Consider the following 60948-nt stretch of genomic DNA (forward strand, 5'->3'; position numbering starts at 1 on the left):
TGATTTGATTGAACATGCATTGTAGGACTCGCTGACAGGAGAAGAATCTGAAGTGGGATTTTGCTATTCTACATCTGGAAGAAGGCAAATTACATAAGTCAGAAACATAGCGATTTTAGCGAGGGCTTGCCTGTGGGCGTTGTGACTTGATGACCTCCTTCCCATTTGTTTTCAAATACAAATCAAATGAAGATAACATCCAGACATGTATACATATATAAATATGTATATATAAATATATTTATATACATTCCCTGCTTTTTAACTTTCACAATAAATGTGCTTTTTCTGTTCAGCCTGCATTGGCCCTATTACATTTGACCTCTTTCACAACAAAAGAAGCTGCTGTCGGATTCGGCAGAAAGACATTCACGACTTTAATAGATCGCCTTCGTTGCCCACATCTTCCCTCGTGGTTTGTCTTCCACCATGGGCTTACTGTGTTTGGGTATTTAATGACTGCACCCCGTGATTTCGAGTGGAATTCATCCAGTCACACAGCCTTCGTTAAATCAAAAATATGTAGATTGTGATAAAATAATTTATTTATTTAAATCAAATCAAATTCAATTTTTTGCAATAAAATTGTAAATTTATTTATTTTCTTATTACGATAAATATATAGATATTTTAAATTGGCATTTTGTCTGGATTGGTTTTACTTCGCTCCCTCCTTCCTGTCTCTCTATCACCTGTGGCTTCAACAACTGTCCCAGCCCCGACTGGTCCTGAGACCCGGGCTCATTCACACACAGCACAATTCCCTTCAGGAATGATAGAAATCCCACATAATTCTTTTAAACAGGAACTGCTGTCAGTCAAGGGTCATTCTACATATTTGTAAGAGGGATGTGCTTGCTGTCCCGGATCATTCGGTGTCTGTTTCAATGGGATGGTTGTCAGTTCCAGTTCATAATTTGTGCTTTTAAGACGTATTTTCTCATAATGCCGGGTCATCCTGTATAGTTTTAAAAGGAGTGTGATTTCATCTGCGATGACCGAATTGTTAAACTGTTGTGTTTCAAGCTAAACTGACGTTGCCTGAGCCCGTCCGCACCTTATCGCAGCGCATCTATTCATTACTCGAAATATGCTCCTGTTTTCCGAAAGCCACTCCTTGTTATAACCCTTATCCCAAATTTGCTCTCAATTTAAACAACAACAAATTTTGTGCTGACGGCAGCGGCCTCGTTGCCTAATGAGTAAGGCGTCTAATGTCGATGGTAGCTGCGATGTTATCAGAAAATTGCAGGTTTGAGTCCTGCTGCTGCCAACTAGCATGCCGCATGAAATTTATGTTATTTGCTTTGATGCTGCCTCAAAACCATCCATCTCGTACAGTCACTCACCTGAAGTAAAGGAAGGCTGTTTGCTTTAAGAAGCTAATGGCATAATTTCATCACTGTCGATCTGTTTGCACAGGCAGAACAACCGGTGAAGCAGGCTTTTTTGCACATTATTCCTGTTTGAATGCAAGAAGTAGGGGATGTGTGCTGACGTTGCTGTAAATAGGAGGCGAGTTGGCCGAGAGGTTCAGGCGATGGACTGTTGATACAGTGTGCTCCCACCCTCATCGTTATTGTGTTAAATGTTTGAACTCTCTGGGTTTTTTTCAATCACTTTGAACCTCATCGCCAAATTCCCCTTTTACTCACAAGAATGCTGCACTTTGCTCTTGTTATGTCTCAGATTAATCAGAGATTCGTCAAAGGGACAACATTAGTAGGACTATGGAGAGGGCGAGTAATTAGAAAGGTCTCTGAGGGGCAGCACAAGCACGATGGGCCGAATACCTTTTCTCACTCCTCTTAGAATCTGAGAGCTACTCTCTTCATTGTCGGCGGCTCATTGGTTTTGGGGTATGATTCTCGCGTTGGGATTATCAAAATTGAAATGCGAGACGGCCCGGGTCCAAATCCCGGAAGAGCCCTGTCATTTTTTAGTCAAAGGTCCACTTCTCACAGCCAGTCGACAGGTGAGAAAATAGAAATATTTCACATTAAAACGTGTGATTTTGCGCCGATGTTCCCACAGAGTCCAAATCCCAGAGCAAAGTGAAACTCACCCAAAGGAGGAAAGTTAAAATATCTGAGATGTCCTGGGCTCTGTGTCTCGTTGGAGAATGTAAACCCGGGTTTGGTTCCGGCCAATAATTGATCAGTATATCTTCCTTTCTGCATGAACTCACCTCCATTGGGACAAGCATACATTCAGCGTCAATCTCCATTTCAACGTGAAACATACTCTGCAATGAATATGAGTGTGTCCTGTCTCTCTCGCGCTGAAAAGCTGTGAGAAGCTGTCTTTTCAATTAATCCCTTGGCTGCCGAATTCAAACCAAACAGGTAATCAATCCGGGGTGGCAAACTGCCTTGTCTGATTTAAAAGGCGTTGAAGCCTATATTTTAGGCAAGTTGTAGTCTTATGGCCTCAGCATTAGGTTCAACATATCGGATCATAAGCACCGCCCCCATTGCTGGTAATGTTTCTGCTGTTCCCACTAACAAATCCTCTGGACCATCCTTTGTTACCTTATTGCTTGAATACCACCCACTTTGCCGTTTCTCATTGTGCCATTTATTATTTAATCACTCCTGCGTTCCACTGAATCACAGACGTTCCTTCTTGTCCTATCTTGCTGCAATTTTTCCAGGCCCTATTTTTATTGAAAAAATCTGTAATCTTTAACTTTTTCCTAAAATACGTGAATGATTGTCCGACAGAACGTGAAACCGGGTTCCAAATCCACAGAATCTGCACGACCTGCTGAGTTTTACGTAATTCTCTCTTTTTATTCATTCTGTTTCCGTCTCCCTTTTAATGATATTTGCTGTCTGTCCGGGATCATTCTCAGTCTGTTTAAAAAGGTGTACTATCAGTCGCGGATCATTCTCTGGCTGTTTAAAAGCGATGTGCTGTCTGTCCCGGATTTCCAATTTCAAATTTCAAAAACTGCCTTTGGAGGGTGCAGGAATATTAGAATGTTTGTGTGTTTGTGTCAGCGAGACAATGTGTGCAAACGTGCTGTGCGGTCTTACTCTGCGTTCCATGTCATGTGAGAAAAAAAATCAGTAAATGCAACTTGAAGCCATACTGATTTGATTGAACACACGTTCGAGGACTCTCTGGAAGTAGTAGAATCTGCTGCGGGATTTTGCTATACTACATCTGAAAAAGGGAAATACACAAGTTAGAAATATAGCGATTTTTGCGATCGTACCTTGCATTTCATGTCATGTGTGATAAAAGGCATTACATGCAACTTGATGCCATACTGATTTGATTGAACACTCCTTCGAGGACTGAGTGACAGTGAAAAATCTGATGTGGATTTTGCTATTCCACATCTGAAAGAAAGAAAAAAATACACAAGTTAGAAACATAGCAATTTCAGCTAGGCCTTTCGTGTGGGCTGTGTGACATGATGATCTCCTCTCCAGTTATTTTGAAATATAAATCAAATGAATTTGTTGGACTGAGTTGCGATCAGTGCAATTTAGGCGGTCATGTGAATTAAATTACTGGGTTGATGCAGGAACAGTGTAATCTAGGTTGCCCAGAAAAAGAAATTCCAAAACTGAGGAGGAAGCATTCAAATAGCCGCATCCCATAGTTTAACATTAGATTCATTTCTAAGAACCTGCTCTTCAGAAACATTTGTTTATTGTCAAGAATTTACACAGATGGCCAGCGATTTAATACATCAGAGTAAACAATTGTGTCAATCTATGTTTTTAAAAATATTTTATTCTTTCCTTTTTTATGTCACTTTTTCATCATTTGTTCTCAGTTTTCGATCACTGCCGATGGACAATCTCCAACCTCTCTGCTTTGTCCTCAGTATTTAATGGGAAGGTGAAATATTGTGAATTCACTCACTTTTAATACTAAACTGTTTCCAATAATGTGAGCTAGATGATGTTGCAGAAATTTATTGTGGCGACAATGGTTCATTGAGTCTGTTTGTTCAATGACTGGAATTTATGCCTGTTACTGTGAAGCCTAATGATGCCACTCGGGGATCTCTCTCTGCTCTAAATAAGGAGCTCCCTTCATTGTGTCAGCTCACACAATCAGCACGTTACCTACAACACAATATCACCAGCGACTCACAGAGAGAAGTCATGAGTCAGAGAGGGCTGGCTATAAATATGTTTGAAGAAATTCGAATGAAACAATTGTTTCAGGAGATCCAACAGATTTACTATCGCCTCCTCGGTGCAGTTGGTGTTCCTAGTAAGTATCGATGTTGTGATTAATTCGAAAAAAAGTTACACTGTGATATAATGTTTGCTTTGTACTGCGTGTAATGTAGTTAATAATTGTATGCTTTGCTTCAAGTTCTACCCTTGTGCTAATCCATAGATTGCTGCTTAAAAATACTAATACGTCCTTTGTGCTATTGCGGTCTCTGGTACATCTCTTTATCCAGCTATTAAATCTGTAACTCAAGTTTAAGCGCATTACTGGTCTCTTCATTTATTCACCCTCTTCTCCAGATAGGGTGCTACCAACATTCACAGGTTATATATTCAAATTAAGACAATGTTTTGGGCGAGACTCTTTATTTAATAAATTAATTTATTACATCTCCAATGATCACGTGTAAAAATCAGAAGAATGTTGCTTTGGTTTAGGAAACATCTTACTTATTTTTGGAAGTTCACAGACCTGAAACGTTAAATCTGGTTCTCACTCCACAGACGCTGCCTCACCAGTTGAGTATTTCGAGCATTTTCTGTTTTTCTTTCAGATTTTCAGCATCCACAGTATTTTGCTGTTGTTTTCACCTAATGCTCGGCATGGTTACTGACACAGAGTTCCAAGAACAAATACTGGAAGTTCACATCCACATTTTAAATGTCTGAATATCCGCTAATCATTCCGTTCCAATCAATGTCAACTCTTCTGCACTCGTGTCACTTGCAGTGATGGTTAGAATTGGATTGAAAAGATAGCTTACTTCCTCATCAACTTTTCAATCGGTCAGGTTATATACATTTCTTTCCCATCTTTGTTTTGAATTTACAATTGACTACTATTTCCATGCTGTTCAGTGGATTTCTCAATGAAAAACAGAGTGATTCTCTATTGCCTCCTGCTGTACTTCAGGATAAACAGTCCCAGCTGATTGTAGCTGACATAGTGAGGATAAGAAAATCTTTTGATATTCTCACATCTACTAATACATGCATGGGTTGAAAACCAACAGGGGAAAATTGCAATGATAAATCTGTTCCATTTGTGTTCAGATGCTTTAGAAAATCATTCGTTGGCACTTTGCCAGTGGGATTATTTATCTGATTTCGATGATGATAAATTAATTGGTTGGTTATTATAAAGTCAATGATATAAAACTGAGTCAATTTTTATTGATGCTGTTTGTTATATAATTTGGATAGTCTGCCATTCAACGGGCTGGTATTTGTGCATTTAAAAACAATTATACAGCTCAATCTTCAAAACAATTCTTACATCATGGATATTTATTAACTGCAGTGCACTTGTATGCATTAACATAGCATTGTTAAATTACATCAATACATTTTAAATACAATTGCCGATAATGCTTGCATGTCAAGGCTTCAGTTTCTTGATTTTGCTGTTGCATAAATTTTCGGTTCAAAATATAATGGATATGTTATACATGTGCCGGAATACAAGCAGGATTTCCCCTTCTCTAACACTGGGGCACATAAATTAATTGCACCACTCCAAATGCTGACTGATCCTGTGACAAAAGGGTTTCTTACTGGTTCTGGTTATATGTGTCCATGGGACATCGGGCAGAGCTTTTGACTGCTGGTCTTTAGATAGATACATCATTTTATCTCTTATTGATCAGCACGTCATGCTGTATTAATCCCCATTTCATTTATTGAATCCATAATGTATTCCGGATTATTTTACAATAAAACCTTTAATCAGCTCCAGAGGTAAAGGAATTAGATAATAGCATTTAATTTGCTAATGAGTTGCAAATTTCATCCCGAATTCGAACAAGCTGCTGCGTTTGCTGCCAGCCTAATGTATAATTGTCCTGGTTATTTCCCTTCATCGCAGTTAACATATTGACGATTATAATCCGGTCTCGGGGAAAGTGCGGTCTCTCCAAATGTGTCACTCGATACCTAGTGGCCATGGCAGCGGCGGAACTACTGGTAATTATCCTTGACCTGATACTGAGGCAGATTCCGATTGCTTATTGGAGACAGTATCGTTTCGTGTTATCCATCCCCGTGTGTAATATCCACTCCGCCCTGATGTTTACAGTCACAGTCAGTTCTGTCTGGTTCACCTCACTTTTACCTTTGATCGATTTGTGGCCATTTGCTCCCAGAAGCTGAACACTAAATATTGCTCCGAGTGTACGGCGTCTGTCGTTCTGGGGACAGTGACTGTGCTAAGCTGCTTAAAGGATATCACTTGGTATTTTCTGTTAACAGGAGAATATTCGCATTATAACAACCCCTGGTTTTGTGAAATAACAGGTGACGTTCAGGAATCAGGGGTCTGAGCAACAATCGAGTTGCTGCAATATATTCTCACCCCATTTGTCCCATTTGGTGTGATTCTGCTGCTCAATGCTCTCACCGTCAGACACATTTTAGCGGCCAGCAGAGCTCACAGCAGACTCCGTGGTCAGAGCTGAGGGAAGAGTCCCAGAGACCCGGAGATGGAAAGCCACAGATAATTCATCATTTTACTGATTGTTATCTCGGGGAATTTCATAATCGTATGGTCAATCTTTATGATTTATTCTATATGGTGGCGACTATACATGCTGTGGGTTGACTCTATATATCTGCGGCTTTTGTACTAGAAATTGGATTCATGCTCCAGCTCCTGAGTTGCTGCACCAAAACTGTTATTTATGTTGTGATACAAACTAAGTTCAGAGAGCAATTGGTAAATGTAGTGACATATGCCATCACTCTGATTGTGAAATGTATTAAATAACGAGAGGAACTGAAGATTTTCAAATATCAAAACTCAATCCCACCTCATATCCTGTAGGATTCGATCTCCCCACGGGGCAATTGATATATGTTAATATTAACACATTCACTGACACACTATGTACATCTTAACCAAATGCGAGAGATTTCCTGTGAAATTTAAAACTTTCCCAGTGCCCTCAAGAATTATGTACACTCTGACAGAGACCACAATTTAATATTAGCACACGCATTGACGCACTGCACATAATAATCCACTGCCTGAGATGCAATGTGAACTGTGAAATAATCTAACTGACCTCTGGAATATTAGCACACTGACAGAAACCAAAGAGTAATATTGAGACTCTCACTGAGACACTCTATTCGTAATACTTTACTTCCTAGTGCTGACGATAATCAAAAACATTTTCCCACATGCCCGTTTCTCATATTTACAATGAGAGAGTAGAATCCCATGTAAATATTAACCATTCCGTGTATAAATATGAATTGAATCGCAGAAAACCCTGCACACATTAAAACACTACCAGAGATAATCTTTATGCAATAAAACTCTTCCACAAATCCATAGTAAATATTAACACAGGTATAGAGGCAAATCGACCATAGCATTACACTGTCATAGATTATCTGTAGGTAAAACCCACTCATGCTCTCTCATTACATGAATTCCCTCTCCCTTTGTCTCCCAGTCTCTCTCTCTCCTTGCCTCTCTTTCTATCTCTCTCTCTCTCTCTCTCTCTCTCTCTCTCTCTCTCACTCTATCTCTCTCTCTCTCTCTATCTGTCTATCTATCTCTCTCTCTCTCTCTCTCTCTCTCTCTCTCTCTCTCTCTCTCTCTCTCTCTCTCTCTCTCTGTCTCTCTCTCTCTCTCTCTCTCTGACAGTCACTCACTTAATAACTCACTTCGTCACCTAGCTTGCATCAACTCTTCTCTCTCACTTCCTATCGATCATTCTCTCACCAGTCCTGTCTCGGTTTCTCCATCACACTTTCTCGCCTGACATGCATCACCTCTCTCTCTCTCTCTCTCCTCACCTCTCTCTCTTACCAGGCCTGTTTCTCTCTCTCTCTCCCTCACTCTCTCGCCTATCCTGTCAAACATTCTCGCTCTGTCTCTCTCGCTCTCTACCGCTCAATCTCTCACCAGCCCTCTCTCTCGCAATCATTCTTAACCAATTTCTCTTGACTAGCCAGCTTTACCACACCTCTCCTCTTTCAAGTTTTTGCTACCTCTCTCTCTCTCTCTCTCTCTCTCTCTCTCTCTCTCTCTCACACTCTCCCTCTCTCTCTCTCTCTCTCTCCCTCCCTATCTCCCTCTCTCTCTCTCTCTCTCTCTCTCTCTCTCTCTCTCTCTCTCTCTCTCTCTCTCTCTCTCGCTCTCACTCCAAATATCTACCTCTTCCTCATCAGGTCTTTCTCCTTCTCAGCCCCTTACTCAATCACTCACTCACTCGCCTAGCATATATCATTTCTCACTCGCCTGCCTCGCATATTTATGATGCTTTATTTCTCCCTCTCTCATCTGGCCTCTATATGTTTCTCACATAATGTATATTTACTCCATGTTTACAGTATACATGAGTTGAAAAAGAGACAGACTCGAGCCATACAATCCAATAAAGCAGTTAATCAATCCCTCTTATCTGCTGTGTACAGCATATGTGGATCAACTGAGGCTGAGACGCACACGGCTAGAACAGTACTAGACATGAATTAATCGTTCCCATTTACCGCTGTGTATTGTACTTGTACCATAGCTGACACTGAGACATACAGGGGTCATGCAATGTCAGACGGAGGCAGAGATGGGGTGAGTGAAAGAAAGAGTGAAAGAATTAAGGCGAGTGAGAAACAGAGTGTGAGAGATAAGAAATTTGAAAACAGAGACAGAATCAGAAGGAAAAAGAGAAAGACACAGAGAGAGAGAGACAACATTGAGAGATATACAGAGGTGGAGCATAACAGAGACAGACACAGGCTGAGAGAGAGATATGAGGAGAGAGACTGAGTGTGAAAATTAGGGAGCCTGGAAAAGAGGCAGAGAAATAAGATGAGATAGCGAAACAAGGGGAGGGAGACCGGAGTGAGAGATATGGAGAGGTAAATAGAAAGAGAAGCGGAGAGAGATATGATGAGAGAGGCTGAATATAAGAGATAGAGAAATGGGTAATAGAGACAGAAGTTATGAGAGAGAGGCAAAGGGAGAGAGACCGAGATTGAGAGATAAAAAGAGGGTAACAGAGACAGAGGCGGAAGCGGCGAGATAGATGAGTAGAGACCTAGAGTGAGTTATATAGGCTGCGAAACAAATACAGAGATTGAATTTGAGAGTCAGAGAGCTATGGTTAGAGAGGCCGAGAGTGAGAGATAGGGAGCGGGAAACAGAGACAGAGAAATAAAGGAACAGAGAGGTATGGGGAGAGAGACCGTGTGTGAGAAATAGGGGGATGGTAACAGACACAGGGACAGAAGGTGAGAGAGATGTATGGTTAAAGAGAAAGGTGAGTGGGAGATAGGGAGAGGGAAGCAGAGAAAATACAGAAGGGGGAGAAGAAGTATATTAAGAGATCATGCATCCGAAGAAATTGCCGTTTATAAAAGAAATAATGATTTATGAAGTAAGTACTTTTGTCAGCTCAGCACACACAGAGAGTTAAAGTTAGAATGAGAAAAAAACAAGGAATAAGGAGTGCAAGGAGTAAAATTTGAGTTGCCATTTTTCAAAAAATCATCCAATTATGGCAGTAACTTGGTAACTGAGGAAAGGGCAAGAAAAGCTGAGAAAATCGCAACTAATTTAAAAGCTCAGCTAAACATTTATGTCTGACAAGCTACAGTTCAGGAAGTCATTACAAAGGCAAATGATGTTCTGGTGTTAAAATCCCGAAACAAAATAAGCCTTTTGGTGAAGGGGAGTTTTTGAAAGAATGCATTCTATTTGCTTCTGACATGCTGCGCCCTGAAAACCAAAATGTTTTTGAGAACATTAGATTTACATGAAGAACTATTACCCGCCATGTGAAAGTGATTGATATAGACTTGGATACTGAGTTGAACAAGAAAGCAAAGTGCTTCACGTTGTTTCCATTAGCTCTCGATGACATACATCACTGCCTTCAATTATGCAGCACAGCTCTTGATTATTTTTAGAGCAATTATCGACAAATTTGAAGTCACAGAGGAATTCTTATCAATGGAATCAATGAATGGCGCAGCAGTGGGATCGGATTTGTAGGAGACTATCTGACTGCATTGAACGTCTGAAACTCCCCTGGAGCAAACTGTCAAATGTGACCACTGATGTTTCACCAAATTTAACTGGGACAGATGTGGGACTTTTAAAAAGAATTAATGACAATGAAAAAAAAATACTGAGAACGAGGTAATTTTTCTGCATTATATTATACATCAGGAGGCGCTCGGCAAAAATATGTAGGGCAGTGTTAATGTTGTTCTCACAGCAGTGAAAGTAACGGACTACTTAAGAGTGAGTGGACGTAATCTTCGGTAATTAATTTCCCGACTTGGAGACACTGACGCCGAACACCAAGAATTAATCCTCATACAAATGTCCGCTGGCTTAGCCTAGGAAAAGTATTGCAGCGAGTGTGGGAGCTTTGAGAAGAAATTCGCACTTTTCTGGAGATGCAGGGGAAAGACAATTATTTCCTGAATTAAGGAATTGCAACTGGGTATGCGACCTCGCTATTGTTATGGCTATCTTGGCAATTTTAAATTAATCTAACATGAAGCTGCAAGACAAGAATGTGTTTGTACATGAATTGCATTTCAGTGTGAAAGCGTTCAACGTCACGTTAATCTTGTTTCCAAAACAAATGAAGAGCAAATAGTTCGCTCACTTTCCAGCACGAAAATACTTGGAAGTGCCACCAGAGCAGACAGCAACATTTTGAGTGCATTGCTCGGCGAATTTTCTCGTCGATTCTCTGAATTTGAGAAGATAGAGAAAATACTGGCGCTGGTGTCCTGCCACTGTCATGTGACTATGAGACAGCATGGCAAGAATTACAACTTGAGATCAGTGTGATTTTACCTTCATGTTAAAATACAATTCATAACATCTGGATCAGTTTCATGCCCCCTTGAGTGAAAATAAGTTTCCAAATATCGGCAAGGTGGCACAGAATATCTTTGCTTTGTTCGGCTCCACATACCTGTGCAAAAAAAAAAAAATTCCTGCTGAAATTCAACAAATCACACCACAGATTCCAATTAACTGGCCAGCATCTCAACTCCTTATTGCGTATTTCCGTAACAAGACTGAAACCGGACTTTGATGCCATTGTAAAGAGGGGTGACAAGCTATATTGTTCACAATAAGCAAAGGGGGGATGGGGGAGCAGTTGGTGGTAGGTTTGGTCCCATTATTGGAATGCATAATTTCTTGAGCATTCATAACCCACCATACAATTTGCATAGCCAGATGTGTCCCTTTAGCTCAAATAATTGCACACTCCTGGTCCAATGGTATAATTCTCGTTTCGGGATTTTCACAGCTTAAGTGTGAGAGATACGGCTTCGAATCCCGGACAAACTCTGCATACATTTAGTCCATTCTCACAATCGATCGACACTGCAAGAAATCAGAAATACTTCAAATTTAAAACGTGTGATTTTGACGACATCGTTCAAATCCCAGAGCATCATAGGAGCAACGCGAAAACCAAACAACTGGGTACATTTAATGGATGTCACATGTACACGGCTGTGTGTCTCATTGGACATCTTACACCCATGTTCGACTGCGGGAACTTTACATTTTGCTTTCAGTTCCCATGAATTCACCTGAATTGGGAAAACATTACATTCAGTGTCAATCTGCAGATCTTGAAACACCCTCTGCCCTGAAAATGGGTGAGTCCTGCTTTCTTTACCACAATAAATCGGATCATAAGCACCGCTCCCATTGTCTAGGGCAGCAGATGGTGGTAATGCTCCTGCTGTTCCCACTAACACCTCCTCTGGACTTTCCTTTGTTACTTTATTACCACCCACTTTGCCTTTTCCCATTATGTCATTTCGGATTTAATCACTCCTGTACTCCACTCTATCACAGACAGTTTTTTTTCCCTTTCTGGCTGCCTATTTTGTCCAGGCGTTCTCCCTGTTGAAAGAAATCTGTAATTTTAACTTTTCCGAAAAGATTGGAATGATTTTCCGACTGAACGTGAAATCGGGTTCATCATGTATGGAATCTGCACGACCTGCTGAGTTTTACACAATGTTTTATTTGTATTAATTCTATGTCCATATCCTGCTCTCAGTCCCGGATCATTCTGTGTCTTTTTAAAACGTCTGCTATTAGTCCCGGATCATTCCGTTTCTGTTTAAAATCGATGCACTGTGAATCCCGGAACTTTCTATATCTGTATAAAAGGGATGACAGTCAGTCCCGGATCATGCTATGTCTGTTTAAAAGGGATGTGTTTATAGTCTGGATCAAGCTATGTCGGTAAAAAAACGGATGCACTGAATCCCGGATCATTCTGGGTTTATTTAAAAGGGTGTGGTCTCAGTCCTGGATAATTCTATAGCTGTATAAAAGGGATGACCTGTCCGTCCCGGATCATGCTATGTCTGTTTAAATGCGATGTGTTGTCTGTCAAGGAATATTCTATATCTGTGTAAAATGTTGTGCTATCAGTCCCCGATCATTCTGTGTCTGTTAAAAATGGATATGCTGTGAGTCTCGGATCATTTTATATCTGTATAAAACGAATGTGCAGACAGTCCAGGATAATTTCGCGTATGACCCTCATTTACAATAAAGTGTTGGGAAAATGTTTGTAAAAACACCTTGAAGGAAAGGATAAATCTTCACTTAAAAAGACACGGATTAATCAAGGACAGTCAGCACGGATATGTGAAGGGAAGATCGTGTCTAACTAACTTGATTGCATTTTCGAGGAGCTAACCAAGAGGATCGATGAAGGCAAAGCATATGATGTACTTCATATGCATTTTAGCAAAGTTTTTGAGGAGGTCACACATGGCAGACTGGTCACAAAATTAAAAGCCCATGACATCCAGGGCAAAGTGGCAAATTGAATCCAAAATTGGGTCAGAGGTCGGAAGCAAAGTTTAATGGTTGATGGTTCTTTCTGCGACTAGAAGGATGTTTCCAGTGGGCTTGTGCAGAGCTCAGTACTGCGTCCCTTGCTTTTTGTGGTATGCAGCAATGATCTAGACTTGAATATAAGGGGTATGATGAAGACGTTTGCAGATGACTCAAAAATATGCTGCGTGGTTGATAATGAAGAAGAAAGCTCCGGACTGCAGGAATATATCAATAAAGTGGTCAGGTGGGCAGAACAGTGGCAAATGGAATTTAATCCAGAGAAGTGTGAGGTAATATATTTGGGAACGGCTAAAAATGAAAGTGAATACACATGGTAGGATACGAAGAAGTGTAGAGGAACAAAATGACCTTGGAGTGCATGTCCACAGATCCCTGATAGTTCCAGGCCAGATAGATAAGGTGGTTAAAAAGTCAAACGCAATGCGTGCTTTTATTAGCCAAAGCATAGAATATAAGAGCGGGCGGGGTTGGGAGGGGGAGGGGGCGGAGGTATGCTTGTACTGTGTAAAACACTGGTTAGGCCACAGCTGGAGTACTGCGTGCAGTTCTGGTCACCGCATTACAGGAAGGACATGATTGCACTGGAGAAGGTACAGAGGAGTATTACACGGATGTTGCCGATAGTTTATAAAATAGGTAATGAGGACAGATTAGATAGGCTGGAACAGAGGCTTAGAGGAGGGGAGACTTAATTGAGGTGTATGAAATTATGAGGGGCCAAGATATAGTGGATATAAAGGGCATACTTCCCTTGACAGAGGGAACAATCAGGAGCAGAAATTTATACTATTTGGTGGAAGGTTTAGACGGGAGTTGAGGGGAAATTTCTCCACGCAGAGGGTTGTGAGGATCTGTAAATCACTGCCTGAAAGCGTGGTAGAGGAAGAAACCCTCACCACATTTAAACATCACTTAACGTGCTGTAACCTGCAGTGATGCGGATCTACAGCTCGAAAGTGGGATTAGGCTGGATAGCCTCGTGTTGGCCGGCATGGAGACGATGAGCCGAAATGGCCTCATTTCGTCCTGGAAACTTCTATGATTCTGTGATGTACGTTTAAAACGGATATGCTGTCAGCCCGGCATCATTCTGTGTCTGTTTACAAAGGAATTGCTCTCAGTCCCGGGTCATTCTGAGTCTGTTTAAAAGGGATCTAATGACTTCCCGGATTTCAATTTCAAATTTCGAAAACTGTCTTTGGTGGCTGCAGGAAATTGTGTGTGTGTGTGAGTTTGTGCGTGTGTGTGTGTGTGTGTGTGTTTGTGTGTGCGTGTGTGAGAGAGTGTGTGTGTGTGTGTATGCGTGTGTGTTTGTGTGTGTGAGTGTGTGTGTGTGTATGTGTGTGTGAGTGTGTGTGTTTGTGTGTGCGTGTGTATGTGTGTATGTTTGAGTGAGCGAGAGAGGGAGCGTGGTAAAGCGCTCTGCAAATATACCGTACATTTCATGTCATGTGTTAAAAATGGCAAAATATGGAACTTGAAGCACTGCTGATTTTATTGAAAACTCCGTGTTCTCACGAAGGAAGAAGCTGCTGCGGAATTTTGCCATTCTAATGTGAAAAAATGCAAAGTATATAAGTTGGAAATATAGGGATTTCAGCCAGGGCTTATTTGTGGGCTGTGTGACATGTGGACCTCTAACCCCACCCCTCCAACTCCCTGATTTGCAAATTCAAATCAAAACAAGACATTACATGAGGGACAGACTGATTGACTTTGTTTAATGTATACATTTCTGCTTGCTAAGTTTCATACTAAAAGTATGCTTTTTCTGTTCTGCCTATGCTGGCCTCTATTGCTTTTTACCTCTTTCCCAGCACAACCAGCTGCTGTCGGATCCAGGCATTGCATTTCTGAAACACAGCAGAAAGACACACGCCACTTTAAAAGATCACCATTGCACCCCACTTATTCCCTCGTGGCTTAGTTTCCACCATGAGCTCATTGTGTGTGGGGATAATTACTGCGTGCTCACCCTGATTCCAATCCTAAACATCCAGACACACTGGCTAAGTTCAATCAAATATATATCGATTATTAAATAATGATTTATTTGTTTAAAACAAAGCAAATTAATTTTTTAAATAAAATGTACATATATTCTTTTTAAAACATTTAATATATAAATGTTATTATATTTTCTGGGTTGGTTTTACTTCCCTCCCTATTTCCAGCTTGTCTATCACCTGGCTTCAATAAACGTTCCAGACCTGCGTGGTCTGTCCCACGCTCACTGATGCACTGCACAGTTTCCGTCACGGAATCCGCACGACCTGCTGAGTTTTATATAATTCTCTGTTTTTATTCATTCTGTTTCCATATCCCTTTTAAGGAGATGTGTTGTCTGTCCGGGTTATTTCTCTGTCTGTTTAATATGTCGTGCTATCAGCGCCGGATCATTCTGTGGCTGTTTACAAAGGAAGTGCTTTATATTCCGGTTTTCAAATTTCAAATCAAAAACTGCCTTTGCAGGGTGCAGGAATTTTCGTTTGTTTGTGTGTTTGAGTAAGAGAGAGAGAGTCCGCAAGTGCTGTGCGATCTTACTGTGCATTTCATGTCATGTGTGAAAAAAGCTTTACATGCAACTGATGTCAAACTGATTTGATTGAGCACTCGTTCTAGGACTGGCTGAGAGTAGAAGAATCTGCTGTGGGATTTTGCTATTTCTGGTGCAAAGCGGCTGCAAACACACAAGTTAGAAACATAGCGATTTTAGCCAGGGCTTGCATGTGGGCTGTGTGACATGATGACCTCCTCCCCCATTATTTTCAGATACAAATCAATTCAAATCAAGAAAAGATAAGACAAGACCGACTGCCTGACTGACTTTGTTTACATATATATACAATGTATACATCCCTGTTTTTTAACTTTCACATGAATTTGCTTTTTCTTCTGCCTGTACTGTGCTCTATTACTTTTGACCTTTTTCACAGCACAAGCTGCTGCTGTCGGATCCTACCATTGCACATCTGAAAAATAGCAGAGGGACACACATCACTCTTACAGATCGCCTTTGTAGCCCACACCTTCCCTCGTGGCTTGTGTTCCAGCAGGGGCTTACTATGTTTGGGTATTTATTGTGTGCCCCCCCCCCCCGACCTCCGATTTCCAATACTTTCCACCCAGACACACGAGCTAAGTTCAACGGCAAAGATTGACTAAAGTAAATGTTGGTCCCTTAGAAGATGAGAAGGGGGATTTAATAATTGGAAATGTGGAAATGGCTGAGACCTTAAATAATTATTTTGCTTCGGTCTTCACAGTGGAAGACACAGCACCATGCCAATAACTGCTGGTCACGGGAATGTGGGAAGGGAGGACTTTAAGATAATCACTGTCACTAGGGGGTAGTGCTGGACAGGCTATTGGGGCTCAAGGTAGACAAGTCCCCTGGTCCTGATCAAATGGATCCCAGGGTATTAAAAGAGATGGCGGAAGTTATAGCAGATGCTTTAGTTATAATCTACATAAATTCTCTGGACTCTGGGGAGGTACCATCGGATTGGAAAACAGCTAATGTAACGCCTCTGTTTAAAAAAGGGGGCAGACAAAAGGCAGGTTACTCTAGGCCGGTAAGTTTAACATCTGTAGTGGGAAAAATGCTTGAAGCTATCATTAAGGAAGAAAGAGCGGGTCATCTAGATAGGAATAGTGCAATCAAGCAGGCGCACATTGGATTCATGAAGGGGAAATCATGTTTAGCTAATTTACTGGAATTCTTTGAGGATATAACGAGAATGGTGGCTAGAGGTGTACCGATGGATGTGGTGTATTTTGTATTCCAAAAGGCATTCGATAAGGTGCCACAAAATAGGTTACTGCAGAAGATAAAGTTAAGCGGAGTCAGGGGAAATGTATCAGCATGGATAGAGAATTGGTTTGCTAACAGAAAGCAGAGAGTCGGGATCAATGGGTCCTTTTCGGATTGGAAATCGGTGGTTAGTGGTGTACCACAGGGATCGGTGCTGGGGCCACACTGTTTACAATATACATAGATGACTTGGAAGAGGGGACAGAGTGTAGTGCAAAAAGATTTGCAGATTACACAAGAATTAGTGGGAAAGCCGATTGTGTAGAGGACACAGAGAGGCTGCAAATAGATTTAGATTGGTGAAGCGAATGGACTAAGCTTTGGTAGATGGAATACAATGTCGCAAAATGTGAGGGTCTTCCACTTTGGGAAAAAAAACAGTAAAAGGGAATATTCTTTGAATGGCGAGAAATTACAACATGCTGCGATGCAGAGGGACTTGGGGGTCCTTGTGCATGAATCCGAATAAGTTAGTTTGCAGGTGCAGCAGGTAATCAGGAAGGCGAATGGAATGCTGGCCTTCATTGTGAGAGTGATGGATTACAAAAGCAGGGAGGTCCTGCTGCAACTTTATAGGGTATTAGTGAGGCCACACCTGGAGTACAGCGTGCAGTTTTGGTCACCTTACTTAAGGAAGGATATAATAGCTTTGGAGGGGTTACAGAGACGACTCACTAGGCTGGTTCCGGAGATGAGAGGGTTACCTTATGATGATAGATTGAGTAGACTGGGTCTTTACTCGTTGGAGTTCAGAAGGATGAGGGGTGATCTTATAGAAATGATTTAAAATAATGAAAGGGATAGACAAGATAGAGGCAGAGAGGTTGTTTCCACTGGGCGGGGAGACTAGAACTAGGGGGCACAGCCTCAAAATAAGGGGGAGCCAATTCAAAACCGAGTTGAGAAGGAATTTCTTCTCCCAGTGGGTTGTGAATCTGTGGAATTCTCTGCCCAAGGAAGCAGTTGAGGCTAGCTCTTTGAATGTATTCAAATCACAGATAGATAGTTTTTAACCAATAAGTGAATTAAGGGTTATGGGGAGCGGTTGGATAAGTGGAGCTGAGTCTACGGCCAGATCAGCCATGATCTTATTGAATGGCAGAGCAGGCTCGAGGGGTCAAATGGCCTACCCCTGTTCCGAATTCTTATGTTCTTATGTTCTTATGCAAAAATATATAGATTGTTAATTTATTCTTTATTTCTTTAAAACAAATCAAATTCAATCTTTTTGAAATAAAATGTTAATTCATTTATTTTTAAAATGTTAAATTGGCTTTTTTTCTGAGCTGCTTTTAATCCCACCCCCCTTCCTGCCTCTCTCTCACCTGGGGCTTCAATAACCGTATCAGCCCCACATGGTTCTGAGCTCTAGGCTCACTCACACACTGCACAATTGCCATCAGGGATGATGGAACTGTAACTTCCTTCTTTTAAAGTGAACAGCTGTCAGTCAAGGGTCATTCTGCATCTGTTCTAAAGCGATGTACTTGCACTTCCGGGTCATTCTGTGTCCGTTTCAACAGGCTGGTTGCCAGTTCCGCTTCATAATCTGTCCCTTTAAGATGAATTTTTTCATAATCCCGGATCATCCTGTATATTTTTGAAATGAGTGTGATTTCAGCTGTGATGACCGAATTGTTAAGCTGTTGTGTTCCAAGTTATATTGGGGTTGCCTGCGTCGGTGCGCAACCAGATCACAGCGTATCTGTTCATTTGCTCGAAATATGCTCAAGTTTTCCTGAATCCAATCCTTGATACCTCTGTTGCCAGGAATTTGCTCCGAATTATACTACAAATTGTGTACTCATTGACGTGGCCTAATGAGTAATGCTCTGATTTCAGTTAAAACCACTGCTTTGTGAAAAGATTGCAAGTTCGAGTCCTTCCGCGGTTAATTAACTTGCTGCTCAAAATGTTATATTGTGATTCTACCGCAAAACCAAACATGTCCTACAATCACTCTCCTGAAATAAAGTCAGGCTGTTTGTTTTAAGAAGCTAATGGTCCATTTTCATCATTGCCGATCTGGTTGCACGAGCAGAACAAGCAGTGAAGTGGACCTTCCAACGCATTATTACTGTTTGGATACAAGATGCAGGAGATTGAATGGCTGACATTGCCGCAAACACGAGTTGAGGTGGCCGAGAGTTTCAGGCGATGGATGGCTAATCCAGTGTTCTTTGCCCGCGTGGGTCCGCATCACATCCGCATCATTATTGTGTTAAATATTAGACCCCTCTGGCAGTTTTGTCAATCAAATTTAACCTCATGGCCAAATTCACCTTTACAGACAAGGATGCTGCACTTTGATCATCTAATCTTTCACGTTAATAATATATTAATCAAAGGGAAAATATTAGCAGGACTATGGAGAGGGGGACGAATTAGATAGGTCTCAGAGTGATATCACAGGCACGATGGGTCGAATATCTATCTTCACTACCGTCAAAATCTGAGAGCTACACTCCTCACTGTCGACCATCGTTTGGTGTAGGGGTTTGATTCGCACCTAGATATTTTCACAATTGAAATGCAAGAAGTCCCATGTTCAAATCCAGGATGCGGCCCACCATTTGTAATCACAGATCTGCTTCTCACAGCCGGTTTACATATGAGAAAAGAAAAATATTCCAAGTTAAAACATGACTGCCAAAATCTTCCCGTACAGGAAATCAATCCTGGGCAGCAAAGCTGCCTGGTCTGATTAAAAGGCGTTGACACCCTATATTTTAGGCATTTTTTAGTCTTCCGGCCTCAACATTAGGTTCAACGTATGGATCATAAGCAACGCTCGCATTGTCTGGTAATAGTTCTGCTGTTCCCACTAACACCCGTTCGGGACCATCCTTTGTTTCTTTATTGCCCGATTACCACCCACATCGCCTTTTCCCATTGTGCATTTATTATTTAATCACTCCAGTACTCCACTGTATCACAGACCTTCCCTTTTCTCCTTTCTCGCTGCCCTTTTTTCCAGGCGCTATTTTTGTTGAAAAATCTTGTAATCTAAATGTTTCCTAAAATATCGAAATGATCATCCTACTGAACGTGAAACCGGGTTCTTCATCCACAGAATCTGCACGACCTGCTGGGTTTGACATAATTCTCTGTTTTTATTCATTCTGTTTCCGTATCCCATTTAAGTGGATGTGCAGTCTGTCCGAGATCATTCTCTGTCTGTTGAAAAGTGGTGTGCTGTCTGTCTCGGATTTCAAATTTCTAATTTCTAAAACTGCCTTTGGAGGGTGCAGGAATGTTAGTTTGTTTGTGTGTTTGTGTAAACCAGAGTGTGTGCTAACGTGCTGTGCGATCTTACTATGCATTTCATGTCATGTGAGGAAATATGCATTACATGCAACTTATGCCACACTGATTTGATTGAACACTCCTTCGAGGACTGTCTGACAGAAGAAGAATCTGCTGTGGGATATTGCTATTCCATTTCTTGAAGAAGGCAAAATACACAAGTTAGTAATATAGCGATTTTAGCCAGGGCTTCCGTGTGGGCTGTGTGACATGATGACGTCCTCTCCCCTTAGTTCAAAACAAATCAAAGCTAATCAAGACAAGACATGACTGACTGACTGACATTGTTCATACTATATACAATGTATAAATCCCTACTTTTCAACTTTCACAATAAATGCGCTTGTTCTGTTCTACCTGCACTGGTCACTATTACATTTGACCTCTTTCACAGCAGAAGCAGCTGCTATCAGATCCAGCAGAAAGACACACGCGACTTTAAATGATCGCCTTTGTAGCCCACATAATCTCTCGTGGCTTGTCTTCCGCCATGGGCTTACTGTGTTTGGGTATTTACTGACTGCACCGTCTGATTTACAATGGAATGCATCCAAACACAGCCTTCGTTCAATCAATAAATATATAGATTACGAATCCATTATTTATTTATTTGAAACAAATCAAATTCATTTTTTTTAAATGTATATATTTTCTTAAAATGCAAAATGCATATATTTTTTTAATTTGTTTTTTTTCTGGGTTCGTTTTCCCTCACTCCCTCCATCATGCCTTTCTGTCACCTATGGCTTCAATAACCGTCCCAGTCCCAAGTGGTCCTGAGCCCCAAGCTCACTCACGCACTGCAAAACTTCAGGGATGATGGAGATCTCACTTTATTCTTTTAAAATGGAAGTTCTGTCAATCAAGAGTCATTCTGCTTACAGGTTGGATTCCTGCCGCCGTCAATTAACTTGAAGCCCGAAATTTTATATTCACGCTTGTAGATCTCGTAGTGTCTCTTACCTGAAGTAAAGACAGGCGGTTTGCTTTATGAAGCTGATGGCAGATTTTCAAAATTATCGATCTAGTTCTCCGGGCAGGACAAGCGATGAAGGGGACTTTGGTCATGTCATGTCTGAAATTAATAATATATTCATCAAAGGGAAACATTAGTACGACTATTGCGAGGGGGACTAATTAGATAGCTCTCTTTGAGACACAGCACAATCACGATGGGCCGAATAGCTTTCTTCACTGCTGTCAGAATCTGAGACTACGCGCTTGACAATCGGCGGCTCGCTGGTCTAGGATTATAAATCTCGCTTAGGGATTTTCACAATTGATACAGGGCGTGAGAGTTACGGGAGCTCCACAAGGAGCGGGATTTCGAGACCCAGATAAAAGGGCGGCGTCAGTTCTGGAGGAGCAACAAGGAGTGGGAGACCGAGGCCCAGATACAAGGGCGTCAGAATCGGGAGTCGCAACTAGGAGCGCGAGAGCGATGCGCATTTAAAAGGGCGACGGTAGTTCGGGAGGAGCAACAAGGAGCGGGAGATGGGTCCCAGATAAAAGGGCGGCGGCAGTTCGGGAGGAGCAACAAGGAGCGGGAGATGGAGGCCCAGATAAAAGGGCGGCGGTAGTTCGGGAGGAGCAACAAGGAGCGGGAGATCGAGGCCCAGATAAAAGGGCGGCGGTAGTTCGGGAGGAGCAACAAGGAGCGGGAGATCGAGGCCCAGATAAAAGGGCGGCGGCAGTTCGGGAGGTGCAACAAGGAGCGGGGCCTCGAGGCCCAGATAAAAGGGCGGCGGCAGTTCGGAGGTGCAACAAGGAGCGGGGGATCGAGGCCCAGATAAAAGGGCGGCAGTTCGGGAGCAGCAACAAGTAGCGGGGGATCGAGGCCCAGATAAAAGGGCGGCGGTAGTTCGGGAGGAGCAACCTGCTGCAGCAGGGACAAAAATTAAAACGAATCAAAACCGAAGTGTGACCTCACAGCCAAGCAGCTAATAATTGGCTGGTGGATTGGTGAGTATTTTTTCTTTACTTTAAGCAATCTTTGGCATTGCTGTAAGTTAGGAACTGCAATTAAATACATTAGTGATCTTTATTATCTAAGGAGAACGAGTTAGTTAAATCGACTGTTTGCTCAGTCGCGGTTGGGTGTGTTTTGCTCAGGTTTACTTCTATTGATATGGCATGTGGCATGCGCTTCACGCAGCCTGGACGACCACGTGTGCAGGAGGTGTCGCCAGCTGCACCAACTCGTGTTTCTTGTTATGGAGTTTGAGCTGAGGCTGGCGTAATTGCGATGCATCTGCGAGATTGATAGCTATGTGGATAGCACGTTTCTAGAGGCGGTCGCCGCACAGCTTAAGAGTGTGCAGGTAGATAGGGATTGCGTGATACCTGGACATGTAGTGCAGGAGTCCCCTGAGGCCATCTCGCTCTCCAACCGATAATCTGTTCTGAGTAGCGGTGAGGGTGATGGTGGCTCTGGGGAGTACTGCCACAGCCAAATCCACAGCACCAGGGGTGGCTCAGCTGCAGAAGGCGGGAGGAAGAAGAATGGAAGACCTATAGGGGTGGGGGATTCAACAATCAGGAGGGCAAATTGGCGTTTCTGCGGCGGCAGTCGTAACTCTATGATGATATTTTGCCTCCCTGGTGCCAGTGTCAAGCATGTCACTGAGCGGCTGCAGGGAATTCTGGAGACAGAGGGTGAAGAGACAGAGGTCGAAGTCCACAGGGGTACTAATGATATAGGCAGGAAGAGGGATGAGGTCGTGCAGGCAGAGTTTAGGGAGCTAGGAGAGAGATTAAAAAGCAGGTCCTCAAAGGTTGTATACTCCGGATTACTCCCATTGCCACGAGCTAGTCAGTACAGAAATAAGAGGTTAGAGCAGATGAATACGTGGCTGGACAGATGGTGCAGGATGGAGGGCTTTAGTTTCCTGAGGCATTGGGACCAATTCTTGGGGAGTTGGGACCTACACAAGCCATATGGTTTGCACCTCAACAGTTGCGGGACCAATATTCTCGCGGAGCGGGCAGGCGGGGGGGGGGGCGATGGAGGCGGGGGCTTGCTAGTGCTGTTCGGGAGGGTTTAAACTAGCTTGGCAGGGGTATGGGAACCTGAAAATACATTTAATAGGGCGGGGAGTAAAGCTGGAATTAGAAAGCAAAAATAAAGACAGTGAGTTTGAAGTAAAGAGGAAACAAGCAGGAAAAAAACGTAAAAAAATGTAAAGACACTTTGTCGAAATGCAATTAGCATTTGCAACAAAATAGATGAATTGATGGCACAAATTGAGACAAACGATTATGATCTGATAGCCATTACAGAGACGTGTTTGCAAGTGACCAGCGCTGGGAATTATGTATTCAGGGGTATTTGACAATCCGGAAGGACAGACATAAAGGAAAAGTCTGTGGGTAGCTCTATTGATAAACGATGGAACCACTGCGATAGTTATAAACGATGTTGGCTCAAATGATCAGGTTGTTGCTAACGTTTTGGTGAAGATAAGAAATAACAAGGAGGAAATTCGCTGGTGGACATAGTCTTTATGTCTCCGAACAGTAACTACTCTGTTATTCCGAGTATAAACCAGGAAATAGTGGGGGCTTGTAAATGGGAACAGCATGAATCATGGTGTAAAGGGAATAAGGGGTGATGGGAAGCGGACAGGGAAGTGAACCTAATTGCATGATCGGATCAGTCATGATCGTATTAAATGGCGGAGCAGGCTCTAGGGGCGGTATGTCCTATAGCTGCTCCTAATTCTTATGTTCTTATGTTCTCATGTTCTTATTTAGCTCACCACTGATGTAGACTCACCGCCATTAATGATAGAGTAGGGTCACAACCAGTAATGTTAGAGTAAGGTCGCGACAGTAATATTACAGTGGAGACAACATCAGTAAAATTGCACTAGGATCCCCACCAATAATATAGATGTAGGGCCAACACCAATAATGTTCGAGGAGGGTCACCACCAATAATGTTGGAACCGATTCATCACTAGCAATGTTAGAATAGTATCACCAGCTGTAATAGCAGAGTGGAGGCGACACCAATAATGTTATAGTAGCATCACCACCAGTAAAGTTAAAGTAGAAGCACCACCAGTAATGTCGCAGCAGAGTCACCATTAGTAGTGTTAGATTAAAGTAATAATGACAGAGCAGTATTACCAGTAATGTTGGTGTAGGATCAAACCAGTAATGTTAGAGTAGGGTCGCCACCGGTAATGTTAGAGTATGGTCATCACCAGTGATGTTAGAGTAGGGTCACCAACTTTAATATTAGTGTACGATCACCACCAGTAATGTTGGTGTAGGAACACTACCAATAATGTTGCTGTGGGAGCATCACGAATAACGTTGGTGTAGATTAACCAGCAGTACTGTTAGCGTGGGATCAACAGCAATAATATTGGAGTAGGTTCACTTCCAGTAATGTTAGAGTAATGCCACCACCAGTAATGTTAGAGTAGGGCAACCACCAGTAAAGTTAGGGTAGGGACACCACCTGTAATGTTGAAATAGACGCTCCCCCATTAATTTTGAGTAGAAACACCACCATTAAGTCAGAGTAGAAACACCACCAGTAATGTTAGCTTTGTGTTACCACCTGTAATGTTAGTGAACAGATTATGTCAGCGTGTCGCGTATGGCAAGCGATAACTCTGACTCTCCAGCTAGCTTGAATACTGCACCAAGAATTATGCCCAAAGGTCAGAGTTTCAGAATTTAAATCATTTAATAAATGCAGTGTAAACTGCAAACAGAGATAAAGACTGACACCAAAATCTTAATTTAGAACAAAGAATGGAATAAAGCAGCAAAAAAGAGAAGTTACTTATCTCTTACTGTACATCAAAGATAAAATACAATAATTCCAGAACGATTGGATAAGGAGAATTTAATTCCATAACTATAGTTTAAGAAGGTTCACAGACACAGATATCTCGCTTCTGTTTAACAAAAGTTAAAGACCATACTAGCTGACATGGATGCAGCTACATGTGTCTTGCGGATGCGCTTCTGCCGAGCTATGTCTATTCGGAAAAAGCCACCGAGTGGCAGTAAAATGTAAGACAGCATACGGCAGATTCAAGCTGTGAAAAAGCTCTGACCATTAAATTCCCCGTCTAAAAATAAGAATTATTGAAATGTTTTACTCGTTAGAGATCAGTTCCTCTTAGTTCTGGGATTGGCTGTGAGGCGGATGGGGTCTGATGAGTACGAGATCAGTCTCGGATAGCTGCGATGCATGCCATTACTGCAGACTGTGATGTCCAGGTTGCGTTCTCTTCTGTCATTGGTCTGGAATGGATCTGCTAGATTTTGGGCCTGAACAAGGATTTCGTTGTCCATACAGATCTGGTTGTATCTGAAGAGTGGTATTGTTGACGGAGGCATGCACTTTGCATTGGCACCGCTTGTGCAAACCTGTCTGAAGACTGACCCGCCTAGGTCTGTGTATTGTGACCACGGCCCTTCGAGCCTGCACCAACATTCAATATTATCATAGCTGAACATGCAACTTCAGAACCTCATTGCTGCTTTCTCTCCATACCCTTGATCCCGTTAGCCATAAGGACCACATCTAACTCCCTTTTGAATATATCGAACGAACTGGCCTCAACAACTTTTTTTGTTAGAAATTTCCACAGGTTCACAATTCGCTGAGTGAAGAACTTTCTCCGCATCTCGGTACTAAATGGCTTACCCCTTATCCTTAGACTGTGACCCAAGGTTCTGGACTTCTCCCACATCGGGAACATTCTTCCTGCATCTAACCTGCCCAATCCCGTCAGAATGTTATATATTTCTACGAGATCCCTTCTCATTCTTCAAAATTCCAGTGAACATAAGCCTAGGCGATCCATTCTTTCTTCATATTTAAGTCTTGCCTTCCCGGGAATCAGTCTCGTGAACATTAGCTGCACTCCCTCAATAGCCAGAATGTATTTCCTCAGATTAGAGACCAAAACTGTACATAATGTGGTTTGCTTGCTATGTTTCTGCTTGTCTGTGTCTAATCATAAAATGCCACCCAGTGCCGGGAAGCAGTGGTACAGCATACGGTGGCTTCAAGCTGTCACAAATCTCCTTAATTACAGTTAGTATAAAGTTACCATCAGTTATGTTGGAGTAGATTCACCTCCATAATTTTAAAGTGGCGGCAACACCAATATTCTCAAATTTGTATCACCGCAAGTACCGTTAGAGTAGCATCACCACCAATAATGTTGGGTTAGGGTCAAAACGTGTCATTTTATTGTAAATTCACCACCTGTTATGTTCGAGTAGAATCACTGACAGGTATTTTAGAGTAGCTTCAGCAATAGTTCTCTTACAGTAGTATCACTTCAATAATATTTGATTGCAGACAACACCAGTATTGTCAAGTAGGATCACCTTCAGTAAAGCTAAAGTTATGTCATCATCGATAATGTTGCAGCAGAGTTACCAGCAGTTATTTTGGAGTAGGTTCAACAACGGTAATGTTATATAGGGTCACTACCAGTAATGTTAGAGGAATGTCACCACCAGTAATGTTAGACTAGAATCACCACCAGAATGTTAGAATAGTGTCACCACCAGTAATGGTCGAGTAGGATCACCACCAGTAACGTTAGAGTAGTGCCACCTACAGTAATGTTAGATTAGTATCATCACCAGTAATGTTATAGAAGAGTCACCAAAACAAATGTTAGTGTAGGATTGCTGTTATATCTTGCATTAAGACTCTGACCAGATACTGTGAGCTCCAAGTAACCTGTGAACGTAGTCCTTTATTCAGATCGCCAGAGTGCCTCTCCAGCCTGTGAGGGCTCTTTATGCACAGGTGCTCCCAAGGGATTGTTGGATACCTTGAGACTCGAGATGGTGAGCCCACTGGTGATGCCATTATTGACAGGTTTATATATATAATAACACTCCCCCCCAAAAAAAATGTCAATAGTGTAACCATTTACAATGTGAGCCGATCTGAGGCCTTTCTTTCCCTGGTTGATCGTCTTGGTGCAAATGCTGGTTTTGCTGAGTCGTTTGTTGGGCCCTCACTGGGCTGCTGCACAGCTGACCTTGCCGGGCTGCTGGGTGCGGTGTGGCCTGCTGGGCTGTTGCAGGTGATCGGTTCTCCTTCGTGGTCAACCGCTGGTTCGGTTGTCACTTGAGTTTGTGCTGGAGGGTCTAAAAAGGGACAGTTTAACGTGGGTTTTTCTGAATATTCCGTGAATCAGAGTTTGGTTTGCTCCAAGTGTTTCCTGCAGATGTGTCCATTTGAACGTTTGACCTGAAACACCTTACTCCCCTCTTCGGCCACGACAGTGCCGGGAAGTCACTCGGGACCTTGTCCATAGTTTAACATAAATAAAGGTTCATTAATCTCGATTTTGCGTGACACTTTTGCACGATCATGATATATATTCTGTTGAAGCCGCCTGCTCTCTATCTGCTCGTGTAGATCAGGGTGGACTAATGAGAGCTTTGTCTTAAGTGTCATTTTCATGAGCAGTTCAGTGGGGGGAACGCTAATGAGCGAGTGGGGACTTGTGCGGTAACTAAGCTGCACTCGGGATAGGTGAACCTGCAGTGAGCCTTCAGTTATCCTCTTCAATCTGTGCTTGTTTGTTTGCACCAGTCGTTCTGCCTGACGCTGGTTTGAACGGGGCAGAAGTGACATGTTTGAACCCATTGCGGATCATGAACTCCTTGAAATTAGCACTGGTGAAGCACGGCCCATTGTCACTCAAAAGGACATCGGGCAGGCCGTGCATGGCAAACATTGCCCACAGGCTTTCAATGGCCGATATTATCTCACATTCACTCCATTTAGAGTATGCATCTACAACCACAATGAACATATTTCCCAAGAATGTCCCGGCATAGTTGACATGAGCACTGGACCACGGTTTGGAGTGCCAGGACCATGAACTTAATGGCGCCTCCCTGGGTGTATTACTTAACTGTGAACATGTGTTACGTTTGTGCACGCAGGACTGTAAGTCTGTATCGATATCGGGCCACCACAACTGGGATCTGGCTATCGCTTTCACATTACAATACTGGGTGGGTACTGTGGAGGTCACTAATGAAATTGTCCCTGCTCTTTTTTGGCACCACTACGCGATTACCCCAGTTTTCCTGCATGGACATTTCATCTCTGCGCCGCTGTTACGGCTTTATTTCTTCCTTCATCTCAAACGGGACACTCGAGCAACTCTCGTGGAGCACTCACTTTTTACGAAGGACAGTACGGGGTTCTGGCTCGTCCAGGATCTAACCTGTCGGGCGATAACAAGTGATTGCTCACTCTCGACTGCTTCCATTACCGTGATTACTTCTGTGGGCTGTGCCACCTACACCCCTGTGGTGTTCAATGGCAGCCTACTGGGAGCATTTGCACAGTTTTCTGTGCCTGGCCTGTGTCGGATAGCTTAGCTGTATGCGGAAAACGTGAGTGCCCATCACTGGATGCGGCCCGCTGCAGTCGTATTTATCCCCTTGCTTTCGGAAAAAAGGGATATAAGTGGCTTATGGTCAGTTTCCAATTCATATTTGAGCCCAAACATATAGTGATGCATTTTCTTTACCCCATAAACACACGCGAACGTTTCTTTTTCGATCGAGCTGTAGCCCCTCACACCCTTAGACAGACTTCTGGATGCATAAGCAACCAGTTGAAATTCCACAGATTCATCAGCTTGTTGCAATACACACCCGACATTGCATGACGACGCATCACATGGTCGTACCAAATACTTGCATGGATCATAAAACACAAGCAATTTGTTTGAGCATAAAAGTTTTCTTACTTGCTCAAAGGCATTTTCTTGGTTTTACCGTATATCCATTCATTTCCTTTACGCAGTCAGGAGGATAATGTTTCTAACAGTGTGCTCAGACCGGGTAAGAAGATACCAACGTAGTTCAGGAGTCCTAGAAACGACCGTAGCTCCGTCACATTCTGTGGTCTCGGTGCGTTCCTCATTGCCTCCGTCTTCGAATCGGTGGGCCTGTTGCCATCTGCTGCGATCTTTTCCCCAGGAACTCCACTTCAGGCACCAGGAAAACTCACCGACCGTTTTAACCTGAATCCCCCATGATAAGGTCGACTGAGAACCACCTGCAGGTTCTGCAGATGCTCGACGGTGTCCCGACCTATAACCAAGCTGTCATGCTGGGCGACCACTGTACATGGGGCCGACTTCAGTAAGCTTTCCTGTTCCTCTGGAATATCGCCGTGGCTGAACGCATCCCAAACAGTCATCTGTTGTAAATGACGAGGCCTTGGAGCAGGTGAGCCCCTTCGATGAATCCTCCAGCTCCTGCGTCAGGTAGGCCAAGGTCAGTCCAGCTCTGTGAACGTTTTTACTCACGTCAGTGTCGCGATTAGGTCTTCTGTCTTTGGTAGTGAGTATTGATTCTGCAGGGAGAAACGATTGATCGTTACTTTGTAATCGCCACAGATTCTGACAGTGCCGTCTGCCTTGAGGATTGGAGCAATCGTTGAATTCAATCGGCGAAATGATCGCTCTCATTGCAGCCGGTCCAGCTCGATCTCCACCCTCTCTCTCATCATGTATGATACAGCTCTCGCCTTGTTATGGTTGGGTCACGCCCCGGGAATCAAAGAGATCTCCACTTTTGCTCCTTGGAAATTGCTGATACCCGGATTGTACAGGGAAGGGAACTTGTTTAAGATCTGGGCATATGAAGTGTCGTCGACAGACGAGAGTGCTTGGATGTCGTCCCAGTTCCAGCATATCATTCCCAGGCAGCTCCTGCCGAAAAGCGTGTGGCCATCACCCGGGACAACCCAGAGTGGTAACTTTTGCACCACTCCATCCTAGGAGACCTTTACGGTAGCACTGCTTAATACGGGAATCAATTTTTTTCTGTATGTTCTCAGTTTAGTGCTAATCGGAGTCAGGACTGGTCTTGAGGCCTTGCTGCAGCACAATTTTTCAAAAGTCCTTTTGCTCATAATGGACTGGCTCGCGCCCATGTCCCGCTCCATTGACACCGGCGTCTACTTAATTCAAACTTCAGCATTATTGTGGGACACTTTGTGGTAAATGTGTGCACCCCATATATCTCTTCCTCACTCTCAGGCTCTGGTTCGTCGTGATCCCCCCATGGATATGTCCTCCTCTGGAACATGGTGGTTAGCAGGTTTAGCAGGGTTTTCAGCTCGCCTGCACATGCGTTGCAGGTGTCCAATTGTTCTACAGCCCGAGAAAATGTTTCCTTTGAAGCGGCTTGAATGGAAGCGATGATTGCCTCCGCAGCGCCATCAAGGACTTTGCATTCATCACCCTTGATGGTGGACTCTGAGACATCTGCGGACGTGCAGCTGTAGGCAAGTGAGTCCTGCTCTGTACGTTACGATTCGATAACCATGATACTTTGTTCACAGTATTTGCGACAGAACTCGTGTGCTGAGAGATTTGTTTGGTATTGCCACTGGTGGCGATGAACGCCGAGGCTATCGCTCTTGCTTCGCTCAAGTTTGGGGTCTCTGAAGTCAAAATTTTGCGAAGTATTGCTTCATGACCGATGTCAAGTACAAATAAGTCCCTGAGCATGTGTTCCAAGTTTCCTTCAAATTCACAATGTCCTGCAAGGCATCTTAGCTCGGCGACGTAACTCACCACTTCCTGGCCTTCAGACCTTTTCTACCGGTTCGTCACCATCAGAATGCTTTTGTTCGCGTTTATATGCTCCCGGACCAGTGTGCACAGATCATCGTACGACTTCACTGTGGGTTTCGCTGGAGCAAGCAGATTTTTCAAGAGTTCAGACGTTAGTGCCCCACCAACGCTGAGGAGGAACACGCGTCATTTGGCATCATTCGCTTCTCCTTCCAGCTCGTTGGCCACGAAGTATTGGTCGAATCACTGCATGAAGGTTTCCCAATCATCCCCCTCCGAAAACGTATCCAGGATGCCTATAGTTCTCTGCATTGTAGCGGTGGGGTTCACTATCTATATCTCGTCGCCAGTTGTTACATCTTGCATCAAGAATCTGACCAGATACTGTGAGCTCAAAGTAAGTTGTGGCCGTACTCCTTTATTCAGGTCTCCCGTGTGCCTCTCCAGCCTGTGAGGTCTCCTTACGTCCAGACGCTCCCAAGGGATTGTGGGACCACTTGGGATGCAGGGGCATGTACCCTCTTGTGTTTAAACAAGGTATTTAAAGGTTTACATATAGTATTTGCCACCAGTAATGTTAGAATAGGGTCACCACCAGTAATTTTACAGAAGAGTCACCACCATGAATGTTAGTGTAGGGTCACCACCATTGATGGTGGACTGAATTCATCGGCAGTAAATTTAGTGTAAGATAAGCAGCATTAATGTTAGAGTAGGATAAACACCAGTAATGTTGGAGTAGGGTCAACACCAGCAATTTTAGATTAGATTCACCACCAGTAATGTTGGTGTAGATTCAGCAGTAATGTAAGAGAAGGATCACTAGAGTAGGAGACTCGAACTCGGGGGCACAGCCTTAAAATACGGGGGAGCCAATTTAAAACTGAGTTGATAAGGAATTGCTTCTTCTAGAGGGTTGTGAATCTGTGGAATTCTCTGCCCAAGGAAGCAGTTGAAGCTCGCTCATTGAATGTATTCAAATCACAGATAGATAGATTTTTAATCAATAAGGGAATTAAGGCTTATGGGGAGGGGGCGGGTAAATGGAGCTGAGTCCAGGGCCAGATCAGCGTGATCTTGTTGGGTGGCGGAACAGGTTCGAGGGGCTAGATGGCCTACTCCTGTTCCTAATTCTTATGTTCTTATGTTCTTATTAATTTTGAGGAAGTCCAGAACCAGGGATCACAGTCTAAGGATAAGGGTTAAGCCATTTAGGACCTTGATGAGGAGAAACTTCTTTACCCAGAGAGTGGATAAGCTGTGGAATTCTCTACCACTGAAAGTTGTTGAGGCCACTTCACTAAATATATACAAAAAGGAATTAGATGTAGACCTTACTACTAGGGGGATCAAAGGGTATGGCGAGAAAGCAGGAATGGGGTACTGCAGTTTCATGTTCAGCCATGGACTAATTGAATGGCTGTGCAGGCTAGAAGGGCCGAATGGCCTACTCCTGCACCAATTGTCTATATTTCTATATTTCTATGTTTCAATGTTTCTATCCCAAACAGAAATGTTAGATATGTGTCATCGCCAGTAATGTTAGCGAGAAGTCATCACTAGTTATCATTACAGTAAGAAAACAAAATTGAATCACATAATGGATGAGTGAATATTTGATGATTCCCCAAGAACCTAACGCAGCATGTGCGAAAAATGTTCCCTTCAGGGATCACGGGTCTTGCGCAGAACACATTCCCAGCGGAATTACTTTCCGTTCATTGATTTTAATGTTCGCATTTTAATGGACTGAGTTGTAAAATTTCCCAATTGGTTGCCTGGGAACAGTGAAGTAGAAAATCGGTCCTTGTTTTTTACGTGACTGTAACTAACGCCAGTTATTGTAACACGGTTTTCTCCCGAGGGCACCGATCATTTTATAAAGGTGGAGCTTTAACGGATCTCAAATAAACTCCAGTTGGTGCCATAAAGCTGGAAAGAAGGGGTAAATTCTTCCAAAAATGGAACTGCCAACAATTTTGCGGATAAAGAACATTTATTATCCTATTCTCGCAGCATTTGGAATTCCTGGTAAGTCAATGTATCATTTGTCTAATAGCTGTTGAATGTCTCACTGTAATGATATACAGTATAACCGATTCCAAGAAGATCCGCAGTGCAGAGTCATTTATCCACCGGGATAGGTTGGGGAATATCAGCGGGCAGATTATGAGTCTGAGCTTATGCTGAGGCGCTATTCTGGCTGTTAGATCGTGAGCACACGATACTCACGTTGCCTCCATAAAGTGAAGGAGGACGAGGAAGACAACCCGGCCCCTGCAACAGTATGTAGTTCAGTAAAGAAAGTGTTGCATATTATCCATGGTCATCAACTCATTGATTGCGTGTTCCCTGGCTATCCTTGTACTCGCCATCTCCAACTAACAGAAGACTGTTATCTGGTTATCTAGATATCTGGAGCAATAATTGCCACTCAGGGAGCTGTTCCCTTCTCGCCGACAAAGAACATTCGCGGCTCCACCAGCTCCCTCCGGGAGATTATAAATAAAGAATTTCGACTTAAATTTAATGTTTGTGTTTCAGCTGTTTGTATTATTTGAGGTGACATATTTGTATTAATTGTTCAGAAATTATACGTAATGCTTGATGATGTCCTGCTGAGCTGGAAACAAGACTGAGTTTCAGTCCCACTATATTCAATATTGAATGTTTTATTTATTTTAAACAAATTGTACAAAGCTCGACTAAATAAATATAAATAATCCGCGTCTTTCTCCATAAGTGGGGACACATCCGAGCATTGCCCCACCATAAACGGTGATATTTAGCTGAGTATCACTGTTACTGGTCACTCTACTCTCTCTGTCTTACAGCGAACCTGCTGACAATCTTGATTCTCTGCAGAGGAAACTGCGGCCTTTCCAAATGTATCTCTGTTTACATGGTGGCCATGGCAGCAGCAGATCTAATGGTCATGATCTTCCATGTAATCGTGTATCAAACTTTGAGCCATCACTTTCCACATTCATTCCTGAACTATACTGCCATGTGTAAGTTAAATCTGTTCCTGAATCCTCTTACCGTGGACATGTCGGTGTGGCTTACAGTCTGCTTCACATTTGATCGATTTATAGCTATATGCTGTGAGAAGTTTAAAACCAAGTATTGCACAGTGAGAACTACGGCCACGGTTATAATAACGGAATCTGTCCTGATCTGTTCAGAGAACATCCCTTTTTGCTTTGCCTATGAACCTGAACGAATAATTAATAATGTTCACTGGGGGTGCCGCTACAGTGTGAACTTTTTTATATCGCCTGCAGGTATAGCATACAGCTGGTTCAAAAGTATTTTTGTTACTTGGGTTCCTTTTGTTTTGATATCACTGTTTAATTGTTTGACAGTCAGACGTATTTTATTGGCCAGTAGAGCCCGTAGGGGACTCCGGGCCCATGCCAATGAGAATCAGAGCGATCTAGAGATGGAGAAACGGAAGAAATCGATCATTTTACTGTTCAGTGTATCAGGAAGTTTTATCCTGTTGTGGCTGACAGCTGCTGTTAGTTATTTGACTAGCAGACTGACAAACCCCGTGCAATACCGAGGCGATTATACAGCTCCTGCATATATCGCCACAGAAACCGGATTGATGCTCATGTATTTGAGTTCCTGTACAAACACCTGTATTTATGCAGCTACACAAACTAAATTCAGAGAAGAGCTGAAGACAGTGGTAAAATCTCCTTGGACAATGATTCTGACTTTATTTAAAAAATGAAAAATTTAAGCAAACTTTCGGCCTAATTAGATCTCAATTATGCTACGATGAAAAGAAATTGTTCTCTTAAAATAAATATTAATATAAACCAAAGCTTCTTGTTGTAACGAGAGTTCCACGTTAGAATAGCAGTCTTTCTGTCAGTTCAAAAAAAATATGATGTTGTGAAAGTGAACTTGTGACTCCCACTTTGTGCCGTGCGTTTGATGTCCGCTCATTACCCAGTTTGAATAGAATCGAGTCCTTCCAAATCAGCACACGTCCCGCTGAAGATTTAAGGGAAGATGCAGGACTCAGCAATAACTGTCTCACCACGCACGTACTGGAATGAGATGCCTCAGTTTAATTATTGAAATAAAGTGTCCATTAGTGCAGAAATAATGTGTTGCAATCGGGGTTGTTTGTAATTCAGTAATCTCCGTGTGATTGCGGCAGGCGCTGGACTCCCCATCAGACTCCGCCGCCGCATGTCTCCTGGACTAATAGAACGGGGCCCTATTTCGTGATCAGGTTCCAAGTGTGGAGACAGTAGGAATTTGAATTGTCAATATGGCATTAGAAATTATTGTTTGAAATATCTACTTAAAATCTCACGGTACATCACAATGGTATAATGTTACAACAGGAACAATCCATTCGACCCAACCAGTCCTTATCGGCCTTTACATTCCATCAGAGTAAATAGTTCAAATCCCTTTACCCGCCGTTCTCAACATCCCTTCAACTCATTTTTGTTCATCCATCTATCGTAATTGATATTGAATATTGACATAAATTCTGTCTCCGCTAATTCACAGTCTCAGAACTCACTGTGCAACGTGTTTTATCGAAACCTCGATCCTAAAGCTCTCACATGTATTTTATCTGTGGCTCTTAGTTCTTAAACTCTGAACCAATGGAAGCAGTCTGCTTCTATCTATCCTGTCCAGATATTTTTGTTAAATTAAAACACCAGGGTAAGACTCGCCAAAAGTTACGAGTCTGGTATCAAAGCACAATCTAATAACATTCGGAAAAATATAGTTAAAATAGTTAATTGATAGCTTTCTCTTTGGGATTGGTGTGACCTTGCTTATACTGAACAAGGATAATGTATATTTGACAGTTTGGTCATGACCCCAACCTTTGGGTCATTAAGGGGAAGTTGAGAATCAAACAACTTCAGACCCCACTCCTCCCGCGATCTTTTGATAGATGGCCAAAAAGCTTTGAATGGGATGTCCTATGCTGGATGATGCTGGGATATCACTGTGTGTGCAGAAGTGACATGTTTCTGGTCAAGCAATCAGTAGATATGCAGGATGAAATGCGGTGAAGAACAGATGCAGAATATGGTTAGGCACGCTGACAAGAACACTACATGAAATGGTTGATGTGGCTCTGGAGAGTGGGAACATTTGTAGAACCAATGGTAGAGGTCTGCGACAGAGAATAGGTCGAGATAGAAATGTGATGCTGATGACATGATTTTTAAATACTCTGACGCCAATAAAAGTTTAAATATGAGGTAAAGTTCAATCAGAATGTCCTGAAGTCTGCTAATGTTATCATGCTTAGCCGTTATATAGCAGTAATATTAATCTTTATCCTTTGCTTGTAAGGCAGGGGCGTGCAAGTCAATTTAAAGTACCTTTGAGCTGATGGGCTAGGGTTCCTCCTGTTGCAAAGTTCACGTTCAGGTTGAAGTAAAAAAAAAATTATAGTCATGTCATTGCATAGTGATTCATAAATGTTACATCATTTAATCATTTAATAACATGTGGTAAGGTGTTAGCTCTATAAAGGAATCATCTTGGCATGCATCATCCTTTTAAATTTACATAAATGATACAGAAACAACGCAAGACATTTATGGCAAGGTTTCACTTGTAGAATTGCAAAGATATGGAAAAAGGATGCAATCATTAATAAGATAATAGAATAAGGGTATAATAATTGGTGGTTCAATGAAAAAGCAGCTAGATCGGTAAGGAAACTGTCAGTACTAATAAAGAACCAATAAATTAAATTCCCATTAAATGAAGTTGACTTATATTTTTTACATAATTATACAACACCAAATATTGTGCATTTCTTTGTAGAGGAAGTGAGAGAAATATATAAAAACGAGCTGCAGGTAATAAACATTTGACATTTTTAAAAGACGATATCACTGAGCACAAAATTGTAACAATTTCGAATGTCCAAACAACCACCAGGTGTGGCTGTAATTTATGTATTTGAATTGCATGTTTAATTACCATTGCAGGTAAACCGTGTTGAATACTCCTATAGCACCTCACGTCTATGATCAACATCCTTATTGAAAAGCGTTAATACTTCAAAAGAGAATGGTCTTCATTTAGAATTATGAATACGTGCCTCCTTTTCCATCACTTTTGAACGTTCCGTCTCATCTTGAGTTTCAGACTGCAAATGCTACCTTGTTTAGTTTTCCCGTTGATCACAGCTCTGCCAATGCGGTCGGCACCCACTTCTGGGGGAAGTGGTGGTGAGTTGCGGGCAGTTTTGTGCAATAGGCACATTCTCATTTAACTGGATTCAGACAACCAACTGTATTTAAGGCATGTGTCAGGCCGCAGGCAAAGGTTTTAGTTCCATCGGTCAGTGCCGTATCTACACCCAGCTGTACTTGTGAGAAGGCGATGTGTAATTAACCACATCATCTACTATAAACATGTAAAATAAAAGCAAAGACATGAACAAATTAACCGTTACATTACCGTGTCAAAGACTGTCCCATGTAGTTGTGATTCTCCAGTCCCCTGTTTCTAATTGTATAATTGATATGTTCCGTTGATATCTTCTATTTATAATGAAACAGTTACTGTGTTTCCCTGACATTCTGTGCCCTCTATGTGTTATTAAATAGCAATGGGTGTTCCTCTGTCACATGCTGACTATGTTCCATGATCCCCAATTTCTAATTAACCCTTAACTCCTCTATCCCCCTGTCTTCTATTCAAAATTAATTAGTTATTGTGTTCCACCATTCTCTTTCTTCCCCAGTTACAATTGCACAATTACTCTGTCCCACTAAATGCATCTTTATTCTATTTCTATTGAAAGCTTTACTGCTAAATCGTCGTGTCCTCTATTCCGAATTAAATAATTATTGTGTTCCCCAATTCACCGTGTTCCCCATTTCTAATTAGAACAGTTACTGGGTTTCACTAAATTTACCGTTAGTCTAGTTCTAATTAGAATGTTATTGTATTACCCTATTGTCCACTTTATTCTTTTTAGAAGTAAAAAATTCTGCTATTCCCCTAAACTCTCCAGTCTTGTTTTTCAAATTAATCAGTTGCGGTATTTCTTTAAATTTGCTTGCCATGTCTTGTAATTAAACACTTACTGTGTTACATTCACAATGTAACTCTGCCACTCCAGATCACTGTGGGACTGACAGCTTCTGCTGTCTATGACAATAGGATTGAGGCCAGTTCTGTGTGTCTGCGCTCTGTGAGTGATAATCTACTTACTGTGTGTGAGAAGGAGCTGCCTGCACTGTTCCTTGTGTTCCGGGTGGAGGAAAGATCTCATTTGTTCTGGCTGGTTGAAGAATTTTGCTCTGAGATTAATAATACGAGAACATTATTAGTTCTAAGATATGGATGCGGGGAGAATATGATGTATCTGAGGGAGTGACAATGTAGCTCTCGATCATCAGCAACACGGTTCTGGAGAACTCAGCTCACCGAAACAATATAACCCGTCTTTAAAATATCTTCTCCCACACTCCTCTCCTGGTGCCTGCAATAGATGCACTTTGTGAAATTCCCCACATCCTCACTGTCAGGCTGTGTTTCCACTGCTCACTGCCCAAGAACAACAGACACGGTGAGATTGGAACTGAATCAGGAACATTCACTACTGATTTGGGGAAAGAAAACGGCAATGATTTGAAACAGCGAGGTGTTTTTCTTTCTCTGTTAACTTACACTGTCCACACACAGCTCGAGAATGGCCCTTCCCTTCCCCCAATCACACCATGTTCCGGAACTAGTTCCTGCTCTAAACTGCCTCTTACAAACAGCCCCCCATGGAACTAAAGCAGGAATGTTCACTGCTTGTTTGGAGAGAGAATGCAGCAGATTGTAAATAGCAGTTTCTGCCCATTCTGTCTCCCTTACCCTGGACACACATGGTACATACACAGCCCAAGAATGGCCTCTCCCTTCCCTGACTCACACGATGCACTGACACTGATTCTTGCTCCACTCTGCCTCTTACACACAGCCCCCGACTCCCCCTGAACTCCCCCTGAACTCGGTGCCGAACTCTGAGCCCATCTGCGGACATGCTCCCAAAGCGCTGCACTGCTGTGAGGAGGCTGCTGCTCGCTGCCTTACCCCGGGGCCGCGTTGTCTCCATTCGTGGCTGTTTTAGAAACATAGAAACATAGAAGATAGGTGCAGGAGTAGGCCATTCGACCCTTCGAGTCTGCACTGCCATTCAATGAGATCATGGCTGTTCATTCCTGCAGTACCCCTTTCCTGCGTCCTCTCCATACCCCTTGATCCACTTAACCGTAAGGGCCATATCTAACTCCCTCTTGAATATATCCAATGAACTGGCTTCAACTATTCTCTGTGGCAGAGGATTCCACAGGTTAACAACTCTCTGAGTGAAGAAGTTTCATCTCATCTCAGTCCTAAACGGCCTGCTCCTTTTCCTAAGACTGTGTCCCCTGGTTCTGGACTTCCCCAACATCGGGAACTGCATCTAGCCTGTCTAGTTCAGTCTAGTCCAGTCAGAATCTTATATCTTTCTATGAGATCCCCTCTCTTCCTTCTAAACTCCAGTGAATAAAGGCCCAGTTGATCCAGTTTCTCCTCATGTGACTGCCCAGCCATCCCTGGAATCAGTCTGGTGAACCTTCGCTTATCTCCCTCAGTAGCAAGAACGTCCTTTCTCAGATTGGGAGACCAAAACTGAACACAATGGATAAGGCAGAACCAGTGGATGTGGTATATTTGGATTTCCAGAAGGCATTTGATAAGGTGCCACATAAGAGGTTACTACACAACATAAAAGCTCATAGAGTTGGGGGCAGTATATTAGCATAGATAGATGATTGTTGAACCAACAGAAAAAAGTGAGTCAGGATAAATGGGTCTTTTTCCTGTTGGAAAATGGTGACTAGTGGGGTGCCGCAGGGATCGGTGCTGTCCTCAACTATTTACACTCTATATTAATGACTTGGAAGAAAGGACCGAGTGTAATGTAGCCAAGTTTGCTGATGATAAAAGGTGAGAAAGCAAATTGAGGACACAAAAAATCTGCAAATGGATACAGACAGACTAAGTGAGTGGGCAAAAATTTGTCAGATGTAGTATAATATGGGACAATGTGAGGTTATCCACTTCGGCAGAAATAATAGAAAAGCAAATTATAATTTAAATGGCGAAAATTTGCAAAGTGCTGCAGGACAGAGAAACCTGAGGGTGTTTGTGCATAAATCCCAAGTACGCAGGTGCACCAAGTAATCAGGAAGACAATTGGAATATTGGCCTTTGTTGCAAGGGGGTTAGAATAAAAGAGCAGAGAAGTCCTGCTACAACTTTACAGGGTATTTGTGAGGCCACACCTTTAATACTGCATGCAGTTTTGATCTGCGTATTTAAGGAAGGATATACTTGCATTGGAGGCTGTTCAGAGGTTGCTTCCGGCGATGAGGGGCTTGTCTGATGAGGATAGGTTGAGTAGGTTGGTCCGATACACAATGGTTTCAAAAGAATGAGATGTAATTTTATTGAATCATATGATGACGAGGGGACTCGACAAGGTGGATCCAGAGAGGATATTTCCACTCATCGAGTAAACTAAAACTAGCATAATTTCAGAATAAGGGGTCACCCATTTAAAACTGAGATGAGAAATGTCTTCGTTCAGAGGGTAAATCTATGGAATTCTCTTCCCCAGAGAGCTTTGGAGGCTGGGTCATTGAAGGTAGTTAAGGCAGAGATAGATAGATTTTTCAGCGATAGGGAGAAAGGGTTATGCGAAGCAGGCAGGGAATTGGAGCTGAGTCCATGATCAGATCAGCTATGATCTTATTGAATGGCAGAGCAGGATCCAAGGGCCAAATGATCCACTCCTGCTCCGATTTCTTATGTTATTATGTTCTTATGAGATAAAAACCCTGGGACTGTACATGGGGACTCTAACCCTGGGACTGTACATGGGGACTCTAACCCTGGGACTGTACATGGGGACTCTAACCCTGGGACTGTACATGGGGACTCTAACCCTGGGACTGTACATGGGGACTCTAAACCTGGGAGTGAACAGCTCTGGCGCTTTCCTGTTACAATGGTCCAGGACGTAAGCAGAAGCTTAGCACTGAGCAGCGCCGTTAGGAGATGGTGAAAAATCCAAGGTGTGAAGAGCGAGATTAACTAAGTTGTTACTTTACCAAGATGGCCACGCATGCGCTTTGCTGCTCACTGAATCAAGAAAGTGGAGGGCTGAACTTACCTCCCTGTACAAAGATGGCCACCGTTACACTGGGCTTGTACTGGGAGAAAGCCCGGAAGCTGCAGTCGCCGATATTCAGGTTATTATTCCGGGCTTCCGATGGGCACCGGTTATTTATGAAGCATCCCCGGCTACCCGCTGGTCCATTACTCCACTCCGTCCCGCTGAAAACGAGCTCTTTTGCGGAGCAGTGCTCACCATGTCCGCTCCGCCATTACACGCATCGCGCCTGCTATTTTCCATATTGTTTAACGATTTTTGCATGAGGTTAATAGATCTCCACACATACTGCTTGTGATCAACTTTGAAATATTCAAATTTTTGTAATTGTCTTTGCTAATTTTGATGGGTTAGTTGATTACAATTATTTGTTACAAACATATCTTGCAGTATTTTTTGCATCAAAATAATTGTTTAAACACTTACTTTATCAGGTATTTAGCTTCCCCACTGAGCTCTATTTCCTATTGTGGGGGATCTAGAACTCGGTGGCACAGTCTGAGCGTAAGGTTCACCCGTTTAAACCGGAAATGAGCAGCAATTTCTTCTCTCAGGGGGTCATGAATCTTTGAAATTCTCTGCCCCAGAGAGCAATGGAGGCTGGGTCATGGAATATATTTAAGTTGCAGATCGACTGCTTTTTGAAAGATAGCGGAGTCAAGGGTTATGGGGAGAAGGCAGGGAGGTAGAATTGAGGCAAAGATCATATCAGCCATGATCTTGTTGAATGGTGGAGTGGACTCAAGGGGCCAGATGGCCTACTTCTGCAGCTATTTCGTATGTTCTTAGCCTTGGTTAGGTGCTGTGTTTAGATGTAACTTTAGGGGTTAGGGGTGTGGTTTGTGGCTAATTATTAGGATTGCGATTAGTGATTGGGATAGTCAGTTAGATATTCGCTGAGGATATAGTGATTAACTTAGAAAGCACTACTGGCAATAAAAGTGTCACTGGATGTGCCCTTTTCCATTTCATGTTTTTAACGTCACAGAGACGAGTCACAAAACAGCCTCATAATGTGTTCATTCAAGGAACCTTCTTTCCTGTGTTAGCCTCATTCCCTCCCTTCTTTCACATCTTTACATTTCTTACAGAAAAATATATTAGTGACATTAGATTTGGGGATTTTTACACAATAACAGACGAATACAATTGTTTTGGTGGTTACATCTAATCATCAGCCTGCCTGAAAAGGGCTTCTGACAATAATCTGTCACCAACATCACCAGTCACCGTCTGATTCCACCATCATATCTTCATTCGTTACCCACCTTTCACCCTAACGAGAGCTGGTTTCACCTGCATGGCCATTCCCCATACTGAGGCTCTCTAATTCCCGAAAGTGCAAAATCAACTCCAAGGACTGATTAGTCCGAATGGTCCATTTCTGTGTCGTATATCCTATGTAATGTTGTAGTCTTAGTGTAAGTGGTCCCTGGATTTAATGTTTCAGTGTAAGTGGTCCCTGCATTTGTTCTCACGGTATTAGTAATCCCTCAATTTGATGTCACGTTGTGGATTAGATGTCTCATTGTAACTGATCCCTCAGTGTAAGGATTCCCTGGATTTGATGCATCAGTGTAAGCCGACCTTGGATTTAATGCCTCAATATTAGTACTCCCAGGATTTAGAGTCACAATTTGTGTGGTCCCTGGATTTGGTGTCACTATGTAAGCGGTCCCTGGATTTGGTGTCAACAGCACCTCGTCAATGGGACTGAGGGAAAACCCAAAGCCCAGCATCGCATTCAGCACAGAGTGATCCCACTCAAATCTATTCCCACTGCCCGCATTAATTCAACAGACACAGTTCCGTCCTAAAAGGAACTGCAACCCCACGCCCAACTTCAGTGAAACACACCAGACAAAACATTTTAAAGGAAAGGCACACCCCATCATAGTTCAACAGAGGCAAGTAATGGACATTAAATCCCCCTCAATTATTCACCTTCTTCACCTCTACTCTCCAACCACTCACCCCAACTCCTCGATCACCCCAATTCATTCACACCCTCACACCAATTCCTCTTTTAACCCTTCTCTCCAAACGCCGCACCCCAACTCCTCTTTCACCCCTACCTCCCAAAAACCACTCACCCAACTCCTCTTTTACCGCTACATTTCATTTTTAACATCACTTACACACGTCATGCACACAGAAGGAAAATCTAGGATCTTCTGTCTGATGGTGAGGTGATCGCTGGACAATAAAGTGCAATGACTGATGGGTGGCTGCTCATTACTCTCGGTGAGATTTAATCCCCTTTCCCACTGAATACTGCGGACAGACGGTCACCTTGGTAACGGAATGGTCATTGTGACCATCCCTTTCTAAACAAGAGCTCACAAGACAATGGGTTATCAATAAATGGTAAAGGAATTAAACACTCTGCAATTACATTGTAAATAATAGGAAATAAAATGCTGGATAATAACATAGCTTATCTCTGTGGTATTGACAAGTAGACATTAAGAACCATGTGTTTTGTTTACACACACGCACACACATATCAACGACTCTGTGTGCATTCTTTTCAGTTGTTCGACATAACCTGATCCATTAAATTTCTTAGGCACTTAGGACCCTGCGGGAAACCATCCGGCGGTGCTTCCTTTGTCAGGATTTCAATAGATCATAAGAACAGAAGAACATTAGAATTAGGAACATGAGTAGGCACTCTAGCCCCTCGAGCCTGCTCCGCCATTCAATAAGAACATGGCTGATCTGGCCGTGGACTCAGTTCCACTTACCTGCACTTTCCCCGTAACCCTTAATTCCCTTATTGGTTAAAAATCTATCGATATGTGACTTGAATACATTCAATGAGCTAGCCTCAACTGCTTCCTTGGGCAGAGAATTCCACAGATACACAACCCTCTGCGAGAAGAAATTCCTTCTCAATTCGGTTTTGAATTGACTCCCCCGTAATTTGAGGCTGTGCCCCCTAGTTTTTTCTCCCCGACCATTGGAAACAAGCTCTCCGACTCTATCTTGTTTATCCCTTTCAATATTTTAAATGTTTCGAAAAGATCAACCCTCATCCTTCTGAACTCCAAAGAGTAATGACCGAGTCTACTCAATCTATCATCATAAGGTAACGCCCCCATCTCCGGAATCAGCCGAGTGAATCATCTCTGTACCCACTCCAAAGCCAGTATATCCTTCCATAAGTAAGTTGACCAAAACTGCACGCAGTACTCCAGGTGCGGCCTCACCAATACCCTATACAGTTGCAGCAGGACCTCCCTGCTTTTATACTCCATCCCTCTCGCAATGAAGGCCAACATTCCATTCGCCTTCCTGATTACCTGCTGCACCTGCAAAATAAATGTTTGGGATTCGTGCACAAGGATCCCCAGGTCCCTCTGCACATCAGCATGTTGTAATTTCTCCCCATTCAAATAATATTCCCTTTTAATGTTTTTTTTTTCTCATGGCGGATGACCTCACACTTTCCGACATTGTATTCCATCTGACAAATCTTAGCCCATTCGCTTAACCGATCCAAATCTCTTTGCAGCCTCTCTGCGTCCTCTACACAACCCGCTTTCCCACTAATGTTTGTGTCATCTGCAAATTTTGTTACAATGCACTCCGTCCCCTCTTCCAGGTCATCCATGTATATTGTAAACAGTTGTGGTCCCAGCACCGATCCCTGTGGCACACCACTAACCATCGATTTCCAACCCGAAAAGGACCCATTTATCCCGACTCTCTGCTTTCTGTTAGCCAGCCAATTCTCTATCCATGCTAATACATTTCCTCGGATCCGCGTACCTCTATCTTCTGCAGTAAACTTTTGTGTGGCACCTTATCGAATGCCTTTTGGAATTCTAAATACATCACATCCATCGGTACACCTCTATCCACCATGCTCGTTATATCCTGAAAGAATTCCAGTAAATTAGTTAAACATGATTTCCCCTGCATGAATCCATTCTGCGTCTGCTTGATTACACTATTCCTATCTAGATGTCCCGCTATTTCTTACTTAATGATAGCTTCAAGCATTTTCTCCACTACAGATGTTAAACTAACCGGCCTTTCGTTACCTGCCTTTTGTCTGCACCGTTTTTAAACAGAGGCGTTACATTAGCTGCTTTCCAATCCACTGGTACCTCAACAGAGTCCATAGAATGTTGGTAGATTATAACGAATGCATCTGCTATAACTTCCATAATCTCTTTTAATACCCTGGGATGCATTTCATCAGGACCAGTGGACTTGTCTACCTTGAGACACATTAGCCTGTCCAGCACTACCCCCCGAGTGATAGTGATTGTCTCAAGGTCCTCCCTTCCCACATTCCTGTGACCAGCAATTCATGGCATGGTTTTTGTGTCTTCCACTGTGAAGACCGAAGCAAAATAATTATTTCAGATCTCAGCCATTTCCACATTTCCCATTATTAAATCCCCCTTCTCATCTTCTAAGGGATCAACATTTTCTTTAGTCACTCTATTCCGTTTTATATTTCTGTAAAAGCTTTTACTATTGCGCACCGTTGCCCCTCCCACTGCCCTTGGACATGGGGCAGACATTTAATGGGACAGGGGTGCCCTTTTTTTTGCCTATTTATAATTAAAGGAACAGTCCAGTTTATCTCGGAGTTTCGGAGGACTTCACGAACCGAGCTCCCATTAACAATCGTTCCCTTCTGTACTGTGCTGTGATTGTAAAGCTGTCTATTACAGTGATTTCAGCCTTTCTAAAATGTCACATTATTTTTATAATGCGTTTGATTTGTTTGTCTAATTTGGAAAGATTTCAGAATTGTGCAGTTTCACGAAGGTTTTGTTTCAAGGTGGTGTAAAATCTGTTTCAATATAGTCTTTCTAACCCTCCATCACCACCCACCCCGCCCCCCACCCCAAATTTTAGAACACTCTGCAATACTAACTGGGAAGGTGCCAAGTTCGCTCCTTGATCAGGGCTGTGAGTTGATCTCAGCCAAGGCAGCAGTTCAGGGGTTATAATTGTCCTCAGTACCACTGGGCTATATATGAGTAAATATTAGCAACTGCAATTGCTCTTGATACAGATCCAGTGACATCAATTGGGAGTGTATGGATGTCATTTGAGGGTAGGATTGGACTCGGCTCTGATGCCTACGACAGTGGAAATCCTGCTGACACTCACGAAGTCGACTGATGATGAGGCATCAGAGGTTAACAAATGTCTGTGGAGTTGCACCCAGACAGATTCAGCACTTCCTGGATCAAGTAACTCGCAGTTGATTTAAGACAGTAAGCATGGAGGGAAAGAGTCTAGAATAAGGAATTTACAGCTTTGGAGGGACAGGAGGGGACAGAATCTCCGATAGAATCTAGACTTGTCTGTTCTGAATTTCTATCCTGCACTTAAAGTAACAACGTTTGTAACCTACATTTGCAGGATATTAGAACGGGAGGATCTGCAGCTTGGTAACTCAAACCAAACATCACGTCAAGATTTGAGAGATTCACTGGATTCATCAGGATCACATTATCATCAGCCTTTGCAAAAACACCAATCACAGCGGTGAGAAATAGTACACATGTTCTGTGTGTGGATGCATCCTCAACCATTCGTCAACCTCTGAGACTCGTGTGCCCAGCTGACTAAACACTGTAAATGTGGGGACAGTGGGAATGGATGCAGATGTGCGTCGGGTGGAAACATATCAGGGAGAGGCCATTTACCAGCTGAGTGTGGAAAGAGATTCAGTCTCTCATCTCACCAACTGACATTCGAGGACTTAGATAACAGACTTTCTCCTGTGAATATGGAGCTGTGTTATTGGGCCGTGATGGTTTTATTGTTCATCTAGTTGACTGTACACCTTTGCCAATTAGTTGATGTGATCGGTTTACTTGTAGATATGTTAAAACATACTTTTACTGTGTGGATTAAAATGTAAATTAAAATCAGCTTTCCAGGGGTGATACTCTACTCACACATTGAAGGTGAGAGAGATGCTGTGGACACACGAAAATTCCAGTATGTGTAAGTGATTAACAGACTGGATTTTGTGTTTAATGATCCCGGGCTTGTTAGCTCTCTCTACCCTGGACATGAAGGCACTCTGGACGGTATGGGGAACTGGGACTTGTCCTGAGAGTAACCAAAGTTCTGAGAACTGAAACAATCTACAGTTAGAAAGGAGTAAAGGCGCAAAATGAAGCAGTCAGTAACAGGACATCAATTTGTCTCCTCTTATCATGGAGACATCAATTATCGACACAATGTCTTATTTGACATATCAAAAAATAAACTCCATCCCAGTTTTATGGGTGATTAACATCAGCAGAAACAAATCCCAACTCACAGAATGAACACGATTCAGTCAGGATGTGAATAACAGCAGTAATAACAGTAGAACCTAACCCCTGCAGTAACTTGCGAACTCTCAATTCAAATGACTGAGTAAATCCCTTCCCACACTTCCCCAGTGTGAACTCGCTTGAGTTTCAGCAGATCAGATGACTGAGTTAAACCTTGGCCACACGCAGAGCAGTTAAATGGTCTCTCCCCAGTGTGACTGCGTATATGGATTTCTAGATCAGATGGGTAACTGAATCCCTTCCCACAGTCTTCACATTTCCATGATTTCTCCATGGAGCAGGTGTCCTTGTGTCTCCCAGGTTGGCCGATCAGTTGAAGTTTCGTCCACACACAGAACACGTGTAGTTACTCCCCGCTGTGAATGGTGTGATGTTTTTGAGGCCGTGTAACTGGTTGAAGCTCTTTCCACAGTCAGTGCACTGGAACAGTCTCACTCGGATAGGGTATGTGTGTGTCGGTGCTTTTCCAGTCACACTGATGTTTGAAATATTTTCCCACAGACAGAACAGAAAAATGTTTCTCCTTCCACATTCAAAGGCCGATGGTATTCATCATTTGCAGCTAATATGGTTGGATACAGTGCGCAGAATGAGAATAAAATCAATGAGCTGCTGATTTTCTCTGCTGGTCACTGGGCCTTTTGTGCTGGCGCAATAGGGTGAACCCGGGCTGGTCCAATAGGGTGAACCCGGGCTGGCCCAATAGGGAGAACCTGGGCTGCCCAAATAGGGTTAGCTTGGGCTGTGCTGGCCCAATAGGGTGAGGTGTGCTGGCCCAAGATCACCACACAACTATCAGAATAACAAGGCGCCCTTTCAAGGGCCATGGAACTTACATAAACATGTGTCGAATCAAACTGACAGACATCCTGAAGACCCTCCCACCCTTTGTCCCTGCATAAAGGACAGTGCATGCGCCGTGAGACCGCCCTGACCAATATGGTGGCCGCTGAACACGCTCCCACCACCAGGGAAAACAGTTACTGCCAAGAACGCCGCCAGGAAAACGGTCACTAACACAACACTGAAGAGCGGCAAGATGCGCAGAAAGTCAAGGAAGGAGAGTTACTCCATTTACATCTACAAAGTGATGAAGCAGGTTCACCCCAACACTGGCATATCCTCCAAGGCCATGGGCATCATGAACTCGGTTGTGAACGATATTTTGGAGTGCATCACTGATGATGCTTCCCGCCTGGCCCATTACAACAAGCGCAGATCCATCAGATCCCGGGACATCCAGACCGCCGTGCACCTGCTGCTGTCCAGGGAGCTGGCCAAGCACGCCGTGTCGGAAGGGACAAAGGTGGTGACCGAGTACACCAGCTCCAAGTAAAACTGTGCGCTGCACTGAGAGATCAAACCCAAACATAACGGCTCTTTTAAGAGCCATCCACAACCTCTATGAAAGAGCTGCACAAACCCATCTCCCTTTAAACTTAAATCACTAATTATTTCCTCAACAATTGTGTGCTAACCTTTGGAGTTCCAGCTGTAGATTTAGTTTTGAATTCTCAGTTAAGCGGCTTCACTCTCAGACCTGTACATTTACACCGCCTGCCGAATTAAGAGCATGTTTAGGGGCTGAGACTCAGATTTCAGTCACACGTTCTCTCTCGTAAGTAATTATCACGTTTATTTTTCAATTCCTGTTGCGTCAGTCCGTTTATTAACCCGACACTCCCTGCAGTGTAACAATCCAGAATGGGAGTTCTTCCAGAGATCAGAACCGGGGCAGTTTGAACACTCTGTCTAATATGTCCTTACTATACAGTATAAATGCACACGAGACGCATACTTAAGAGATGGTGACTCTGTGACCAGGCACATGTATTAACCAGCACTGAAGTGATGAAGGTGGGCGGAGCTTCCCCGTTTATACCTGAAAGTCCAGGTTAGGAGTGTCTCCCACAAGTTCACCCCTTTATGGTCAATGTTCTCACGGTGTACAACTTAGGTCAGTTTATACATGGGTTACACTGACAGTTGAATACATGACATCACCTCTCCCCAAGGTCTTATTGGGATCACAGGTTAAGTCTCTCTGGTGGTTTATGCTCCCTTGCAGAGCGCCTGAGTTGGGAATCCAGTTGTTGGGCGTTAGCCTGAGTGTCTGCTGTTTGCGGTGCCTCGGCCTGTCCGAACTGCCCACAGTGACTGGGCTCTCCTCTGCTTGGTTCTTGTATTCGGTCACCTGTGGAGGAGTAAGCTCGATATCGTGTTCTTCCGCTGCTTATTGTATGGGGTTGCTGAACCTCATTTTTGTTTGATCCACGTGTTTGTGGCAATATGTCCATTGGTAAGTTTAACGATCAGAATCCTATTCGCCTCTTTGGCAATCACAGTGCCTACGAGAAATTTGGGCCCTGCAGCGTAGTTGAGGACAAAGACAGGGTCATTGACATCAATACATCGCGCCCCCGCATTCCCGTCATGGTAGTCACATTGTGACAGGCGCCTGCTCTTAACAATTTCTTTCATGTTGGGGTGTATAAGGGATAACCTGCTTTTGAGCGTCCTTTTCATTAGCAGCTCTGCGGGTGGAACTCCTCTGAGCGAGTGTGGTCGGGATCTATTGCCCAACAGGAGGCATGATACGCGGCTTTGTAGGGAACTCCCTTGGATTCTGAGCAACCCTGTTTGATTATCTGTACTGCTCGTTCCGCCTGACCATTTGAGGCCGGCTTGAACGGTGCCGGTCTGACATGGTTGATACCATTTCTTGCCATGAAGTTCTGGAATTAAATGCTTGTAAAGCATGGGTCTTTGACCAAGACGTCCGGTCGGCCATGGGCGGCGAACATTGCATGTAGACTTTCGACCGTGGCAGAGGATGTGCTTGAATTGAGAATGTCACACTCGATCCATTTGGAGTAGGCGTCTACTCCAAACAAAAATATTTTTCTCATGAAAGGATTTGCGTAGTCCACATAGATGCGTGACCATGGTTTGGCGGACCAGGACCAGGGGCTAAGGTGGAGCTTCCCTGGGAACATTGCCCAGCTGGGCACACGTGTTGCATCTGTGAACACGAAGTTCCAGGTCTGCATCTATCCCTCGCCACCAAATGTGTGAGCTGGCAATTGCCTTCAGCCTGACAATGCCCGACTGCTCATTGTGGAGTTCTCTGACGAACATCTCTCTGCCCATCTGGGGCATGACGACACGATTTCCCCATAGTAGGCAATCGGCCTGTATCGAGAATTCACTCTTGCGCCTGTGAAATGTTGTGAATGCCTCAGGGAATGTCTCGTACGTGGTTGCCTTTCCCCAGTCATGACACAGGACTGCTTATCCATTGTTCTCTGCACGTATCGGTTCGAATTCCATCTTTGTCCTTGTTGTGTTACAGCTTTGACTTCCCTGGTCGTGTTGTTAATCACATTAAACCTCATCGCCAAATTCCTCTTTTACTGACAAGTATGCTGCACTTTGCTCATGTCATGTCTCAAATTAATAATATATTCGTCAAAAGGATAACATTTGCAGGACTATGGCGAGGGGGACTAATTACATAGGTCTCTGAGGGACATAAGAAGCACGATGGGCCTAATATCTTTTCTCACTACCGTCAGAATTTGAGAGCTACGCTTTTCACCGTCGGCGGCTCGTTGGTCTCGGGGTATGATTCTCGTTTAGAAATAATCACATTTGAAATGCGAGAGGTCTCGGGCTAAATCCCGGCCGAACCCCGACATTTTTTACTCAAGTTGTGCTTCTCACAACCGCTCGACATGTGAGAAAACAAAAATTGTTCACGTTAAAACTTTTGATTTTGCGCCTATGTTCTCACAGCGTCCAAATCCCAGAGCAAAGTGAAACCCGCCAAACTGAGTAAAGTTAAACTATCTCAGAGGTACTCGGCTCTGTGACTCGTTGGATAACCTAAACCATTGCTTTGTTCCGGCCAATACTTGAGCAGTATATCTTCCTCTCTGTACGCATAAGCTCACCGCAATTGGGATAAGCATACATTCAGCGTCAACTCCACCTCGGCCCTGAATATCACTGCGTCCTGCTTCTCTAGAGCTGAAAAGATGAGAGAAGCTGGCTTTTGAATTAGTCCCTTGGCTGCCGAATTCAAAGCGGACAGGAAATCAATCCGGGGTGGCCAAGCAGCCTGGTCTGATAAAAAGGCGGTGACACCTTATATTGTAGGCATGTTCTCGTCTTCTGGCTCAACATTAGGTTCAACCTATCGGGTGATAAGCACCGCTTCCATTGTCTGGTAATGGTTCTGCTGTTCCCACTAACACATCCTCTGGACCAACCTTTGTTACGTTATTGCCCGATTACCACCCACTTTGCCTTTCTCCATTGTGCCATTTATTATTTAATCACTCCTGCGTTCCGCTGTATCACAGAAGTTCCCATTTGACCTTTCTCGCTGCGTATTTTTTCCAGACGCTATTTTTGTTGAAAACATCTGTAATCTTTAACTTTTTCCTGACATATCGGAATGATTATCCGACAGAACGTGAAACCGGATTCTTACTCCACAAAATCTGCACGACCAGCCGAGTTTTACATATTTATCTGTTTTTATTCATTCTATTTCCGTGTCCCTTTTAAGGGGATTTGCTGTCTGTCCGAGATCATTCTCGGTCTCTTTAAAATGGTGTGCTATCAGACCCTCATCATTCTGTGTGTGTTTAAAAGGGATGTGCTGTCTGTCCCGGATTTCCAATTTCAAATTTCAAAACCTGCCTTTGGAGGTTAAGGAATTTTAGTTTGTTTGTGTGTTTCAGACTGGGCTGGTTTTACGTCCCTCCCTCCTTCCTTCCTGCCTGTCTATCACCTGTGGCTTCAATAACAGTCTCTGCGCCGCGTGGTCCTGAGCCCCACTGCACAATTGCCTTTAGGAATGATCGAGATCTCACTTTATTCTTTTAAAAGGGAACTGCTGTCAGTCAAGGGTCATTCTGCATGTGGGTAAAAGGGATGTCCTTGCAAACCCGGATCATTCTGTGTCTGTTTAAATGGGCTGGTTGTCAGTTCCGGTTCATAATCTTTCCCTTTAAAACGGATTTTCTCATAAACCCGGGTCACCCTGTATTGTTTGAGAAGGAGTATGATTTCAGCTGCAATGACCGAATTGTTAAACTATAGCGTGCCAATTTACATTGGGGTTGCCTGCGCCGGTGCGCACCCAGATCGCAGTGCATCTGTTCATTCACTCGAAATATGCTCATCTTTTCCTAAATCCACTCCTTGATATTGCAGTTGCCCCGAATTTGCTCGCAATATATGCAACAACACAATGATTGGTGCTGGCAGCGGCCGCGTGGCCTAATGGATAAGGCGTCTGACTTCGATTACAAACGCAAAGTTATCAGAAAATTGCAGGTTCGAGTCCTGCCGCGGTCAACTTAGCTCGCTACGTGAAATTTTATATTCTTTGTTTTGATTCAGCCGAGAAACCAACCATCTCTTCCAGTCACTCACCTGAAGTGAAAGAAGGCTGTTGGCTTAAAGAATCTCATGGCAAGTTTTCATCATTGTCGATCTGCATGCACGGGCAGAGTAAGCTGTGAAGTGGACTTTCTTGCACATTTTATCTGTTTGGATACAAAAAGCAGGAGATTGAATGGCTGACGATTTTTTATAGCAGAGACGAGGTGGCCGAGAGGTTAAGGCGATGGACTGCTAATCCATTGTGCTCTGCACGCAAGGCTTCGAATCCCATTCTCGTCGTCGTTGGCTTGCAGCTTAACCACTTTTTGACATTCACATTTCACCTCATCGCCAAATTCCCCTTTTACTTACAGGGATGCTGTACTTTCCTCATGTCATGTCTCAAATTAATAATATATTCGTCAAAAGGAGAACAGTTGCAGTACAATGGCGAGGGGCACTAATTAGAGAGGTCCACGGTTATGATTCTCCCTTCGGAATGAGCATATTTGAAATGCGAGAGGTCACAGGCCAAATCCCGGACGAGCCCCGCCATGTTTTACTCAAAGTTACGCTTCTAACAGCCGCTCGACATGTGAGAAAACAGACGTATTTCACGTTAAAACGTGTGATTTTACGCCGATGTTCCCTTAGCATCCAAATCCCAGAGCAAAGTGAAACCCGCCAAACTGAGTAAAGTTAAAATATCTCAGAGGTACTCGGCTCTGTGACTCGTTGGATAACCTAAAGCCTTGTTTGGTTCCGGCCGATCCTTGATCAATATATCTTCCTGTCTGTAGGCATAAGTTCACCTCAATTGGGATAAGCATACATTCAGCGTCAATCTCCACCTCTGCCCTGAATATGAGTGCGTCCTGTTTCTCAAGAGCTGAAAAGATGAGAGAGGCTGCCTTTTGAATTCGTCCCTTGGCTGCCGAATTCAAAGCGGACAGGAAATCAATCCGGGCTGGCAAACCTGCCTGGTCTGATTAAAAGGCGGTGACACCCTATATTGGAAGCATGTTCTCGTCTTCTGGCCTCAACATTAGGTTCAACGTATCGGATGATAAGCACCGCTCCGATTGTCTGGTAATGGTTCTGCTGTTCCCATTAACACCTCCTCTGGACCATCCTTTGTTACGTTATTGCCCGATTACCACCCACTTTGCCTTTCTCCATTGTGCCATGTATTATTTAATCACTCCTGCGTTCCGCTGTATCACAGACATTCCCATTTGACCTTTCTCGCTGCGTATTTTTTCAGGCGCTATTTTTGTTGAAAACATCTGTAATCTTTAACTTTTTCCTGAAATATCGGAATGATTATCCGACAGAACGTGAAACCGGATTCTTCCTCCACAAAATCTGCACGACCTGCCGAGTTTTACATATTTATCTGTTTTTATTCATTCTATTTCCGTGTCCCTTTTAAGGGGATTTGCTGTCTGTCCGAGATCATTCTCTGTCTCTGTAAAATGGTGTGCTATCAGACCCTCATCATTCTGTTTCTGTTTAAAAGGGATGTGCTGTCTGTCCCGGATTTCCCATTTCAAATTTCAAAACCTGCCTTTGGAGGTTAAGGAATTTTAATTTGTTTGTGTGTTTCAGACTGGGCTGGTTTTACGTCTCTTCCTCCCTCCTTGTCTATCACTTGTGACTTCAATAACAGTCTCTGCGCCGCGTGGTCCTGAGCCCCACTGCACAATTGCCTTCAGGGATGATCGAAATCTCACTTTATTCTTTTAAAAGGGAACTGCTGTCAGTCAAGGGTCATTCTGCATCTGGTAAAAGGGATGTCCTTGCAATCCCTGATCATTCTGTGTCTGTTTAAATGGGCTGGTTGTCAGTTCCGGTTCATAATCTTTCCCTTTAAAACGGATTTTCTCATAAACCCGGGTCATCCTGTATTGTTTGAGAAGGAGTATGATTTCAGCTGCAATGACCGAATTGTTAAACTATAGCGTGCCAATTTACATTGGGGTTGCCTGCGCCGGTGCGCACCCAGATCGCAGTGCATCTGTTCATTCACTCGAAATATGCTCATCTTTTCCTAAATCCACTCCTTGATATTGCAGTTGCCCCGAATTTGCTCGCAATATACGCAACAACACAATGATTGGTGCTGGCAGCGGCCGCGTGGCCTAATGGATAAGGCGTCTGACTTCGATTACAAACGCAAAGTTATCAGAAAATTGCAGGTTCGAGTCCTGCCGCGGTCAACTTAGCTCGCTACGTGAAATTTTATATTCTTTGTTTTGATTCAGCCGAGAAACCAACCATCTCTTCCAGTCACTCACCTGAAGTGAAAGAAGGCTGTTGGCTTAAAGAATCTCATGGCAAGTTTTCATCATTGTCGATCTGCATGCACGGGCAGAGTAAGCTGTGAAGTGGACTTTCTTGCACATTTTATCTGTTTGGATACAAAAAGCAAGAGATTGAATGGCTGACGATGTCTTATCGCAGAGACGAGGTGGCCGAGAGGTTAAGGCGATGGACTGCTAATGCATTGTGCTCTGCACGACTGGGTTCGAATCCCATTCTCGTCGTCGTTGGCTTGCAGCTTAACCACTTTTTGACATTCACATTTAACCTCATCGCCAAATTCCCCTTTGACTTGCAGTGATGCTGTACTTTCCTCATGCCATGTCTCAAATTAATAATATATTCGTCAAAAGGAGAACAGTTGCAGTACAATGGTGAGGGGCACTAAGTAGATAGGTATCTGAGAGACAGCACATGCACGATGGGCCATAATATCATTTCTCACCACCGTCAGAATCTGAGAGCTGCGCTTTTCACTGTCGGCGGCTCGTTGGTCCACGGTTATGAGTCTCCCTTCGGAATGATCACATTTGAAATGCGAGACATCACGGGCCAAATCCCGGACGAGCCCCGCCATGTTTTACTCAAAGTTCCGCTTCTAACAGCCGCTCGACATGTGAGAAAACAGACGTATTTCACGTTAAAACGTGTGATTTTACGCCGATGTACCCTTAGCATCCAAATCCCAGAGCAAAGTCAAACCCGCCAATCTGAGTAAAGTTAAAATATCTCAGAGGTACTCGGCTCTGTGACTCGTTGGATAACCTAAAGCCTTGTTTGGTTCCGGCCGATACTTGATCAGTATATCTTCCTGTCTGTAGGCATAAGTTCCCCTCAATTGGGATAAGCATACATTCAGCGTCAATCTCCACCTCTGCCCTGAATATGTGTGCGTCCTGTTTCTCTCGAGCTGAAAAGATGAGAGAAGCTGCTTTTTGAATTCGTCTCTTGGCTGCCGAATTCAAAGCGGACAGGACATCAATCCGGGATGGCAAAGCTGCCTGGTCTGATTAAAAGGCGGCGACACCCTCTATTGTAGGCATGTTCTCGTCTTCTGGCCTCAACATTAGGTTCAACGTATCGGATGATAAGCATCGCTCCGATTTTCCCATTTGACTTTTCTCGCTGCGTAATTTTTCCAGGCACTATTTATGTTGAAAAAATCTGTCATCTTGAACTTTTTCCTAAAATATCGGAATGATTATCCGACAGAAAGTGAATCCGGATTCTTCCTCCACAGAACCTGCACGACCTGCCGAGTTTTACATATTTATCTATTTTTATTTCCGTGTCCCTTTTAAGGGGATGTGCTGTCTGTCCGAGATCATTCTCTGTCTGTTTAAAATGGAGTGCTATGATACCTGCATTATTATGTGTCTGTTTAAAAGCGATGTGCTGTCTGTGCAGGATTTCCAATTTCAAATTACAAAAACTGCCTTTGGAGCGTGCAGGAATTTAGTTTGTTTGTGTGTTTGTGTAAGCCAGAGTGTGTGCAAACGTGCTGTGCGATTTTACTGTCATGTGAGAAAAATGCATTGCATGCAACTTGAAACCGTACTGATTTGATTGAACACTCCTCTCCTTCGTGGACTCTCTGACGGTAGAAGAATCTGCTGTGGGATTTTGCTATTCCACATCTGAAAGAAGGGGAAATACACAATTTAGAAATAGATCGATTGTTGCTTGGGCTGTGTGACATGATGACATCCTCCATCCTTATTTTCAAATTCAAATCAAATCAAATCAAGACAAGAATAGACATGACTGACTAACTGACTTTGTTTATATATGTATATATGTAAATCTGTATATTTATATATAATCCCAAATTTTTAACTTCCAAAATAAATGTGCTTTTTCTGTTCTGCATGCACCGGGCTCTATTACATTTGACCTCTTTCACAGCACAAGAAGGTGTTGTCAGATCCAGCAGAAAGACACACGCGACTTTAAAAGATCGCCTTTGTAGCCCACATCTTCCCTCGTAGCTTGTCTTCCACCATGGGCTTACTGTGTTTGTGTACTTATTGACTGCTGCCCCTTATTTCCAATGGAATTCTTCTAGCCAGACTGCCTTCGTTCAATCAAAAAATATATAGATTTTGAATCAACTATTTATTTATTTAAAACAAATCAAATTCAATTTTTCTAAATAAAATTTAAATGCACTTATTTTCTTAAAATGTTAAATATATATATATTTCAGACTGGGCTGGTTTTACATCCCTCCCTCCTTCCGACCTGTCTATCACATGTGGCTTCAATAACTGTCTCTGCCCCGCGTGATCCTGAATTGCCTTCAGGGGTGATGGAAATCTTAATTTATTCTTTGAAAAGGGAACTGCTGTCATTCCAGGGTCATTCTGCATCTGAGTACAAAGGATGTCCTTGCAATCTCGGATGAGTCTGTGTCTGTTTAAACGGGCGGGTTGTCAGTTCCGGTTCATAATCTTTCCCTTTAAAATGGATTTTCTCATAAACCCGGGTCATCCTGTATAGTTTGAGAAGGAGTACGATTTCAGCTGCAATGACCGAATTGTTAAACTGTTGTGTTCCAATTTACATTGGGGTTGCCTGCGTCGCTGCGCACCCAGATCACAGTGCATCTGTTCATTCACTCGAAATATGCTCATCTTTTCCGAAATCCACTCCTTGATATTGCAGTTGCCCCGAATTTGCTCCCAATATAAACAACACAATTAACAGTGTTGGCAGAAGCTGTGTGGCGTAATGGATAAGGCGTCTGACTTCGAATATAACTGCAAAGTTATCAGTAGATTGACGGTTCGAGTCCTACTGTGGTCTACTTAGCTCGCTGCGTTAAATGTTATATTCTTTGTTGTGATTCTGCCGAGAAACCATCCATCTCTTCGAGTCACTCACCTGAAGTGAAGTAAGACTGTTTGCTTAAAGAATCGAACGGCACGTTTTCATCATTGTCGATCTGCATGCACGGACAGAGCAAGCTGTGAAGTGCACTTTCTTGCACATTATTTCTGTTTGGATACAAAAAGCACGAGATTGAATGGCTGAAGATACGCGTCAGAAGAGATGAGGTGGCCGAACGGTTAAGGCGATAGACTGCTAATCCATTGTGCTCTGCACGGATGGGTTCGAAACCCATCCTCGTCGTCGTTGTCTTGCAGCTTTGACCTCCTTTGTCGTTTTGTCATTCACATTTAACCTCATCGCCAAATTCCCCTTTTGCTTACAAGGATTCTGTACTTTGCTCACGTCATGTCCCAAATTAATAATATATTCGTCAAAAGGATAACATTTGCAGGACTATGGCGAGGGGGACTAATTAGATAGTTCTCTGAGAGACAGCACATGCACGATGGGCCTAATATCTTTTCTCACTACCGTCAGAATCTGAGAGCTGCGCTTTTCACTGTCGGCGGCTCGTTGGTCTAGCAGTATGATTCTCGCTTAGGAATGATCACATTTGAAATGCGAGAGTTGTCGGGCCAAATCCCGGACGAGCCCCATCATTTTTTACTCAAAGTTCCGCTTCTCACAGCAGCTCGACATGTAGAAAACAGACATATTTCACATTAAAACGTGTGATTTTGCGCCGATGTTCCCACAGCATCCAAATCCCAGAGCAAAGAGAAACCCGACAAACTGAGTAAAGTTATAGTATCTCAGAGGTACTCGGCTCTGTGACTCGTTGCATCACCTAAACCCTTGTTTGGTTCCGGCAAATACTTGATCAGTATATCTTCCTGTCTGTCCGCATAAGCTCACCTCAATTAGGATAAGCATACATTCAGTGTCAATCTCCACCTCAGCTCTGAATATGAGTGCGTCCTGTTTCTCTAGAGCTGAAAAGACGAGAGAAGCTGCTATTTGAATTAGTCCCTTGGCTGCCAAATTCAAAGCGGACAGGAAATCAATCCGGATTGGCCAAGCAGCCAGGTCTGATTAAAAGGCGGTGACACCCGATATTGTAGGCATGTTCTCGTCTTCTGGCCTCAACATTTGGATCAAAGTATCGGATGATAAGCACCGCTCCCATTGTCTGGTAATGGTTCTGCTGTTCCCACTAACAACTCCTCTGGACCATCCTTTGTTACGTTATTGCCCGATTACCACCCACTTTGCCTTTCTCCATTGTGCCATTTATTATTTAATCACTCCTGCGTTCCACTGTATCACAGACATTCCCATTTGACCTTTCTTTCTGCGTATTTTTTCCAGACGCTATTTTTGTTGAAGAAATCTGGAATCTTTAACTTTTTCCTAAAATATTGGAATGATTATCCGACAGAACGTGAAACCGGATTCTACCTCCATAGAATCTGCACGATCTGTCGAGTTTTACATATTTATCTGATTTTATTCATTCTATTTCCGTGTCCCTTTTAAGGGGATGAGCTGTCTGTCGGAAATCATTCCCTGTCTGTTTAAAATGGTGTGCTATCAGACCCGCATCATTCTGTGTCTGTTTAAAAGGGATGTGCTGTCTGTCCCGGATTTCCAATTTCAAATTTGAAAAACTGCCTTTGGAGGGTGCTGGAATTTTAGTTTGTTTGTGTGTTTGTGTAAGCCAGAGTGTGTGCAAACGTGCTGTGCGATCTTACTGTCATGTGAGAAAAGTGCATTACATGCTACTTGAAAACGTACTGGTTTGATTGAACACTCCTTCGCGGACTCTCTGACGGTAGAAGACTATGCTGTGGGATCTTGCGATTCCACATCTGAAAGAACGGAAAATATAAAAGTTAGAAATATAGCGATTTTCGCCAGGGCTGTGTGACATGATGACATCCTCCATCCTCATTTTCTAATTCAAATCAAATCAAATCAAGACAAGACAAGACATGACTGACTGACTGACTTTGTTTATACATATACATGTACATATATGTGTATATTTATATATAATCCCAACTTTTAAACTTCCAAAATAAATATGCTTTTTCTGTTCTACCTGCACCGGGGTCTATTGTATTTGACCTCTTTCACAGCACAAGCAGTTGCTGTCAGATCCAGCAGAAGGACACACGTGACTCTAAAAGATCGCCTTTGTAGCCCACATCTTCCCTTGTGGATTGTCTTCCACCATGGGCTTACTGTGGGTATTTATTGACTGCACCCCTCATTTCCAATGAAATTCTTCTAGTCACACAGCCTTCGTTCAATCAAAAAATATATAGATTATGAATCAATTCTTCTTTATTTAAAACAAATCCAATTCAATTTTTTTTAAATAAAATGTAAATGCATTTATTTTGTTAAAATGTTAAATATTTATATATTTCAGTCTGGGTTGGTTTTACGTCCCTCGCTCCTCCCTGCCTGTTTATAACCTGTGAATTCAATAACCGTCTCTGCCCCACGTGGTCCTGAGCCCCAGTGCACAATTGCCTTCAGGGATGATAGAAATCTCACTTTATTCTTTTAAAAGGGAACTGCTGTCAGTGAAGGGTCATTCTGCATCTGGGTAAAAGGGTTGTCCTTGCAGTCCCGGCTCATTCTGCGTCTGTTATAACGAGCTGGTTTTCAGTTCCGATTCATAATCTTTCCTTTTAAAATGGATTTTCTCATAAACCCGAGTCATCCTATATATTCTGAGAAGGGGTATGATTTCAGCTGCAATGACCGAATTGTTAAACTGTGTTCCAATTGGAGTTGTGTTCCAATTTGCATTGGGGTTGCCTGCGCCTGTGCGCACCCAGATCGCAGTGCATCTGTATATTCACTCGAAATATGTTCATCTTTTCTTAAATCCACTCCTTGATATTGCAGTTGCCCGAATTTGATCCCAATATACACAATAACACAATGTACGCTTCTGGCAGAGGCCGCGTGGCCTAATAAATAAGGCGTCTGACTTCGATCAAAAACAACGAAGGTATGAGAAGATAGCGGGTTCGAGTCCTTCCGTGGTCAACTTCGTGA

General features: G+C 43.1%; 1 protein-coding gene and 5 non-coding genes across 6 annotated transcripts; all 6 read left to right on the plus strand.

The window, feature by feature from the left end:
• The first annotated feature begins 32750 nt into the window (after positions 1-32750).
• Positions 32751-34528, plus strand: LOC139245236 (probable G-protein coupled receptor 139). The gene is made up of 2 exons (XM_070871137.1): positions 32751-32820; positions 33624-34528. The coding sequence occupies exons 1-2, from the start codon at positions 32751-32753 to the stop codon at positions 34526-34528; spliced, it is 975 nt and encodes a 324-aa protein (XP_070727238.1).
• Positions 34529-52606: 18078 nt separating this feature from the next.
• trnar-ucg (transfer RNA arginine (anticodon UCG)) lies at positions 52607-52695 on the plus strand. The gene is given in 2 exon segments: positions 52607-52643; positions 52660-52695. It is a non-coding gene; the product is annotated as a tRNA-Arg (tRNA).
• Positions 52696-52940: 245 nt separating this feature from the next.
• Positions 52941-53022, plus strand: trnas-gcu (transfer RNA serine (anticodon GCU)). The gene has a single exon. It is a non-coding gene; the product is annotated as a tRNA-Ser (tRNA).
• Positions 53023-54852: 1830 nt separating this feature from the next.
• trnar-ucg (transfer RNA arginine (anticodon UCG)) lies at positions 54853-54941 on the plus strand. The gene is given in 2 exon segments: positions 54853-54889; positions 54906-54941. It is a non-coding gene; the product is annotated as a tRNA-Arg (tRNA).
• Positions 54942-55186: 245 nt separating this feature from the next.
• trnas-gcu (transfer RNA serine (anticodon GCU)) lies at positions 55187-55268 on the plus strand. The gene has a single exon. It is a non-coding gene; the product is annotated as a tRNA-Ser (tRNA).
• A 2826-nt stretch (positions 55269-58094) lies between these two features.
• trnas-gcu (transfer RNA serine (anticodon GCU)) lies at positions 58095-58176 on the plus strand. Its single transcript has one exon. It is a non-coding gene; the product is annotated as a tRNA-Ser (tRNA).
• The last annotated feature ends 2772 nt before the right edge of the window (positions 58177-60948 follow it).

This window comes from Pristiophorus japonicus, unplaced genomic scaffold, assembly GCF_044704955.1.
Source record: "Pristiophorus japonicus isolate sPriJap1 unplaced genomic scaffold, sPriJap1.hap1 HAP1_SCAFFOLD_216, whole genome shotgun sequence".
Lineage (NCBI taxonomy): Eukaryota > Metazoa > Chordata > Chondrichthyes > Pristiophoridae > Pristiophorus > Pristiophorus japonicus.

Bases quoted from the DNA above. Each gene is read 5' to 3' on its own strand.
- LOC139245236 (XM_070871137.1), top strand. From the start codon at position 32,751: ATGGAACTGCCAACAATTTTGCGGATAAAGAACATTTATTATCCTATT. The intron at 32,821-33,623 runs GTAAGTCAATGT...TCTGTCTTACAG, and splicing joins CGCAGCATTTGGAATTCCTG to CGAACCTGCTGACAATCTTG.